This window comes from Durio zibethinus, chromosome 19 (assembly GCF_047325235.1).
Source record: "Durio zibethinus cultivar Kanyao isolate XHJ-2024 chromosome 19, ASM4732523v1, whole genome shotgun sequence".
In the NCBI taxonomy this organism is placed as follows: domain Eukaryota; kingdom Viridiplantae; phylum Streptophyta; class Magnoliopsida; order Malvales; family Malvaceae; genus Durio; species Durio zibethinus.
The window spans coordinates 7,720,420-7,784,256 of NC_143180.1; the positions used below are offsets into that span (position 1 = coordinate 7,720,420).

Below are 63,837 nucleotides of genomic sequence, written 5' to 3' on the forward strand. Positions count from 1 at the left end.
TTTGGACAGATTTAACTTAAGCTGAAATTTTTTTAACCTCTCAAACAATTTCTTGATGTTAGCTATATAGTCCTATCTTTTTTGAGATTTTATGATCATATCATCGATATACACCTTAATCTCTTTGTGCATCATATTATGGAAAAACGTCACCATAGCCCTTTGATAAGTTGCCCCAACATTTTTCATTCTAAATGGCATAACCTTATAGTAAAATGTTCCCCACATAGTTACGAATATGGTCTTTTCCATATCATCTAGAACCATCTTTATTTGATTAGCTAAAGAATCCATCCATAAAAGAGAAAACCATATGTCAAGCCATATTATCCATTAATGTATTAATATGAGGCAGAGAAAAATTGTTTTTTAAGCTACCCTATTCAAATCATAATAATCCACACACATTCATGCTTTCCCATCTTTCTTATGGATAGGAACTATATTAGCTACCCATTCAGAAATTTAGCCACTTGCAGAAAGCCCACATTAAATTACTTTTTTACTACTTTTTTAATTTTCAATAACATTTATTATTTCATTCTTCTTAACTTTTGTTGAACTGGTTTACATTCAGGCTTCAAGTGTAATTTATGTTCCATTATCTCAATGCTGAGCCCAAACATATCTTGAAAGGACCAAGCAAACATATCTACAAATTCTCAAAGCAAATTTTGTAATCGTTTTCTATCAATCATTGGAAGCAAGGTAACAACCTTGACTTTTTTTCTATTCTCGGCATCACCTAAATTGATCATCTCAAGAACTTCTTACTGAGGCTCAATAGATTTATTCTTATGCTCAATTAATCTCATTAAGTCTGGAGGCAAAGCGTATTTTTTAGAGTCCTCTTTAATGTCGAGTTCATCAGTATTAAATGAATTTTCAAAATTAAATCCCTAATAATTATCATGATTATCTTCATATTCATTTGGGAACCTAAAATTAAATAAAATGGAAATATTATTAAAATGCTTGGATGGGAAAGTGGATTGAATAGAAAAAATGGATAAAATGCATGCTCCTATCTTTTATTAAATTAATGGATAATAAAAAACCCATATATAAGAGAACATCCTAATGCTTTTGGGTATAAGCAATTAGGAGTTGTAATTACATTGCAAGAGAATCAGAGATAGCAGGAATCTAGATGACATTTCAATTCTTTAATTTAAAGTTTGGTGGGCATGGGTAAACCAATACTTCTTCCTTTTGGCTATCATTGCCTTCCATTTAGATAGATAGTTTAACAAAGCTTCTTCCTAGCTTGGCTTTTCTCTAGTACTCTAATCAGCTTTTTGATACATATATCCACCAATAATAAATGTTTCATACAAATGAGGGAAAACTATCAGCTTATTTTTTGCCCTCCTCTTATTATCTAGCACTTCTTCCATTTCACAACCCAAACCCAATCTTCTACTATTGTCTTTAATCATTGGTGATTCTTTTATCCCCTATAAACTTTTACCTAAACCAACTCTGACATTCTAACCTTTATTAATCATCTTATTGATCATGATTTTTTTAAACTTTGGTTGGTGCCCTTTAAATCCTCCACCAACGATGTTAGCAAGTTTGAAAGATCGATAAGAACATTTTAATGGCTCTTCTATAGCTTCTACATATGAAGCATTTATAGCTGAGTCACTAGCAAATCTTCTTCTCTGGCCATGATCACCACTCGACCTTTCATATTAAATTTGATCTTTTGATGTAAAGAAGAAGGAACATCACCTGTCATATGAATCTATGGTCTTCCCAATAAGTAGCTGTAAGATGGAAAAATATCCATAACTTGAAACTTTATATCGAAAATACATAGTCCAATTTGCATAGGTATCTTAATATCTTTTAACACTTTAATCTCAATATCTCAATGGTCCCATCAAATGCTTGGACCACCATATGACTACTTTGGATGTGGGACATATCAATGGGCAATCTTGTCAAAGTAAACATAGGTATGACATTAATAGCCGAACCATTATCAATAAAAACTTTAGCTATTATGTGGCTTTTGCATTTAACAGTGATATGCAAAGCCTTGGTACTTCCTTTACCTTCAAGAGGAATCTCATCATCATTATAAGATATATAATGTGGTACCACCAAGTTCTTCGCCAAGTGGTTCACATATTCCACAAACACATTATGTGCCACATAAGCTTGGCTTAGTACCTTCAATAAGGTGTTGCAATATTTTTCTAAATTCAATAGAAGTGACAATAAAAAGATTATGATTGGTATCTTGCTCAATTGCTCCACCACATAATATTCACTATGCTTCACCAATTTTAAAAACTTACGAGCTTTTTTTTTTGGTATAGGCTTTGGGATATCTTTTTCTAGGATCAATTCAGGCTCAGTCCATTTTTTTGTCACTTTTTTCTTCTCTTTCTTTGCTTTCTCTAATACCTATGGAGTATAGCATCTTCCAGTTCTAGTCATGCTACTTATACTGATTACATTGGTAGGCTCAAATTTAGGCATAACCTCTTATTGCCCTTGGATTGTTACTTCGTAACCATACTTTCATTGTACAACCTTCTCATCCATGTAGAAGAATGGACTTGGGACTTTGAAGATCACTGGCCTAAGAATAAATTTGTTCTTGACTGACTTTGACTTCTCACCATAATGGATAGTGATCGACTTCGATATCCATTTATCTGTCATGCCACTTTGGTATCTTCTGAGCTTCTGACTCTTCGTACAACTCTATTTGGTAAGAATCCATTGACTTTTGCACCATGTCATGAAACTATTTGTGTGTTTTAATAAAGTGCCCTAGAGCTCCACTGTGATACTTGCATTTTTTATTTGGGATACATATCCCATGATAGGTGTATAAGGCCACTGGTTGTATCATCCCAACCTCATATAGAGCCTCATATAACTAATCGAATGACATTTTAATCTCCTTCACTCTTTTTTTCATATGCTTTTTATCTTTATTCAAGGCATTGATTGTATGATTGGATAGTGGGTTACCACTAACATTGGGTGTTGTGCTTTCACTAGTGTTAAAACTTATCAGTCTTTTTTTAATTAGACATTGCACCCTATAATTCAAAAAGGTGCAATCCTCAGTAAAATGACCATCTATCCTATAATGATAGTCATAGTGGGTAATGGAATCATACCATTTGGCATAGGAAAGTTCAAGTTATTTTGCAAGGATGAGAGCAATCAAGTGGTTTTTGTAAAGTTTTTTATATAGTTTTGTGTAGCTTATGGGGATAGGATCAAATGTGGGTTTTTTTCAGTTATTTTATGATTCTTGTACGTCACTTATTGCGTTAGTCATACGAATAAAAGGCCTTGTTGTGGCTGAGTAAAAGAGTCAAGAAGCTGATTGGTAAGGAAAAGCGAAAGCATGACTTACAATAGGGTAATACATGGAATAGATCAGTCGAAAGTAGTTTCTGAATTGCTACCCTTCAAAATTCACAACTTGAGTCTCACTTTCTTTCTTTTTAGGTTTTCTTTTAGCAGCAGAGGGCTCTCCTCCTTTAATTTACCATTTTTAATAGCATTTTTTATGATCTCTCCTAAAATCACCATATCAACAAAATTTTTAATCATGTTTCCTATCATTTTCTCATAGTATGACAACTTTAGAGTGCTTTCAAATAGCATTGTTGTTTTTTTTCTTGTTAATGGTGGCTACACTTGAGCGACAACATCCTACCACCTTTAGGCATATTTCTTGAAGGACTCAATTATTTTTTTCTCCATACCTTACAACTAGAGACGATTAGGAGCCATATCTATAATATGGCGATATTGGTTGATGAAAGACCAAGTCAGATCCTTTCAAGATCTTATGCAAGCCCTCTCTAATTGAATGTGCCATTTTACGATAGACTTGGTTAAACTGTCTTGAAACATGTGCATAAGCAATTTCTCATTACTAGCATATACTGCCATCTTACAACAATACATTATGACATGAGTAATGGGACACTTAGTACAGTCATACTTCTTAAACTTTAGCACTATGAATTTTAGGGGTATCATCACATCTAGCACCAAACAAAGCCCTACAGCATCCATAGATCCATAGAAGTTAATGTCTTTTATATCCTACAATCTTTCTTTGATCATCTCATTGTGTGATCAATCTTTAAGTCCTTTAAGGATGTAACTATTTGTAACTTTAATTTTTCTTTTGCTTTATCTGGATTAGGGGTTTAGATTGGCTTAACTACCTTTTCATCAAAGACATGATTAGTGTAACTCTAAATATTTCCTTAACTGGGTGTATAGGGCATTCTTAGGTAGTTGTAACTTAAAAATGTGGTTTATTATGGCTGAAAACTTTAAATGGCTTGGGCCTGATGTGGACCGAAACTTAGAGAATATAATGACTCAGTGACTTCATGCAAAATATCTTTCTCTATCACTTTTCCTTTGTTTATCTTATCCAAAGCTTCAAGGATCTTGCTCAGTTTCCCCTAAATTACCTTTTGAGCCTTTTTTAACTTTTCAAAATGATTTGCATTATCTTACTCCATCTTCTTAGCTTGAGCCTTGGTGTTATACGGATGTTAAGCTATTCTTGCACCTTAGCACCATAGTCTAAAATGAGTGATCATAATATGATTTGACATGAATAAATGTAATGCAATGCATGAAAAAGAAAGAAATAAGTAAAAATATTTGCCCTTTTAAAGATTTCAACAAAAATGAACTTTTATTTATTTCACGAAAGTTTGTTTTACATCAAGTTTAAAATTTTCCCCTTGTAAAAGCACTTAATTTGCTCATACTGATCTTTAACTTCTTTAATAAAGTTTACCAGTCACTACCCATGCTCTCTTACTGGTATCACCAAAGCTCTCGATGTCTCAACCTCTTTTGCTATTTCCCCCACCTTAATTACTACCTTATCTATCTAAGTTGCAAGATGCTCTATGTACCTTTATCTTCTTAACCCTTCTTTTTTATCGAACCATACCAGATAGAATAATTTTTTATGCTTTTCTATGAGTGCCATGATATGATTTCTCTGCTCATTCAACTTTTTCTTTAGCATCTGGATGTATTTTCTAAGCATTTCATTTTCATGCCGAGTTACGATATAATTATCCTCCATTTGGGAGCATTCTCTTTTTTAGCTTTTCATTCTCATAAGTCAAATATGTATTATTTATTTCTTTGGCCTACACCTATACATGTAATATTTTGTGTTCTTATGGCATCTCCTTCAACTCCTTAAGGACATCATCCTATTCTTTGATAACCTTTTGAGTCTTGCTTATGTTGCACTATTTGAAAATCTTATGGACTTGAACTTATAACTTTTCTACTTTGTCTTTCCATTGTCTTTTTTCTTTCTAAAGTCTTGGAATTTTTTTTTTCAGTTTTTCTTTCCAAATTTCATGTTCTTTCTTTGTAAGTCCTAATTCTGAGGGCATATTATCCAACTCCTAATTCACTGATTGGCAATGGTCCTTGAACATAGGTCCAACCTCCTTACTTCTCTTTATTCTCCAAATCAAATATCCTTGAGTGGCTTTATTAATAAATGGTCCAAGGCTTACTCTCTTGGGCTTTTTTCAAGCCTTGATTAAGCAATCAATTTTTTGAAATGTTTTAGGTTCTCTATATAAGCAGTCGAATTGGTTGAGCCCATATGCCATTAGAATGAACTGTTTAGCTCTATATTATCTTTTTACCATCAATGGTGCATAAAATGTTGACCTCCATAAGCCTAAAAGCATTACACCTATCTCATTTTTGCATTGATACAGCATAGGTTCTCGGTTCATCCATGAAGCTAACCATTTCACTTGACAAACCATGAGCTTTTGTAGTAGATATTTCTATTCTTTTCGGGTCTTTGCTTTTGGCCATTCACTCTCATAAAATTCTTTAACTGGATTTTGATTGTAAAAATAGAGTTTGGAGAAAGCATTCTTCTTGCACTCGAAATAACTCTTCATCCATAGATACAATAATGGTATGTAGCCCAAAAAATGTGCTTTATCATTCTGTCTACAAAAATTCAAAGATCTAATGGTTTCTAGTGATATCGTCAATGAAGGATTGCATCCCCTTTCAATTTGTTTAAATAAATCCACCACTTCTATCTCAATACAACCAAGACCTTGGGGAAAAAGAGCATCCCATATATTACTAAAGCAAACACATTCATTCATTAGTCATCATCAGGGTGTTTGATAATGAAATATCGAAGAAACTCCTATCGAATACCTTTATGCTCTCTTTTCTAAATATATGAATCTATAAGCTCTTTTTCATCCTTAAAATATAAGCCAGCCTTTTGCGATACCTCGATTTTTATTTCTTCATGTATGCTCTATCTGGATACTGAATATGCACACTCACCAAAATCAAATACTCTTTTACTGTTGGTACCAAATCGACTTCATTAAAGATCAAACAATGATAGGAAGGATCCTAAAAATGTATCATAGCTTTAATGAGTGAATTTTCAACCCTCACTGACAATAGATGTGCAACATTCCTAAACTTCTAACAATAAGCTTGCTGCCTTGAAAGAACCATGCTATTCTATATATCTAATAAGCATTTTAAATAATTTTGTTTTAGGAGCAAACGAACTTCCTTTGGAAAGTAGAGACATAACCAGGTGGTAAACAATCTTTTTCTTCTTGTTACCTCTTTTCTGACTCTATCTTCACATCCATAAGCGAATCATATTTGAAGAATATAGACGAGGCACAAACTTGACGATCTGTGGGTTCTATGAAAGCTTTTGTTAAAAATATCTTTAGAGCAAGAACAATATACAATATGCATGTATGTTTATGAATATGCATAAAAAGAAAAAAATAAAAAAGATAAAAAAATTGGTTAGTCACTTTAACACCATAAAGTAAGTAAATAACAACATGACTCTGAATTTCGGATTAACTATAAAAAGTGAAGGGACATAGCTCTGCCTATGGGTTAAGCTCTTAAGGTTGACTATATGTGGCTTGGATTATTTCTAAAAGGTTCCTAAATTGTTTCTTACATCATTGTCCATCACAAACTAGTACGGTACCTTGATCCTTCCCCATTAGAGGCTACAAGTAGAAAGGGTTTATTTTAAGTAGGAGTATTTCATTATCCCATGCGGAGACATGAAATCTCACGGAGGTGTAGGTACTTTACTCCCTCTTAAAGGACAGAACTCGGGTGTAGAACTCATGTTATGCATATGCAAAGCAATGACAAATATATAAAAAAAAATAAAGAAATAAAATACAAGTAATAAGAAAAAAAAAAGAAAAAAAAAGAAAAGAAGAAAGAAAAAGAAAATTCTTAAGTTTATTCAGTTAGGCTTGGATAACAAGAAATCATTTACTGGCCTAACTTTTAATGTCCTCAATGGAGTCATTGAATGGTCATAACGTATAGATCCGTAGACCTATTGCTAGACATGGATTAGAAGAGTCACCACCAATATTTTTTGTTAAGGTGTGATTGGCCATCTAATTGGATTTGTCTTATTTAAAGAGAGGTCCCAAGATAGACTTAGGTATCTTTAAACAATAGATTTTGATCCACAAAATTAGATTTTAGGTTCGAAACCATGGTTATGCATAAGAAAGTTTATAGCAACCTCACAGTGCCCATCTAGAGGATGATACCAGTTTGATTTTAAATTATCCAAGCCTTAAACATGTTTATAATTTACCAAAATATTTAATATTGAAAATTAATCTTAAAATTACTTTAATAATTTAGTAACAATTTAAGATAATTCTCTCACCTTATGAGTATTATTGGAGACTAGTGTCCCACTCTGAAAAGGCTTTGTCATCGAATTTATTGATGTATTTTACTTAAGAAATAATTAGTAAAGTCCTTCGATAGTTTGGTAAAATTTACTTTTATGTTGATCTCCTAATAGTTTAGTGAGATTTTATTGTAAAATATTTGTAAAATTTTATTTTCGAGAAAATTCATTAAATATTTCAATAGTTTGGTAAGATTTAACTTAAGATGAAATCCTCCAATAGTTTGGTAGGATAAAATACGAAATACTTTATTAACAATTATATTTTTTGGTGAAAATTGATTTATGAAATTCTTCAATAGTTTGGTAGAATTCATAAAATTTAAATTCATAAAAAATCTTCCAATAGTTTGGTAGGATTCATGAATTTATTTAAAACGAGAGTTTTTTCATTTTTTATTTTTTCTTTTAGGCTATTTTCTGAAAATAAAATAATAAAAAAATTATAAAATATTTAATGAATAATAAATTGCTCAATTTAAAAAAATTAGTAAAATAAACTAAAATAAAAAAAATTAAATTAAAAATAACAAAAAAATAAATTTAAAAAATGAAAATAAAATGAAAAAAGGAAAACCTATGATCGGGTCAGGTTGATCCATAAGTGGCATGCAGATCTTAAATAGGTTTAGGTGAATCCTGGGCACTTAGAAACGACATTGTATTGGGACACTATAAAAGGGCAAAGATTTGGTTTTTCCTCAAATTCGCCCTAACGCTTCTTTCTCTAGCCAAAATTCTCTCTACCTTCTTTCTAGAAAACTCAAGAACAAGCCACCAAAAATTGGGCAACTCACCGGTTTCTAGAAAAACTTGTTGAAATCTAGTTAAAAAAATCAAATTTTGTCAAAAATTCAACCGAAAAATTCAAACATTCAACCTAAAAACCTAGTTTTTCTAAAATTTTTCAGATTCTTCAAAAAATTTTCAAAAATTCAACTCTAGACCTCAGAAATTCAAACCTAAACCCAGAAACTCGAAATCTCAATCCTTGAACTCCAAACCAAAAACCAAAAATTCAAAACTAAAGATTTCCCAAAAAAATCTAATCGTTAGAAACCCTAAGTCCATAAATATTTCCTTTTCCAAAAATCAATTGTCTTTTTTCCTTCTGGTCTTGTGTTCAATTTATAGGCTACTTTGATAGAAATTTTAGGGCTCGGATAGAACCAATCCAAGCTTGAATCATAGAATTGGATTCTACCTAAACAAAACCAATCTAGGCTTGAATCTTGGGATTAGATCCCATTCAATGTGATTTTAGGCCTAGGCTTTGCAAATTTGTCTGAGTTGAATCCTTTTGTTTCGATCTTGAATTGAAAGTCCTTTGATGATTACAGATTTGGTTTCCATGTTAACAAAAATTCAGGAAAAAAAAGGAAAGAAAAAATAATAATAATAAAAAAACATTATTTGACCCAAAAACATATGGGTGTGTATAATCGTAATGTTTTAAATTCATTAAATGTTACATATTCACAAAAATAAAAGTAAATATGTCAGTATATGATGTTTATACATTACGATTTACAATCATAACATTCTAAATTCATTAAATATTATATATTTATAAATATAAAAATAAATGTGCCAACATATGATGTTTATTCGTTGCAATTTATAGACAACATTTTGAATTCATTAAATATTGCATATTCACATATATGAAAATAAATGTGTAAACATACTATATGTGTTACGATTTATAGTTGTAATATTTTAGATTCATTAAATATTGCATTTTCATAGAAATAAAATTAAATATGTCAGTATACGATGTCTATGTGTTATGGTTTTCATTAAATATTGCATTTTCACAACTATAAAAATAAATGTGTCACCATATGATATTTATGTTCGTAACATTTTAAATTTACTAAATATTACATATTTACATATATAAAATAAATCTGCCACCATATGATATTTATGTCATATGATTTATATTCGTAAGATTTTAAATTTATTAAATATTTCATTGTCATAACTAGCGAATTCAAGAACCTGATAGCTTAGACAAAAGTTTAAAATTAAATCAAAAAATTGCCACTAATATTTTTTAGTGTAATATAATTGGTTACTTAAAATATTTATCTTTTAATAAAATCTTGAAGTTAATTAAAACTTATTAAAAAGACATTTTTGGGTCTACAAAAATAAAGTTAAATTCGGGAGTTTGGTTACGCATAGGGAAGAATTAGCACCCCCATAACACTTATTTTAAAAATGATACAAACTGATCACATGTTATCATTTGTTTTAATAAAAGTGGTTTTAATTTTAATATTTAAAATAATTCCCTTGTTTCTTATTATTTCTTCAAATTTCTTCTTTTTTTTTTTGCAAAATCCCTTTAAGACATTTTATTTAGAAATAAAATAAAAATCTTAAGTTTCAAAAGACATTTTTAAATTCTCAATATCTAGCGAAATTTCAGAAAATATTTTTTCGCTTAGGATTGTTATAATAATCCCTAAAATTTGACATAATATTCATTTATAAAGAATAATTATTAAGGAACCTTTCAATATCTAGGTAAGGTCCTAAAAATTATATTTATTTAATAATATTAACCTACATTTCTAAAAAAGCAAATTTTCAAAATCATCATTTACTAATTCACTTTTTTTTAATGCATAATGCAATAGAGACAAATAAATTATGCAAATATAAATTAAAAGATGTAAATGACCAATTTGATCCATCTTATAGTTAATTTTACTTCCCTTTATATTATTATTTTTTAAAAAAGAAAAATTTTTTTTATTTATATTTATGTTAGAAATTTTTTTAATTTTCCAATATCTAGGCAAAATTTAAAAAAATTAATCATTCATTTAAGGCATTCTCATAATTAATTTTCATAAAAATGAAAATGATATTCCTTAGAAAAAGTATGATTTGAATTCTCTTCAATATTTAGATAGGGTTCCAAAAATTATTTTTTAGAAATTTTATTTTTTATATATATTTTTTGAAATTGGGATTTTACTATTCCATATTTATTATCAATGCATAAAATATGTATATGACAATACGAGCATATATTAAATGATGCATGTAATTATATTTTTTTCAAGTAGATTTTATTTAGGATGATAATGACATTTTTTATATTAGAAATATTTATTTTTTATATTTTTTAATTCACTAATATCATAATGGAATTTAAAATATTGATCTTTCACTTAAAAGATTCACATAATTTAAAAAAAAAAAAAAAAAACCTAAGATAATGCTTTTTTGCAACAAAAAAAAAATTATTTGAATTATCTCAAATATCTAGACAAGATCTCTAAAATTATTTTTCATTTAAAGATATCATCTTATGTTCTTATTTTAAAATGATAATGATTCAATTTGCAAATAATTTGTAATAAAAAGAAGAAATATCAACATAAGTATTAATAACTTTATTTCAAAAAGATCATGTGATTCCTAAAAAAAAATTCTAAAATCTATATATATGCATAAAAACAAGATATGGGCACAAGTTATAAGAAATTAAAATTAAGAAATTATACCCATTGTGCTTTTAATATTGGAGCCCAAAAATGAAAAATCCACAAGCTTAGGAAAAGAAAAGCTGTTGGCCAAAGAAATATTTAGGTCGGATCCAAAAATAATTTGGCCAAAATGCCAGTTTGGGTAAGTTCTGTTTTTCACCAATAAAACACAACTCTTTTTTTTATTTCATTTCATCTCCTAACAAAAAAAAAATCTTGTCGCTCCAAAAAAAAAAAAGCTACCAGCCACTTCCAAAAACCCAAACCTATGTTCCAACAACCACCTCTGTTCACTTTGCTGTTGTAATTGTTAGTTGACTTTCAAAACTCATTAAAAGAAAGCTTTCCTCTTTTTTCCACTTTTCTAGCCTTTTTTTTTTACAAAGCTCCATGATTTGTCATAGGTTTGAAAACAAAGTCAATGGCTTCAACCTAAAAAAATACCATTTTTTGTTGCTCGAAATGGCTCAAGTTTTCAGTATGTTGTCTTTCTTCCTCCCTTTTTCCTTTTTATATTTTTTAATCATCCAAAACTCCTCATCACCGTGAGTCATTGTTGTTGATGCCATAAACCACTATCTACTATCAACTCTAATCACTTATTCTTCTTTATTCCTCACTTACAAACCTGAACCAATCCATCCTGAAATTTTTTTAAGCCTAATAAATCTTAAGAAAATGAAACACTTCATTTTATTTCTGTTGTTTTGCATTTTTTGCTTTTGTTTCTTTTTTAGTTTTCTCTACTGGTATATTTTCCCTACGAACAATGTGATTGGTAGTTATTTACGATTTTTTTATTCAAATGGTTGTTATGGATTATGGTTTTTCTTTTATGAAAATTTTTTTTGTCAAGAATGTTAGGCAGAGAAAAGCTTATCCTAGGTTTTTTTTAGAGTTTCAAGCCTTCCCCTATATCTTGATTTTTTTGCTTCCCTTTAAAATGCCCTTGGGTTTATGATGAAATTTGAAAAATAAAAATGGTCCTTCTACGAAAAAAAAAAAAAAGTGCAAGGTATAAGATGTTTGGTAATGTGTAAGGTGGTTGAGCAAAGTAAAGTGGTTGAGAGGGGATAGGTAGGGTGGCTAACAAGTTGGTGCCATGCACAACACCACCATGCTAGCTCTTTTTTCTTTAATTTTACTTTTTTATAATTTATTTAATTTATTAATTCTGATGTAATTGATAGTCGACCTTAAAATTGAATTTTGGCCTACAATTGGGCTTTTGAGAGTTTAAGCCCAAATGGTTAAATCTCAAATTGGCCCAAATTGAATTGGACTTTAGTTTGTGCAAAACAATCCAAAACAATTAATTTGAAAGAAAACTCAAACAAGCCTAATCAAATTAACATGTTCAAATCAATCCAAGTTAGTATATCTGAATTAAAATCAAAACCAAAAATGATCAAATTATCCTGGATAAAAATAGTTATTTACATGCATATTCACATATATGAAAATAAATGTGTAAGTGTATGATGTGCCTTACGATTTAGTGTCATAATGTTTTGAATTCATTAAATATTATATATTTGTAAATATGAAAATAAATCTGTCAACATATGATGTGCATTATGATTTACAATTGTAATGTTTTAATTCATTAAATATTGCATATTCACAAATATGAAAATAAATGTCAATATATGATGTTTATGCTTTGCATTTACAATCATAACATTTTGAATTCATTAAATATTACATATTCATTGATATAAAAATAAATGTTTCAACATATAATATTTATGCACTATTAATTACAGTTGGAAGGTTTTGAATACATTAAATATTGCATATTCACATATATGAAAATAAATGTGTAAACATAAGAAGTGTATTAATTAGATTTATAGTTGTAATATTGTAAATTCATTAAATATTATATATTCACAAAAATGAAAATAAATATGTCAACTTATAATGTTTATATGTTACGATTTGTAATCATAACATTTTGAATTCATTAAATATTGCATATTCATATATATGAAAATAAATGTGTAAACATACTATTTGTGTTATGATTTATAATTGTAATGTTTTAAATTCATTAAATATTATATATTCAAAAAAATGAAAACAAATATGTCAGCATATAATGTTTGTGTGTTACGATTTATAATCATGACGTTTTGAATTCATTAATTATTGTATAATCACAAATATGGAAATAAATATGCCAACATATGATGTTTATTTGTTATAATTTACAGTCATAACATTTTGAATTCATTAAATATTGCATATTTACATACATACACATATATATATGTAAATATACTATGTATGTTACGATTTATTGTCGTAATATTTTAAATTCATTAATATTACATATTCACGAATATAAAAATAAATATGTCAGTATATGATGTTTATACATTACGATGTACAATCTTAACATTTTAAATTCGTTAAATATTATATTTTCACAATAATGAAAATAAATGTGTCAGCATATGATGTTTATGCGTTACGATTTATATTCGTAACATTTTGAATTCATCAAATATTACATATTTACATATATAAAAATAAAATGTGTCACGAGATGATATTTATGCATTATGACCGATAGTTTTAAGGTTTTGTATTTATTAAATATCACACAATCACAGATATGAAAATAAATGTATCATCATATAATATGCATTACGATTTACAATGGTAATGTTTTAAATTCATTAAATATTGCATATTCACATATATGAAAATAAATATATCAAAATATTATTTTTATACGTTACAATTTACAATCATAACATTTTGAATTCACTAAATAGTGCATATTCACAAATATAAAAGTAAATGTGCCACCATATAATGTTTATGCGTTACAATTTACAATTGTAAATTGTAACGCTTTGAATTCATTAAATGTTACATATTCATACAGGTATGAAAATAAATGATAAAATCTGAACTTTTGTTGTATTTGCTTATAAATTAAGCGGCCCTCTAGTAAAACTTTAAGAGCAAAGTATTGAGTTTCTCTTTGCATGAGAAATTTCTTTTCATGTTATTTGGTGATTTAAATTCAATATTCTTTCAAGGTAAAATGTTCATTTGCTCATATTTTTTCTTTATTCTTAAACTTAACTTTTTTTCCTTCTTGTAGAATGTTTAAATATATATTTATTTCAATATATATATATATATATATTTGAAGAAAAAAAAAAAAAAGCTTTCCTATTGAACTTAGACATTGTTTTCACTCCTTAATTATAGGAAGGTTAATGTCAAGAATTTGAATCTCCTCCCCCTCTCTCTATCTTGAATTTCAGTATAGGTTTTTTTTTTTTAACTTAATTCAAACAAAAATATCCAAAACTAACAAGAAAACTTGTTAAAAATCAATTAATTAACTTTATTACTAATAATTTTTCTTTTTTCCTTTTCAGGTGAAATTAAATGCTATGAAGATGAACGAACCTTTTCAGCCTCCGAGGAAAATTTTGATTTTTCTTCACACAAATTTTACAGAAAAGAAAATTTTTCAATCGAATCAGTGATTTACCAAATATAAAAAGATGAGAATTGGTGGGGTTGGAGTATAAGGCTATCAACTTGTTACTATAATCACTCATGTTAGGTAGATGAAGGAGATCTCGAAAAATGACAAGTCATGGCTTCTCATCCTGCTTGATGTTTTGTGATATTAGTATTTTATTTGTATGCGTGAAAGTTGATTTGGCCCGATTCCTTACAATCTATCAAATCAGTCTCTCTTTATTGTCCCATAAAACTATTCCTTTCTCTTTTTCTAGACTCAACCAACCCTAATTTTTGACAATTAGAGTATCCTTTAGAAAAGAGATATTTGTATTTTTATTAACAAACACGTGTAAACGTATATTAATGTTTTATTAGGACCACATGGTCAGTAGCATGTATATTAGTGTTTAATTTAGATGGTCGATGAAAGAAATTTTTATTGTTGTGGGAAGGAATTTTTACTATATTATCAAGTCTTTTTTAAATGAAGCTTATATCGAGTTGTAATCATAAATTGTATGAATGAATTTTGAGATAAATGCACTTTTCTTTACACTTGAATTTGACACCTTTTTTTTTCAAAAAAAAGAGATAAATGTGAAGAACTGGAGATAAATTAAAGCCAAATACCCTGCAGATAGACCAACTATTAATTTTATCTTTTAGTTTAAGGAAAGCAAAATTCTTGAGCAACATGTAGTCCCTCATTCTCAAAAGAAATAATTAACTTGCTTACCAAATGAGAGAAATTGTTTTTTACTGTATTAAAAACAAATACATTTTAAAGTATTAACTTTAAAAAATGTAAACAGTGAACAATTATATCCTTTATAATTGATATTTTATTAAATTAATTATTTTATTTTTAATTGGTTATTTTTTTCTTAAATTAAAATATTGATTACATAGAGAGTAAAAGAGGTCAGAACGTGACTTTGGGTCAAACCCTGCATGTGAGAATGAAGTAGAGATTCAAGAAAGGCTAAAAATAGTAAAAAGACCTGCTCTGGCACGACATTTGGAGAGTTCACCATCAAGATAAAAAGCTTTGTCCTTGAAAGTTTCCGACTATAGCTTAAGTTCAGCACATCTATTTCCAAGAATTACATGTTGAATCTGTAAGTGATCAGCAGAAGGAACTTCAATAAGATGTTTCTGTTCAGCTCATCTTCATCGTCACAAGAGGTAACTTTGGTTCATTTCTAGAAAGAGAGTTCTTTCTTGGATGATAAGGCAACAGAGAATTAGAGGTGGCACTATGATCATTTCTTGATTCTTTGAACTTGAAAAGAATTTCCATATTTTTATCAGTAAGCTCGTTGCAATCTCCCTCAAGTTCTTGCACCTTCAGTTTTACAGCTTCAATTTCTTTGATTAGATTAAAATTACCTTCTGTTTCAGAACCCATTTCCTTTACACCTTGACCATCAAGAGATTCGGACAATTTCATTTCCAAATTAATGATTTTTCCTTCTTTTTCAACTAATTTACCTCTCCAAACAGCCTCACAATGTATAAGAGATTTACTCATTAGACCTTGTTCAATCTCCATTTCATGGTTCTTTTCTTCCAGAATTTTCTCCAGAAACTGAATAGTGCTTTCCAAATTCCTATATGATTCATGCAGCAGCTGAAACTGGACCTCAAGATTCCTGTTCTCTGCATGTAACCCTCGTCTTTGGTGTTCAACAATACCAATTTTCCCATCAGAATCAGAAGGTTTTATCGTTTGCTTTACTGAAACTTGCTTGACAGCAATAATTTGCCGAGTACCTTCAAATATGACATCAGCCTTTCCTAATTCTTCAAATTCAGATTTCATATTGGAAAGGTTACCAGTTTCTACTTTATGTTTCTATGGTTTCTTCCAGCTCCTGAATAATGGAAACAAGCTCAATATTTGATTCTTGGGTTTTTTTCAACTGTAAGGGTAAATTAGCATTCTCCTTTCTCTGAAACTTTTTCTCATCTTCCAACTCCTTTTGAACGTTGTCTGTGTTTTTAGTTTGAAACTTGAGATTCTTGGCAGCAGCCTGTTTCATCTGCGACTCCTCCAACAAGATCTTTACTTGTTTGACCTCCTCCTTCAAGCAATCACATTCTGCCTGTGATTACTTGTTTCGTTTCAGTTGAATTACTTTCTGGCCCATTATCAATATTCAGCGTCCTCCATGCTTCATCTGCCTTTGGACAAATCCTTAGATCATGGAACACCGTCTCCCGTTCACTCCCGCACCTTGAGCATAAAATAGCAACATCAATACCTCTCTTTTGAAGGTTTTGCATGGTTGGCAGTATGCCATGACAGCCACATCAAGCCAGGGCTTTTATTTTGTTGGGCACTCCAGATCTTCCTCCATAAACTCTTGCTGGTATTCTCCCCATGCTACCTACAGAGGCTGTTAACCTCATCTTCGGTACACAGTAGTTTATACCCGCTTTGCAACGTGTAAACTCCCTGGTTATCAAAATGCCATACTTGCCTGTCAGGTTACCGGTGACCCACACTACTTACAAGGATTGCACATACGGCTTTTGCATCATTCTTTGTGAACATGCTTTGGATAACATCAAATTTCCAGCTCATCGTAAATTGGTTTATTAGGCCTGCCACCCTGCAGTCTCTGTCCATGTTGTTTCCTTGCCCATGTGCCCTGAAATTACTTGAGGATAGTGCCCATCTGTCATGCCATAGTCTAATGCTTTGCCCGTTACCAACAGTCCAACGTAGTCCTAAACCTGGTAATTCATGTTTTCGTGTGCATATATATATATATATATATATATATGTATATAGAAAACCCTAAACATTTCTTAGTCTCATTTACTTTTCCTTCACTCTCCCTTTCAGCAGCGCCTCTGTTCTCTCTTTTCCGATTTCATCCTGGCAGCTACCCCATTTCTTTCTACCACTCTCCCTTCATGCTTCATTTCAACATAGCTGTCTACAAATTAAACAAGTTGTATCCACATGCCTACCACTACATTCGATCAACATTAGTTTACATAGAAAAATCCCTAGGTAGTAGCTACTAGCTAGTAAGAAGCTCATTTTCACTTTTAAGTGCTATATATAATCTAGGTAGAAAACTCCAAAAGGAACAAAGTTAATCGAAAGGAAGCTGAGAAGAAGAAATATGGCTATGGCAAATACTGTTCTTTGCATGAATGGTGGAGATCAAGAAACTATCTATGCCAACAGTTCCCTTCTACAAGTATCTCTTCCTCTTCTCACATAGTTAATGTTTGTTTAATCATTTGTAACCTTGAACCTAACAAGTTCAATTTCTTTTCAGAAAACTATACTACTGAAAACAAGGCCAATCATAGAGGATACCATCAAAGATATGTTCAACAAGGCTCTTCCAACTTGCAGTAAGATAGCAGATTTGGGTTGTGCTTCAGGTCCCAACACCTTCTTCTTGATATCCCAAGTTATCAACACCGTTCAATCAATATGCTGCCAACAAGGACTCAAGAAATCACCTGAGTTTCAGGTGTTTCTCAATGATCTTCCAGGGAATGATTTCAATACAATTTTTAGGTCTGTTCCTGGTTTCTACTCTAGGCTGAATGAAGAAAATAGAGATATGCATTTGGGGCTTTGTTTCATAGCAGGAGTACCTGGTTCCTTTTATGGGAGACTCTTTCCTGAGAAAAGCATGCATTTTATACATTCCTCTTACAGTGTTCATTGGCTCTCCGAGGTTATCATCTCTTTTGGACTAACCATCAGTTGGTATTCTAAAAGTAAAAATATTTCACTTATTGCCAATTGATTTCAAGTTGGATATCTGTTCTAAATTTAATATGATGTTAGAACAACCATGATTGCTCATTGTTACAGTTTTTTAGGTTGTCTCTGATTACTGAAAGTTCAGACTACCAATAATCCACATGATTGTTGGCCATTGTTGTAGTCATGTTAGTCCTATATACCAAAATGTGATCACATTTCCGTAGATGATGCTTTGATCACATTTTAAGTAGTTGGGTTTACAGTTGAAATTATAAGAAGAGTATATATATATATATATAGATGGAACACTTTCACACATTTAACTTTACTTTATTAGCAGATTTTTCTTTTCAAAATTTAACTTGCAAGAATGGTCTCATTAACTCTTAAGTCATTTTTATTAGATCCCAGTAGGGCTTGAGAATAATAAAAGGAACATATACATGGCAAAATCAAGCCCTCCAGACGTACTCAAAGCTTATTCTGAGCAGTTTCAAAAGGACTTCTCCAATTTTCTACGCTTACGTTCCGAAGAAATCATATCGGGAGGGCGAATGCTTCTTACTTTGGTTCGAAGAACCGTTGCAGATCCCACAAGCGAAGATTGTTGTTACTTATGGGAGTTGTTAGCCAAATCACTCTTTGATTTGGTTGCCGAGGTTAATTATTTTCTCTTGAATCTATATATCTAGTACTGTCAACAGCCGTATGATTTATTAAAACAAAATGTTGCATTCCTAATTTCAATAATCATAGTTCAGTCTCCGACAATATAAAATATATACATACAATCTCTTAAAATGTTTTACTTTTCTTTCCTTTTCATTAAAAGTATATAACAAATAAATAATTGTGTTAGCAGGGACAAATAGAAGAGAGTGATTTGAATTCATTCAATATGCCTTACTACAATCCCTATAAAGAAGTATGGGACATTATCCAAAAAGAGGGATCCTTTGATCTTGATAAGCTTGAAATTTTTGAAGTCAATTGGGACAATGAAGACGATGATAGCAATAAAAACTTTGTATTCAACAAGTATAGGAGTGGCCAAAATGTTGCGAATTGCATACGAGCTGTTACAGAACCCATGCTCACTAATCATTTTGGAGAGACCGTAATTGACAATTTGTTCACCAAATATGCAGAACATGTGGATGAGCATCTATCCAAGGAGAAGACAAAGTATGTTAATGTAGTCATTTCAATGATAAGAAAATGAAAAAAATGGATGGCCGTTGATCAGAAGCTTTGGCTCGACCAAAGATATGGTTGAGATTCTATATATGTAGTCTGCTTTGTGCATGTAGCACAATTGCCTTATTCACAATATAATAAAAGAATCTCTACCTTTCACCTGTTATGAACAGGAACAATTTTAAAAAAAAACATCTAATTACAGTTTGAAGAAATCCACAATGAATATGATTTGTACAGGAAAAAAAAGGAAAGTGAAAAGTGTTTTTCAAATGGTAGTAACGTTGTATTTTAGGATCACAATCAAAATTGAGATTAATTGCTATTTCGTACGCCATTATGTTACACGAAGAATTATTCATCTCACGTTTTTGTCTTCTTTGAATTAAACCATTGATATTCTTACCAAAAACACATTTTTTTTAATCGATTTCAAATAATAACATCAACAATATCACTTTGAATTTGAAGGGTGTTAATATAATAGTCATAAACAAGGATATTAAAAATTAAGATACTATTACAATATGATTACGAATAATTATGATATTCTTAACTTAATTCTCTCTTGAATAAGTGAGAATTTTCTATATATGTAGAATACTATTTGTACAAACTTTACACAATTGAGAATGTAAGAATTTTTTTCTTGTAACAAATATATATCTCCAATAATTTATCAAATTAGGAATACATAAATAGTACGTATTAACTCTTCTTTTCATTTCTTCTATTTTTTTTAATTTCTTGTTCTTTTTAATAATAAGAATAGTAAGTGACTAAAGTACTAATATGATGGATTTGAAAAGGAAGTTTTCTATTAATTTCAAATATTTATTTCTTTAAAACTAAATATTGGAGAAAAAATCTACCAACCCAACTATTATATACGGTAAACTCTTCTAAGTAAATGGTGTGGAGGTTTGCGGTGGAAACTAATTCCCTTTGGAGGAGAATAATAATAGCAAAATATGGATCAGTAGTTCCATTCTCTTTTAGCATTTGCAAGAGACAGATTGCATTAATTGGATAGAAACCTCCCTGGCTGGTTCCTTTAAGTTTAATGTCGACGGCTTTGCTAGAGGTAACCCTAGTCCAGCAAAGTGCAGTGGCCAGGGGCAGATCCATGCTTTGGATTAAGGTGTTCACAGATATCCCAAATTTTGAAAAATAAAAAATTTTGAAGGAAAAATTTTTCGTGGATGTCTTCAAAATTTTCTCTAAATATTCATTTTGTCAACAAAATCAGTAAATCCATTGATGATTTATATATATATATATATATATATATATATATATATATTATAATTGAACGCAAAAAAAAAAAATCCTGGTTCTGGCGGTTGGTGAGGTACTATCTTGGCTATGTTCTCTTCCCCCTGGCGAGGGCTATTCTAATGATACTGAGTTAATGGCTATCAAACAAACATGCCATGGAGGTGTTCATCAAAACATAGTGGCTCGATAAGGTTGGTCTTAATAGTGGAATCAGATTCAATCGTTGCTGTTAATTCAGTCATTACTAGAATCACTAATGTCAGGCAAACAAAGGAGATCTCGAAAAATGACAACACATGGCTTCTTCTCGTCCTAATTTACATTTCCGATTTTAGTGTTCTATTATTTTCTGTGACAAGTTGATTTGTGGCTCTAGGTTACACAAACCTATCTCATTTTCTCTTTATCGTCCGATGATTACTCCCTCTCAACCAGGTTCTAATTCCATCTAATTCTAAATTTGGATAATTGGGTTGTTCATCTGTAATTTTATTAAGAAACACTGGGAGGCATATATTAAATCAAGCTGTAATCATAGAATGTAGATATAAATTTTGAAATGAATGTACTCTTCTTTACTCTTGAATTTGAGATAAAAGAATTTATTTTATTACTTTTTTTTTTTTTGAAAAAGGATAAATATGAGAAAGCATGCATTTACATATACCATTGAATCAAATATTTCAAAATATCAACTAAGATAATAGTATATCTATGACGGTATGGGAAGTAATTAATTATAAGATCCTTTGCGGAATGACAATTCCAATTCTATCTCATATGTAAAGCTAAAAATTATTAAGCTATAAAAGAATAAGAATAAGAAAAATGGTACTCAATCTGGTAATATTCGATAGAGTAGTTATTTTTTCCTTTTGAAAAAGTATTTTTTTCTCAGCCGATAATGAAGATTTCATTAATATAGAAAATTCATACATTATGTTTTAGGTTGTAGCAAATCTTACTAAACAGAAACAGAAGATCCAAACTTTTACAGCCAAGCATTAAGAAGATCCACACTATCCACACCCAATTTTGCTAGTCTGCAAATGCATGAACTTCCCTGTAACTGTGTACAAAGTCAGCCACCGCAATCACATCTTTTAGCTTATATATTATCAATCTCTCCAAAGTAAAATTCTTCCATTGTTTCCAAGATCAATATTCCTTAAAATCTGATTTGATGATTAAAGCATCCTTTTTGTGCTGAGGAAAAAAAAAAACAGTCAGTGCCAATTTGATAGCTACCGATGTTTTGGAATGTTTCCAAATTTCATGCATGTATTGGAACCCATAGCAAGCTAACCAAGTGCCTCTACCGACTAAATTTTTACTTTCTCAAACCATTTGGATAGGCCAGCCCGATTTGTCTCTTTCATCTCTTAGAATTTTACAGTATCATCAAAAGTTATGAGGAAAGAATCCCAGAGATTTTTCTCATGCCAAAACCACTTCATTATTATTTCCTTCCACCAGCACCTGAAAGTGTGATCTTTACCATTAGCCAACCTGTACCTTCTGAACTTTCGGGACATAACTTCTTCGGTCATTCCTTCCTGCCTCTTGTTTTGGATTTCCATCTTCACATCCTCTGCTCCCCCTTCAGGTTTTCTTCCTTCGGATTTTTTTTCCAAAAGTATATTCTAGGATTAAACCTAGCAATATTGACATCAATCTTGTTATTCAGAAGCCATTTGCCATTGAGATTCTACGCAGCCCTCCTTGCTTCATCCACCGACGCGAAGCGCACAAAACCAATTCTTTTACCACTTTTGCTCCTCTTTCGAGGGATGAAAACATCCACCACCTTTCCATATTTTTCACAGACCCTCTCCAACCATTTTCGATGGACATTTTGCGTAAGATTATTCAAAAAAGAGCAAGCACTGCCATTCATATTAATCACCTCGTTGAACTTAAAAAAGGAAAATTCACTTACCCCTACAATTATAGATGTGGGGAAAGCTAATTTCATCTTATTTTGGTAATTTAAAGTACAATGTTCTGCCAAGCAAAAATGTTCACTTAGAGTTTTTAACTTCCAAGTTAGAAATTGTGGTTCAAAGTAGACCTAAAAATTTTTGTATTTATATCATTTTTGTATCATGTTAAACACATATAAAACAAAAAAAAAATTGTCATGTCAAGTTTGTGTGGATACGTTAAATATAAAATATATCTTTTTGTGTTTATCAATCTTATATATATTTTTGCCAAAATTATGAACTTTGTTACTTTCGTGTTTTCTTTCGTATTATTTTCATATTATATTATCGTATTACATTGAAATTATCAGACCTAGTTCAAAGTATAACTATAACGGGTGGTATGGAAAAGTAAGACCCTTTGCAAGCTAATTGTTCCAAGTCTAGATAAAACTTAATTATATGAAATTTTTTAAGTGAAATTCATAGATTCTTAAAAGTGATTTAATAAAAATTTTAATAAAAAAATTTAAACCAATATATTGATAGAGTTCAATGTAAAAACAATAATATGTAGAAAACAATTTATTAAATATATTGTTTATAATTGAAATTTAACTGATACTTATTCAACAATAAAAATTCTATCAATATTTTGACAAAATATGTTTATCTAAAAAGTTAAATTTTTTTTTCAAATTTTACACACTTAATCGATGTGATAAGACCTTTCAATCTATTAATTTTGATTTTAATTTAATCATTTTTAGTAAAAAATTTCATAAATTTCATTTGACCCTCTCTAACTCTATTTCATAAAGCCACTAATTATGCAATAAAAGAGAAAATAATAGGAATAGGAATAAGAAAATTATATTCTGATTTTCTCAATAATTATTTTTCCTTTTGAAAAGTTATTTTTATTTTAATATTTTATTTTATTAAAATTAAATATAAAAAAATTCTCCTATCCAACAATTATATATAGCCTACAAAAATTTGATCGAGTAGTTAAAGGAGAAGTTGTGATATGTTGTAAAATTGGAGTTCGAATCCACGCAACCCTAACACCATCTTCAATATAAAAAAAGTCATACATGATAAATTAACTATAATTTGCATCAACATATTATAAATTAACCGTAATATGTGTCAGCATATTATGTTTATGTGTTATGATTTATAATTATAATATTTTGATTTTATTAAATGTTGCATATTCATATATATGAAATAAATGTTTCAGCATATGATATTTATGCATTATAATTTACAATCTTAAAGTTTTAAATTGATTAAATATTGCATATGAATTGATATGAAAATAAATGTGTTAGTACATGATATGTGTTATGAATTATAATCTTAATATTTTAAATTCATTAAATAGCGGATTTTCAAATATATAAAAATAAATATATCAGTGTATGATGTTTATGCATTACAATTTATAATTATAATGTTTTGAATTCATTAAATATTTCATATTCACAAATATGAAAATAAATGTGTCAACATTTGAAATTTAAACTTTATGATTTACAATCATAAAGTTTTGAATTAATTAAATATTGTTAATTATCTCTATATTATATTTTTTATTTTGATTTCTATTTAATTTATTATATGTTATCTTTATTCAATTAGTCTATTCTATTTAGTATTATATGTATTTATATATATATATACTAGTATAATATTAGCATACTAAGTATAATATTACAATCTTTTTTATTTTATATTTATAGTATTTTTTGTATATTTTAAGTACATTTAACATTTAAATTATATATATAATTTTTTATTTTTATATAGATAGAGATTTAATTTAATAGATAGATTTAATTTTAATGTAGATAAATTTAATTTTAATATAGATAGATAGATGTGATGTTTATTTAATATGATTTACACTCAAGGTTTTGAATTTATTAAATATTACATATTCACAAATATAAAAATAAATGTGCCAGCATATAATGTGAGTTATGGTTTACAGTCATAATGTTTTAAGTTCATTAAATATTGCATATTCATAGAAATGAAAATAAATATATCAATATATAATATTTATGCGTTACGATTTATAATCATAATATTTTGAATTCATTAAATATTGCATATTCATATATATATATATATATATATATATATATATACACATATATATAAAGGTGTCAGCATATGATATTTATGCGTTACGATTTACAATTGTAAGGTTTTGAATACATTAAATATTGCATATTCACATTAATGAAAATAAATGTGTAAACATAATATGTGTGTTAAGAGTTATAGTTGTATGTTTTAAATTTATTAAATATTACATATTCATAAAAATCAAAAATAAATATGTTAATATATGATGTTTATGTGTTATGATTTACGGTCATAATGTTTTGAATTTATTAAATATTGCATATTCACGAATAAAAAAAATAAATATGTCATCATATGATGTTTATACATTACAATTTACAATTGTAATGTTTTGAATTCATTAAATATTGTATATCCACATGTATGAAAGTAAATTTGTAAACATACTATTTATGTTACAATTTTATAATTGTAATGTTTTAAATTCATTAAATATTATATATTCACAAAAAAAATAAATATGTTAGTATATGATGTTTATGCATTACAAATTACAATCATAACATTCTGAATTCATTAAATATTGTATATTTATAAATGTGAAAATAAATGTGTAAACATACTATGTGTGCTATGATTTATAGTCATTATGTTTTAAATTCATTAAATATTACATATTCACAAAAATAAAAATAAATTTGTCAATGTATGATGTTTATGCATTACGATTTACAGTCATAATTTTTAAATTATTTAAATATTGTATTTTCACAACTATAAAATAAATGTATCGCTATATGATGTTTATGTTCATAACATTTTAAATTCACTAACTATTTACATATTTACATATATAAAATAAATGTGTCACCATATGATATTTATATGATATGATTTATAGTTGTAAGGTTTTAAATTTATTAAATATTGCATTGTCATAGCATACAAATACGGAAACCTAACCACTTGGATGAAATTTTAAAATTAAATCAAAGAGTTGACACTAATCTTTTTTTATTAAATGCGATTGGTTACCAAAAAATTTTATCTTTTTAATAAAATCTTAAAGTTAATTAAATCTTATTAAAAAGACATTTTTTGTTCTACAAAAACAAAGTTGGATTTAAGAGTTTGGTTATGTGTGGAGAAAGATTAATACTCTTATAATGTCCATTTTAAAAACGATACCAACTGATCACGTGTTATATTTTATTTTTATAAAAGTGATCTTAATTTTAATATTTAAAATACTTTCCTTAATTCTTATTATTTCTACAAAAAAAAATTTTTTTTTTGCTAAATCCCTTAAGGACATTTTATTTAGAAATAAAATGAAAATCTTTGGTTTCAAAACAATTTTCTAAATTTTTCAATATTTAAGCGAAATTTCATAAAATATTTTTTCACTTGGGATTCTCATAATAATCCCTAAAGTTTGACATAATGTTTTTTTATAAAAAATAATTATTGAGGAACCTTTTAATATTTAGGTAGAGTCCCAAAATTATATTTATTTAAGAATATTAGCATATATTTCTAAAAAAGCAAATTTTCAAAATCATCATTTACTAATTCATTTTTTTTAATGCATAATGCAATATGAGACAAATAAATTATGCAAATACAAATTAAAATATGCAAATGACCAATTTGATCCATCTCACAGTTAATTTTACTTCCCTTATTATTATTATTTTTTAAAAGAAATTTTATTTATTTATTATTTATGTTGGAAAAATTTTTTTTAATTCTCCCATATCTAGACAAAACTTAAGAAAATTAATCATCACTTAAGACATTCTCATAATTAATTTTGCCAAAAATGAAAATTATATTCCTTAGAAAAGTATTATTTGAATTCTCTCCAATTTCTAGTTAGGGTCTCTAAAAATCATTTTTTAGAAATATTATTCTATATTTTTTTTTTAAATTGGGATTTTACTATTCCACATTTATTATCAATGCATAAAAATGTGCATATGACAATATGAGAATAAATTAAGTAATGCATGTAATTATATTTTTTGAAGTAGATTTTATTTAGGATGAGAATGACGTTTTTTGTATTAGAAATATTTATTTATTATTTTAATTTACCAAATGTAGGTAGAAATAAAAATATTGAACTTTCACTTAAAAAATTCACATCAAATTTCTTTTAAAATAATTATTTGAATTCCCTCTTTATATAGGATCTCTAAAATTATTTTTAATTTAGAGATATCATCTAATGTTCTTATTGTAAAATGATAATGATTCAATTTTGCAAATAATTTGTAATAAAAAGAAGAAACATCAACACAAGTATTAATAACTTTATTTCAAAAAGATCATGTGATTCCTAAAAAAAAAAAAAAATTTAAACTCTATATATATGCATAAAAATAAAATATGGACACAAATTATAAGAAATTAAAATTAAGAAATTATACCCAATGCACTTTAAATATTGAAACCCAAAATGGAGAATCAACAAAGCCTGGGAAAAGGAAAGCTATTGGCCCAAAGAAATGATTTGGGCCAATCTAACAACATTCTAGCCATACTACCAATTTAGGTCGGTCATTTTTTCTCACCTATAAAACACAATTCTTTTTTTTTTTCATTTTATTTTATCTCCTAACTAGAGAAAAAATCTTCTCTCTCTCCCAAAAAAAAAAAAAAAAAAGGCTGGCCACCTCTAAAAACCCAAACCCATATTCCAACAACAACCTCTGTCCATGCTACTGTTGCCATTGCCAATTGACTTTCAGAACTCATCCAAATAAAGCTCTTATCCTCTTTCCACTTTTTTTCACTTTTTTAGCTAGTTTTTTTTACAAAACTCAATTATTTGTCCTCTTCCATCTTTCTTTACAAACCCAAACTAAACCTTCTTAAAATTCTTCTAAGTCCAATGAATCCCAAAAAAAAAAAAAAAAAAAACGAAATGCCCCCTTTTATTTCTACTATTTTGCATTTTTTTTGCTTTTGTTTGTATTTTAATTTTAGTTTTCTCTGCTTGTATGGTTTCCCTATGAGCAATGTGATTGACAGTTATTTAGGGTCTTTTTATTTAGATAGCTATTGTCAGTTAGAGTTTTTTTTTTATGAAAATTTTTTTTGTCAAGAATGTGGGAAAAGAGAAGCTTGTCGTAGGTTTTTTTTTTTTTAAGTTTCGGCCCCCTTCTTTATTGATTTTTTTGCTTCCCCTTAAAATAGCCCTTGGGTTTGTGATGAAATTTAAAAAAAAAAAATGGTCCTTGTAAAAAAAAGGGGTACAAGTTATAAGGTGGTTGGTAGTGTGTAAGGTGGCTCAACAAAGTAGGGTGGCTAGCAAGCTGATCCCATGCATAGCACCACTATGCTAGCTCTTTTTTTTATTATTTTTTACAATTTATTTAATTTATTACAATTCTGATGTAATTGATATTGGGTCTTAAAATTAAATTTTGGTTCACAATTGAGCTTTGAGAGTTTAAGCAAATCTTGAATTGGCTCAAATTGAGTTGGGCTTTAGTTCATGCAAAACAAATCCAAAATAATTAATCTAAAACAATACTCTAATGAGCCTAACCAAAATTAACATGTTTGAATTATTCTAAATCAAAATCAAAATCAAAAGTGATTGAGTTGTCTTGGATAAAATTAAATGTCTATATGTATATTCACATGTATGAAAATAAAATGTGTTAGTGTATGATGTGCATTACGATTTATAGTCATAATGTTTTGAATCCATTAGATATTATATATTCGTAAATATGAAAATAAATGTGCCAATATATGATGTGTAGGATGATTTATAGTCGTAATGTTTAAAATTCATTAAATATTGTATATTTGCAAATATAAAAATAAATATGTTAATATATGATGTTTATGCTTTACATCTATAATCATAACATTTTGAATTCATTAAATATTATATATTCACAGATGTAAAAATAAATATATCAGCATATGATAGTTATACGTTATAATTTATAGTCAGAAGCTTTTGAATATATTAAATATTGCATATTCACATATATGAAAATAAATGTGTAAACATAAGATGTGTATTAATTAGATTTATAGTCATAATATATTTTAAATTCATTAAATATTACATATTCACAAAAATAAAAATAAATATGTCCGCTTATAATGTTTATACATTACAATTTACAATCATAACGTTTGGAATCCATTAAATATTGAATATTCATAACATTTTGAATTCATTAAATATTGCATATTCGTAAATATGAAAATAAATGTGTCATCACATGATGTTTATGCATTAAGACTTATAGTCTTTTAAATTCATTAAATATTGCATATTCATGTATATGAAAATAAATGTGTAAACATATTATTTGTATTATGATTTATAATTGTAATGTTTTAAATTCATTAAATATTGCATAATCACAAAAATGAAAATAAATATGTCAACATAAAATGTTTATGCCTTAGGATTTATAATCATAATGTTTTGAATTCATTAAATATTGTATAATCACGTATATGAAAATAAATGTGCTAGCATATGATGTTTATTTGTTACGATTTATAGTCCTAACATTTTGAATTCATTAAATATTGCATATTCACATTTATATATATATATATATATATAATATGTAAATATACTATATATGTTACAATTTATAGTCGTAATATTTTAAATTTATTAAATATTGTATATTCACAAAAATAAAAATAAATATGTCAATATATGATATTTATGCGTGACGATTTACAGTCTTGAACATTTTAAATTTATTAAATATTACATTTTCACAACTATAAAGATAAATGTGCCAGCATATGATGTTTATGCGTTACGATTTATATTTGTAACATTTTGAATTCATTAAATATTACATATTTACATAGAGAAAAATAAATATGTTGCCATATGATGTTTATGCATTATGATTTACAGTCATAAAGTTTTGTATTTATTAAATATCACATATTCACATAAATGAAAATAAATGTTTCGACATATGATATGCGTTACGATTTACAGTTGAAATATTTTAAATTCATTAAATATTGCATATTCACATATGTTATAATATTATTTTTATGCATTACAATTTACAATCATAATATTTTGAATTTAGTAAATATTACATATTTACAGATATGAAAGTAAATATGTCACCATATAATGTTTATGTGTTTCGATTTACAATTGTAATGGTTTGACTTAATTAAATATTACATATTCATACAGGTATGAAAATAAATGAGAAAATCTGAACTATAGATACAGTTTTGTTGTGTATGCTTATAAATTAAGCAGCCCTCTAGTAAAACTTTAAGAGCAAAGTATTGAGTTTCTCTTTGCATAAGAAATTTCTTTTCATCTTATTTGGTGATTTAAGTTAAATACTCTTTTAAGGTAAAATGTTCACTTGCTCATATTTTTCTTGATTCTTAAAGTTAACTTTTTTTCCTTTTTGTGGAATGTTTAAATATATATTTCTTTCAATAAATATATATAACTTAAAAATAAAAAAAAGCTTTCCTATTGAACTTAGATATTGTTTTCACTCTTTATTTATAGGAAGGTTAATGTCAAGAATTTGAATCTCCTCTCTCTCTCTTGAATTTCAGTATAGGTTTATTTTATTTGTTTAAGTTAATTCAAACAAAAAATTCAAAACTAACAAGAAAACTTGTTAAAAATCAATTAATTAACTTTATTACTAATAATTTTTTTTCCTTTTTCAGGTGAAATTAAATGCTATGAAGATGAACATAGTTTTTCAGCCTCCAAGGAAAAAATTGATTTTTCTTTACACAAATTTTACAAAAAAGAAAAATTTTTCAATCGAATCGGTGATTTACCAGATAAAAAAGATGAGAATTGGTGGGGCTGGAGTAGAAGGCTATCAGCTTGTTACTATAATCAACCATGTTAGGTAGATGAAGGAGATCTCGAAAAATGACAAGAAGTCATGGCTTCACGTCCTACTTGATATTTTGTGATTTTAGTATTCTATTTCTATGTGTGATAGTTGATTTGGCCCTATTCCTTACAATCTGTCGAATCAGTCACTCTTTATTGTCCCATAAAACTATTCCTTTCTCTTTTTCTAGACTCAACCAACCCTAATTTTTGACAATTCGAGAATTCTTGAGAAAAGAGAGATTTGTAGTTTTATTGACAAAGACATGTAAGCGTATATTAATGTTTTATTTGGACCACATGGTCAGTAGTATATATATTAGTGTTTAATTTAGATGGTCGGCGAAAGAAAATTTTACTGTTGTGAAAGAATTTTTACCGTATTATCATGTCTTTTTTAAATGAAGCTTATATTGAATTGTAATCATAGATTTTGAGATAAATGTACTTTTCTTTTACTTGAATTTGAGACTTTCTTTTTCGAAAAAAGATAAATTAAAGCCAAATGCCCTGTAGATATACCAAATACTAATTTTATCTTTTAGTTTAGGGAAAGGAAAAATGTTGAGTAACATGTAGTCCCTCGTTCTCAAGAGAAATAATTAACTAGCTTACCAAATGAGAGAAATTGTTTTTATACTGTATTAAAAACAAATACATTTTAAAGTATTAACTTTAAAAATGTAAATAGTGAATCAATTATTTGCTTTATAATTGATAATATATTAAATTAATTATTATTTTTAATTAGTTATTTTTTATTAAATTAAAATATTGATTATATAGAAAGTAAAACAGGTCAGAACATGACTTTAGTTCAAACCCTGTAAGTGAGAATACAAGAAGGAAGTAGAGATTCGAGAAAGGCTAAATAGTAAAACAAGAGCCCCCTTTATGAAAGCCAGATTGGCCTTCATAAAGGGATACTTAAATTGAGATTATATTAGTTGTGCCTGCCGTCCCAATTATTTTAGTTTTTATAAATATAAATTTTCAATGAAGAATAGATTAAAAATAAAATGTTAAATAAAATATTATTAAAAAATTATGAATAGAGTAATAACATGTTTTTATAAAAGATAAGAAATTTTTTATTTAATATTTTAAAATGATATGGAAATTTTTATTTAATTTTTTAAATAGATATAATTTTTACTTAATTTTTAGAATGATATCAAATTTTTAAAAGGATTTTGAAATTTTTAACTTAATTGTAATTTTTGAAAATATATTTTGATTAAAAATAAAAAATATTTAACTAATAAATTATATTATAATAAAAATATAAAAATATTATTTTAAATTTAATATTTTATAAAATATATTTGAAACATAACAAATTTGAAATAATAACATCCTTAATTCCTAAACTTCAAGCTAAATTTTATTTTGATTTCTTCATTTGTTACATAAGATGCAAGCTAATGCCACCCACATAACATCAATTGACATTTATCATCAATTTAGATAAGTTCATAAATAGAAAAACTAAAATAGTGTAACTTTGAACAATTAAAAATCCAATGTAAGGACCAAAATAAAATTTAATTCAAAGTTTAAAAACCATGCATAGTATTAACTCTCTTAATTTATAGTTACAATATTAAAAACTAAGCTTTCAACTTATTATGTTTAAAAATTGTCCTCTTCCATTTTAATTCTTGATCTTACAGATTTATTATCATTTATATTAGTTAATTTGACGATCACCTTGCAAACATCTAGCCGTTTATTTCAAAACTTTTAAAAGGAAAAGTAAAATGATATGTTAGATTAAATTTGCAATTATGAAGAACTCAGATTTAACCTTTAAAAGAATAAAATTTTTTATTGGATTGATATGAACTGAGGTTTTTACAAATATATATTTATTAATAAATATGTTTTTTTTTTTAATCACTGCATTCATAAATAAAGAAAAAATAACTTTATCATCGAAGAGCGGACACATTCTAGTATTATATTACAATTACCCTTTACTAAACCTCAACAATCCCTATTCTCCGGGAAGACGCCCAATTTAGTAAAAATAAATTTGTTACTACAATTTTGCTTCGTAGAAAATCTATAACACCATAGAGTAAAAAAAATTGTGGAAAAGAAGTTGACATAGTTCAGGGCAGAGCTGGAGAAAGAATATGACAAAAAGTTACCTTAGATTCATGAAAACCAGCTCCTTCGGCCACTAGCAGCTTTAAGCTGCATTACTAGTTGCTCTCGCTGATCTTCTACCTCGGCATATTTGAGGCTCATGTGGAAATACCGTTCACGTAATTCTTTCAATTCTGTCTCCAGCGATGATGCCTTGCACTCACATCTATCTTCACCTGTTGACTTCTCAGGAACATCTGAATGGAAGCTTACTTCTTTCGACAACAAACTGTACACAAGCAAAATATGCAAAGATTGTTAGCATTTGTATACAGAGTAAGAATCTGATTTTTATTTATTCTAAATATTCTGATAAGGTGTCAGCATACACTTTCTGTAAGAATGAGTGAAGGGCAAAATCATGTATAAAACTATTTACTGATTACAATCAAGCCTGCTAGTTCAATACCTTTGACAGTCATATAAATTAGAAGTATAATAGAGTCGAATCAAGTCGACACACTGTCAGGCTCGATCTTGGCTTGACTCCAAAACTAAGGCTCGAAGCTCAACTCGAGTTTCATTTTTCATGTTCAAGCTCGGCTTGTAATTTAATTGAGCCACTCGAGCTCAGCTTGTTAGGTTCTATTGGGATACGTAAAAATATAAATATTAACATTACACACTATATTCTCTCATTTACTTTAATATATATATATATATATATATATATAAAAGCTCAATTAAATTCGCAAGCTTCATGAGTAGGATATTAAACTACTCATTCTTGACTCAACTCATTACTTAAGTAGCTCGAGCTCAACTTGACAATGAAAGAGGCGAGCTTGACAAGTTTGCAACCCTAATATTATAAATATGATGATTCTTTGTTTTTAATTCCTTCCACCTTCCCTTTTCTAGCCAAAGAAAGAGCTTAGCAATAGTTTTTGGCTAGCCTAATATTCCATCCACAAGAAGACACTACAGTATAGAATTAGCAAGCACACTACCTTACGCTGCAGTGGTACATAAAGACCTGAGAAATCCAGATCTTGCTATTCAAAAGCAAACTTTCTACGTTTAAGGTTGCAAAAGCACCATTGAGACTCTAGAACAAACACCTGTTCTTTCTTTTGTTTTATCTTGTAAATGGAATAAGAATATCCAGTTATTGTCTTAAACCAACCAGAATATTTGCTTAAAGGGGCCCAACATGAGGCTTTGATCTTTCGTCCAGCGATCTTTATCATATTCATATAATATGGAGCAAAAGCATCCTGAGGTCTGGAAGTAAATGTTCTGATTTTAACTACAACCCGTGTAAGTAACTACTTGTCACCATGCCACTCATCCTTTCATCATGAAACAAATTTATTAGACTGCAACAATAACTTATTGAGAAAGCACATGGTCATCAAGATGCAATTGTCGTAGCACATATATGAATTATGAAATAATAATTAAGACATAGAACATGAAAAATTCATAATTGGTAATTCCTTGTTTACTAAAATATAAAAACTATATATCCTATTTCAGATGTTAGGTTTAAGAACTCAAACAACTCCATATTGTGGATTAGGAAATCTACTTGTACCCACCTCTGAAGCTGGGACTTATACATGTCATTTGCCTCTAAAGCTTCTGCGAGTTCATTTTCAAGATTTTGAATCTTTGACAAAAGATCAACTCCTGTAACTTGGGAAGTCTCATTATTGCAGTTTTGATTGTTATCAACCTGAAACAAGAAAAGAAACACAAGATAAGGTGTTTGAGCAGTTTATTACTTCTCAGTCACAGATAACCTTTAAAAACCACTGATTGCCCAATCTAAAAGATTATGATCACCTAGCATGAATTAAAAAAAAAAAAAACCGTATAAAAATTTACCTGTGTGTGATTTTCATCTAAATGATGTTGTCCTTGGTCCATTTCGGTGAACAGCTTCCCACTTGATAGCAGGTTATTGTTCTCCCCTATGCTCTGCTATTTCAGAAGCAAAAAGTTAAAATCCTCAAATATTTTATAAGCTGATTTTCAATGAAATCAAGTACATGAGAGAAAGGAAAATTCCTTACATGAACTATCTAATCATTATTCATAAAACTACTTTTATACTCGGAATTAGGGTAAAGAAGAGACTCACATTCTTGCACTCGCACTGGTCCTGTTTAATTTGCATCAGTTCCTCTTCAAGACCTTGGGCTTTCTTCAGGCACTCTTCTTTCTCCTCCTCAAGGTACTTTATCTTCCTCTGAAATTGGCTATTTTCTCTTCTAATTTGGGCTAGCTCATTTTTCAGTGCAGCTTCATGAGTTCCCAAGGCTTCTCTTGCAGTTAAATCACCCTGCAGCCTAAGGACCTTTTCTTCAAGGGCAACTTTCCTACGTCTGCAATCATCTAGTTCAGAAACAGCTTGCTGACTATTAGAGATTTTCTGGACAAGTAGGGTTCTTTCAACCTTGAGTTCTTCATGATCTCTGGATAGCATTTGGAAAGAAGCTTCCAGCTTTTCATTTTCAAACTTGGTTTCACTGATTGTTTTTTTAAGAGTTAAAATTTCATCCTGTAGGAGTGCTGTTTTCTGCAATTGGACCTTAAGGCTGGAAATTTCTTCTTCTAACTGTTGATTCTCGTATTCAGAAGCTTTCAGTTTCAGTTCAAGCCCTCTAACAGTGCCTTTCAATTTGTCTTCATTGGATTTGACATCTTCCAATAAATCTAATAGTTTTTCATGGTCAGCCATCAATATTTCCTGCTTTTGCTTTGCAACAGCTAGCTCTTCCTTTAGCCCTTGTATCTCAGTTTCAGATTCCACCTGCAGGGCATTAAGCTTGTTCACAGATAATTTAAGTTTTCCTTGAACATCTTGTAGAGCAGCTTCAAGCATCCTTTTATCTGCACGTAAATGAGAAACTTCAAGCACAGCTTCTGATGCAGTTTTCTCCTTCTGATCCTGGGTTGCAGATATCTGTTCAGTGAGGTGAGCAACATCCTTTTGGAGGTTTTCAACTTCAGCTGTCTTCTCCAAGTACTTCTGATTTAACAGGCTCTCCTCAAGAACAAGTTTTTCTTTCTGTTTCTTGTTCTCCTGAATAAGCACTTCTAGCTCCAAATTAAGGGCTTTCTCTTTCGAGGCTATTTCTTCAAGCATTGTGGAATACTTTTCTTCAAGAGCTTCAACTTCATTAACCATATTAGAAAAAGCTTTTTCAGATTCCTTCAGTTCTGCCTCCAAGACTGTGCAATGCTCATGTAACTCCATCTTTTGCTTTCGTAATTCTCCATTTGCTTTCTGAAGCAAACTACATTCTTCAATGAGACTTTCAGAAGTAGCTTGCAGTTTGGGATTAGCAATTTTCAGATGCTCACACTCTTCTTTAACTTCTAACCACCGCTTTTGCATCTCTTCCATCTTCTGTCTCATATCAACCTTCTGTGCCTCCATTACATTTTCCAATCTTATTATCTCTTCCTTGAAATTCATTGCTTGAGATTCTGAATCTTGTAGTTCCAGACGACGAGACTCTCTCTCATCTGTCAGATACCTTAATTGTGCTTCTAGACCACATATCCGTTCCGATAACTGAACATTTTCTTCCTCTAGTTCAGACAAATGAACTTCCAGTTCCTGCTTACCACTTTCAAGCTCTGAAGATTTCTTTACTAGAATCTTGTTGGCTGAGATCTGGGAATCCATATTGCTGTTAAGTACCATCATTTCACTGCGTAAATCATCCAAGCATTTTGCAGCAACAGCACCTTCTCTGAGCATGATTTCTATATTTTCCTCCAACTGTCTTTTATCCTTCTGAACAGAAGAAACCAGAGCTTCTAACTCTTTTTGCTGATGCCTTAAAGCCTCAAGCTCATCTTCCTTTAGCAAATTGTCGGATTTAAGCTTCTCTATCTCAGAGATCTTTTCTGACAATTCCTGTCCAAGATCACTGTCTTCTTCACAAGGAGATCGTAACTCTTTTAATTTATAATCCTCCAATTTATCCAGGATGTCATCAGCACTCACTGCTGAGCCTTTGGCCTCTTTACTATATTCTTCATCACCGAGAGCACTATTTTCTCCGAAGAATTGTTTTAGCTGGACAAAATTGTTCAAGATAATCTCAACTTGCTGTTTTTGACTTATAAAATCTGTACGTTTCAAAATCTCTGAGTCATTGGAACCACAAGTTCCCTCAGGCTTTGCAAGTGAATTAAGAGCATATTGTAGCTTCAAGTCAGCTAAAGAAAGTCGAATCTGTTCATCTAACTCAGCAAGCAATTTAGAAATTTCAATAGCAGCAGGTGATTCAGAAATCCTGGATTCTGTAACGGCAAGACCAGGTTGGTCCTGACTCTCAATTTCTGTCTGTTGGTAATGCTCAAATTGTCGTTGCAGTGCCACATATTCAACCTCCTTTTCTTCTGCTCTGGCACGACATTTGGAGAGTTCACCATCAAGATAAGAAGTTTTGTCCTTGAAAGCTTCCAACTGTAGCTCAAGGTCAGCACATTTATTTCCAAGAATTACAGGTTGAATCTGTAAGTGATCAGCCGAAGGTACTTCAATAAGATGTTTTTTGTTCAGCTCATCTTCATAGTCACGAGAGGTTACTTCTGGCTCATGTCTTGAAAGAGAGTTCTTTCCTGGATGATCAGGTAAAAGAGAATTAGAGGTGGCACTATGATCCTTTCTTGATTCTTTGAGCTTGAAAAGAAGTTCCAGATTTTCATCAGTAAGCTCATTGCAATCTCTCTCAAGTTCCTGCACCTTCAGTTTCAGAGCTTCAATTTCTTTGATTAGATTAACATTACCTTCTTTTTCAGAACCCATATCCTTTAAACCTTGACCATCAAGAGCTTCAGACAATTTCATTTCCAAATTAATGATTTTTTCATCTTTTTCAGCTAATTTGCCTCTCCATTCAGCCTCACAATCCATAAGAGATTTACTCATTAGACCTTGTTCAATCTCCATTTCATGGTTCTTTTCTTCCAGAGTTTTCTCCAGAAACTGAATAGTGCTTTCCAAGTTCCTATGTGATTCATGCAGCAGCTGAAACTGGAGCTCAAGATTTCCGTTCTCTGCGTGTAACCTTCGTCTTTGGTGTTCAACAATACCAATTTCCCCATCAGAATCAGAAGATTTTATCATCTGCATTTCTGAAACTTGCTTGTCAGCATCAATTTGCTGACTGCCTTCAAATCTGACATCAGCCTTTCCTAATTCTTCAAATTCAGATTTCATACTGGAAAGGTTATCAATTTCTACTTTCTGTTTTTCTATGGTTTCTTCCAGCTCCTGAAGAATGGAAACAAGCTCAATATTTGATTCTTGGGTTTTTTTCAACTGTAAGGCTAAATTAGCATTCTCCTCTCTCTGAAACTTAATCTCATCTTCCAACTCCTTTTGAACATTGTCTGTGTTTTTAGTCTGAAACTTCAAATTCTTGGCAGCAGCCTGTTTCATCTGTGACTCCTCCAACAAGATCTTTACTTGTTTGACCTCCTCTTTCAAGCAATCACATTCTGCCTGTGCTGTTGAAAGTGCCACCTCAAGACTTTTTTGATGTTTTGACTGGTCAAAAGATTCCTTCTGCAAATTTTCCAGATCAATCATCAACTTTCGAGCATTTTGCTCCCACATCCTAGCTTCTGCCCGCAGCTCCCCAATTGTAATTTCTGCAGCTTCCAAGGGATCTTTGGATGAACCAGCATTACGTAGTGGAGAAGAGGGAACAAGACGTGAAACCCGATTCAAGTCTTCTCTATGGTTTTGAGGATGGCTTCCGAAAGTGGAGACCTTTGGAGCAAAGGAGTAGTTTGACCTGGAAGAATCATTAAAAGAATAAGATCCGTGAGGAGAACTAGTTTGAGAACCAGTTGAATCTTGTCTTCCAATTTGATTGCTCATAACCCCATTATAAGGGGAGTAATTTTCCCTGTTAAAGGAACCATCCAAGGAGTCAAAGCTATTACGTGAGTCTGATGCTGAGAAACTTGCTTCCTGCACAGATATGAGAAGGTTTCATCAGCCTCATGAAAGACACTGCACAGGTAATTAATTGAAAATGCTCAAGTTGTCTTCCAGTCTAAAGGAGACAAAGGTCCTTAAACAACTCTTTGCGCACTACAAGCCTACTATTAGTGTTTTTGTAACTCATCTTGTTTTGGGTATAGTAACTTCTATAAGTTTGAGTTGACACCATAGAAGCACTGGATATAGAAATGTTTAGACTAACTTTAACGGTACTATGTTTCACAGCATGTGCTGCAGCCTGCACATTGATAGGCTGGCAAACTTTGTAGTCACCATGAAGCCCCATGTTTGAATGCATGCAATCTAGAAAATTGTGTAAAAAGAAGTCAACTGTTCATAAAGTTCTTAAACAGTGAACAAGCAATCTGTTTGGAAACGTCAACAAGAAAAGAAGCCTGGTACAAACCAAGTGTCATAATATCTATAATTATCTATAAGTAATCAGTACATAATAATCTTGCTACAAATTAACAGTAAAGAATTTTAATTATATTCACATAAAATTACAGAATTAGTTAAAAGAACCACAAATGCAGAAAGAAAGGTTGACCAAAGAAAGTCTTAAGTCTTAACATATCCCCAAAACAACTAGGTAAGAGATCAAGGGACCATACCCTACTAGACAATTCTCCTGGATGAAGGGTACTCTCTAAATGATTACTAGATGAAGATCCAACACTCCTGGTAAAGGTACCATCAGAAACATCTGATTTGTTTTCCAAGTCATCATATTCCAGAGACCCATCCTCCAAATACGAATCTGTATCTTTCCACTGCTCATCCCTGTAAAAGATGAGGCAACTTTTTTTCACAATCATATAAAAACTGAATGTCAACCAGTGTAAGGTTTCACACATAATGGCAAACCTGAGTTTTTCTCTCGGTGTCAAGCACTGAATTTTAACCTGCAGACAATAATGAGGGAACAGATGTTAAACAATTGCATCAAATAAAGATGAATAATTGAGTCTCTGTTCCAAATCGACAACTTGTGATTGAAGAGAGAAAACAAATCAATAAATTGTCTGGCAAAAATGAGTGTATTGACCAGCAACCATGGTTCAGGTATTAAGATTCCAAAATCCGATGGAACATCAACAAAATTATCTGAATAAGCTCAAGGCAACATTGGATCAGTTTCTACATATTAATTCCTCTTCCAAAGTAACTCGACTTTAGGCTATAACTAATTTTATCTCCATAGATAACTTTCACTTTAAGAAGCACTGCTAATTTGTATCATCCACAACTCTTCAATTAGGTGTTAATATGGAATGGTAACATAACTAACCTTTAAGCTATAAAATTACAATTTGACAATGAAAAACAACACGCAATGGCAGCAAGCAATTCAAAACCACAAACTACTTTAACTTGTTCCTTCTATTTAAAAGAAAAATATCTTTCTAAAATTAGGAAAAAGGTGTTTTTAAAACTTTTATGCATCAGCAAAACAGTACAACTATTAGTTAGGCACTTAAAACGGGAATCAACTTTAGATCTCACCTGTAACACTGTCCCGTGGTTACATTTCTTTAATGGTAATGTAAGAGGAATAGAACTTTTTGAACTTATGTAGCTTGCAAGGTTAATTGTTGTCTCTCCAAGGAAGCCAGATCTAGACGATCCCTGCAATAATATCAGTTTAAGTTGATTATTTATAACCCTGAGATAAATCAAGTCCACAACAATAGATAAAGCTTCACAAAAGATCAAGTCAAAGCACCATACCATGGCAACAACAAGCTTAAATAAGCATTCATCAACCACTTTTGAAGTATCACCTTGGGCAATCCAAATAGACTCTGAAAATGTCTCTGTCCATCGACAATTTCCATTTCGAACTGATGCTTTGCTTGACTTGGTTATGGTTTTGCCAGTATCCACAGAAATAATTGACACAAAAAGCTTGTCCCATCCTTTTGGAACCTTCAAATTTTCAATTATACAAAACTGTATCAGGAAACACCTATGCACAACCAGCAACTTAACTAAACATTGACAAGCCTAAGATAAGAAAAATTATAAAAAGATATACACAACATAAAATTAAATCAAACATCTAAAACTTTGGCCTGAAAACAAAATGAACATGTTAAAAAGAAAAAACTAAACCTCAATTAAATTGTTAGTTTTGCTACTTGCTTTTATACCCTTTGCTTATTGGTCCCTTGAAATTTGTTAAAGACTTGAAAAGCAAATAGAAAAATATATAAAATATTATTTTTATTAAAAATAAGCATGTAGCTAAAATCTAAAACACATTCAAACAAAAATACTTCATTTAAAATTAAAATGGCATATTTTGTTAGGATAAGCCTATTTTCACGCACATTTTTCTTCTCACATGAATATGAATCACATTTACGGACATGTGAATCCCGCTAACCCACTTATTTGATAACTGACATTTGTGTGAACAAAATCAAGCCATAAATGGAAATAGACCCACCAGTTTGTAATTAAAATTTTTCAAATTTTTATTTTTTTAATTTTTTAAAACAACTAGTTATTTTTTGTATCAAAAGGCATTATTTACTCTTTTTTTTGTACTAATGAGCGTTCGCCTGCTTTGCACTACACAGGTGCTTAGTCAAGTAAATCACAAATTGCAAAACTAACGACCAAAGAGAGCCTAACAAATTAAAAACTATTTCTCGCATTTTATCTTTTTATAGGAATCATCCTCAAAATCACCATTTCTTTTGAATAAAATTTTAGAAAAATCCTCAAATTATTTCCAAAAATTCCACAAGAATTTGAATAATTATTTCAGGTCAATAATTTCTGGTTCACAATTAGGTAATATTTGACTAGCCTAATTTTGCAGTCCAACCAGAAAAAAAGTTAGTGCAAAAATGAAAAATTAGAAGTCAAAACGGAAACGTCAACTGATCTGACTAGAAAGAAATCTAAGCTAAAAATTTAGCCGTTCGTAGCATAATGCCAATAAAAGATCTTCATAAATAGAAATTAAAATTAAATGAAAAACCAAAAATCATTAATAAATTAGAAAAAAAAAAGATTACAATAAATAATTCTAATAAACAACCACCGCACAACGTCGTCTTTCAGCCATGATAGAAAAAATTATATAAAAAAAAATAAATCTGCATCGAATTAGCAGTGAAAACATAAATTTTTTTAAAAAGAAGGGAAACTAAAGAAGAAATCAACGGAAAATGAAAGAGGTTGAAATTTGGCAATGTAACAGCGGATTCAATTTTAACATCACATGAAGAAATAACTCAGAACCTGAAATTTTCAAAAAAAAAAAAGAACAGACCTGAAGAGCTTGGAAGCTGGAGAACTTGAAATCGAATCTCTCACCAGACTTATCAGACTTTTGCTTATGTAATCTGAACATTTTTCTTTCCTTTTCTTTGCTCAGATTTTATTTTCTGTTCCAGATTCCGTTTATTTATGGAATTTTTTTCACAGCGCTAAAGAAAATTTAGCCAAAAAAATATATTTTTATCAGTTTTTCACACGGTCTCTACTCTTTGAAAGAAGAAAGAGTGTGTATTATTAAATAGAAAATAATAAGAGAGAGAAGAGGGACAAGGCGTTAGCTGTTGTTGTTTTGAAGTTTGATAGATGTTTCTCTTGGAGCTTTATTATTCAATTTATTCGTTTAAATTTTTTTCCTTTTGTTTCTTCTGTGATAACCTTTTTCTATGCTTTATTTATGAATTCATCACTCTAACTTTTACAATGGCTTTTAATACCCCTTCCTCTCTTAAATTCCATTTTTACTTTCATTTAAAAAATAAAAATTCATAAAAAAAAGTAAATAATATTTTTAAATAATTAAAATTTTCAATAAACGTCAATTATAACATCCTTTACACTCCATATACATATGAATAATGAATGTAAAAATTTTTATTTGTTTGTTAATTTAAATTGATCATCCATATTATTATTATGACAAATAAATTTATTTATAATATATTTAACATTATTTACATAGTTGTATGTTGTCTATAGTCTTGCAATGAAACGAGGGATCAAAAACATTTTGTATTTTACTTTTTCATTCAATAATATGGAGTACGGTCAAATTTGGTTTCTTTTTTTTCAATTAATGTACTAAAAAGCCCTTGTCTTTTTTATTCCTTTTGCATTAAATTGAACTCTTTAGTAACTTAAAGAAGAGTTAAGCCTAATATGTAAGAATTCATGATTATGTTAAGAAGTTTTTTTTTTTTTTTTTACATACACCTATCAATTAATTTGACATTTATACATAAATTATTATAAACTCCTTCTATCTCATTTTCCTTGTTTTTTTTTTCAATGTCCTAAAGTTATGTCTTATTTTTTTTAATATCTAAAACTTTTACTTTTTTATTTTTTAAAATTATATTTTATGATTTTTTATTTTTTAACATTAAAAATCATGAAACTTTAATTTTATAAAAAAATTTAAAATTTAATATTAAATACAATAAAATCAAAACTTTCTTTTTAAATTTCACGAAAGTTAATAGATGACAAACATTTTAGAATAAAGAGAGTATCTATTTTTTTAATACATTTTTCACAATATCTAATTAAAACACTGTTTAATAAACTCAAAAACCTCATCAAGTAAAGTTTTCATTTTAAAAAAATTAAAGTATTAAATTATAATATAAAAATTATTTAGAATGCTACTAAAAATTAAATGTTATTTTTTAAAAGAATGATATAATTTTATAGAAACTCATAAACAATTTTTATTAAATGTTTATAAAAGAGAGATACAATTTTATAGAATTTTATATTTAAATTTTTATTGAAAGTTTTAAAAGTTAGAGATAAAATTTTATAAAAATTCATATACAATATTTTATTGAACTTTTTAGGAAAGAGAGAAATAATTTTATAAAAAAGTTATATATAATTTTTTATTGACTGAGAGATATAATTTTTATATAAAACTATTTTTAGAATTAAAAAAAGTAAAAGTTTTCAAAAAAAAAAATTACATCGTTTAATTTTGAGACATCTATAAAAGAAATGAACAAATTAAGAAACTAGGTTGAGAAAGTATAATTGCCATTTACATTTTTTTATTTGTGGTGTAAGAAATTGAAGCTTAAAACTAAAAGTTCAGCCCTAATAATTTGTTCAAAGCTTTTGGGTAAAATTTTTTACACTAGTTTTAATTAGCCCATTCCTCATGTAATTAATAATTTATATTCAAATTAAGCTTGGAAAAAAAATTAGTGATGACAAAACAGAAGATTTACTAGAAAGTTATGGTGGGCTTAACCTAATAAACCAATACCCCACATAGGGGATACTCGCTTCATTATTAAGAATGAAGAAGGAACATCTTTAAAAAAAAAAAAGAATGAAGAAAGAACAAAAAAACTTGTTTTTAGGAGAATGAGTAAATGAAATTTTGTGAGAATAGTATTATTGACAATGACATGAGTATCATAAAAAAGTAGTAGTAGTTTTATTTATTTTCAAATTCTAAAAATATTTTATTAGATAATTAAAAAGTATAAAATTGATAAACTCGATATTTAACTTAATTGATTTATATAAATATTTTTTTTAAATATAATTTTTTCTTCTTATTTTTTTCTTTTTTAAATTTCTCAAAATTATGTTTTTTTTTATACATCTAAAACTCTTATTTTTATATTTTTTTTTACTTTTTAACATTAAAAATAAAATAATTTTAATTTTATAAAAAAATAAATTTTAATATTAAATATATTAAAATTAATTTTTTTTTTAAATTCCATAAAAATCAAATAATCCCAAATAATTTAAAATAAAAAAATAATATTTAATATGTCTAAAATTAAGCTCTTAATATTTATAATTATTTTTTTATTTTTTAGTTGCTTTTTTTAAAAAAACAAGTAAAGACCCACCTCGCCCTCTTGATTTTACTGACAACTTCAAGCCAACAACCCCATGTGGAGGGGTCACCAACCTGCTAAAGTAAGGTGGCCTTTTGTTATTTACTTCCTTTAGTATGGTTTATTGGCATTGTCATCGGTTTACAAAAAAATGAAAATAGAATTTTAACTTCAACAATATGATCAATTTTTTTTTTTATATTTGAATTCAATTTTTCAAGCTTTATAACTTTTTTGGTTTCTAAGCATTTTACAGCTATTGATGGACTTGCTTTGGCCACACTGTAAATTGACATTTTCTTACGTTCCAAGCAACCTTTTTTTTAGTTTACCATATTTCTCTTAATTATTTGTTTGTTAAATTGAATTTGCACATTTCATTCTAATAAATTCTAGTTAAGGTTCCAAAGTAATGCAATGACTTATTACTACTATTAATTGATGATCATCAAGTGATACTCCGAAATTTTTTTTGTACAATTCTTGCATAATAAATTTCTTATAAATAATAAATGCCATGTATGTGTCAAAGATTCACGAATCTAATTTAAAAAAAAAAAACATATTTATTAAATTAAAAAAATCTTTGATTTATAAATCCAAAATTATTTTTTCAAAATGAGATTCCTGACATATGCATTTGGTTAAAAAATTAGTTATGATTTTTTACTCAAAAAATTAGGTTCTAAATTTCTAATCCTCAACGAGAAGTTGTAAGATTAAGCAAAAAGAAAAAAAAAAAATCAAATTTTCTATATGGGATAAGAATTAATATTGTAGACGTCAGCCCTAAATGTGATCCAGGCCTTTCAAGTCTTAAGTGCTAGTGGTATAGCTTAGGACCACGATGGTGAATAGGTTTCGTTTTAGATTTCTGGAAGCAATTTTTTAGTGTTTTTCTTGGCAGAACTTTGGGCATCCATTACGGACATTTCGCTTAACTCAGAATTCTTTAGGATTGTGTCAAAATATTTCTAAAATAGTGAAAGATTATTGGTTAATATTATATTTAATCAAAGATTTGAGAAATTAATTAAACAAAGTTGGAATTAAGCTTTGAAAAGATTACATAATTAAGGAAATCAATATAAGATACAAAAGAATCAAGAGGTGAAGACATTTTATTGGAGTAGTCGACTGCCCAGCAAAGGCATTTGACTGTCATGGTCTTCAGGAAAAAAGAAAAAGTTAAGAAAATGAACTTGGAAAGTCGGATGCCCAACTAAGGGCACTGCCTGCTTGGAAAAAATTTTTATTCGAAATTATAACTAAGGCGGTCGATGCTCTTTATTGAGAAGTCGACTGCCTTAGGAAAAAGGTTCATGAACAAAAATGCACTAAGGTAGTCGATTGCCCTAGTGCAAAAGTTGTGATTTTGAAAAGTGATCATTCATAAAGTAATTTTTAACTTATAAAAGATGAATAATTACATTTGTAATTATTCAAAAAAATGTGCTCTTAATGAAAGAATAAGTTTATTGATTGAATCAACACAATTAAAAGATCACAACCTTTAAATCAAATCTCTATAAACAGATATGAAAGCACACATTCGAAGGATGATGAAAATAGTCTGCAATGTTCTCCCTTTCACTCTCAAAATAGAAACAAGTCTTCAACTTTGTTTGTTATGGAATATTGAGCTTAAGACTAGATATTTATGTTCCTCTTCGAGGGATCGAGTTCAATGGTTTGAATTTCATTAGTGCAAGATGAATTCAAGAAAAATTTCATTGTATTTCTTAGATTATTCGATTAACCCCTTATTTCGTCTCAAGAATTTTTGAAACGAAATAAATCTTAAGAAAAATGTTCTTTGCAGCACGTTTCAAAACTATTTCTTTTTCAGCATTTGGGGTCTTTATTTGGAACGATGCAAGTCTTGAAAACCAGTCAACCACTGATGTAATAGCAAGAGTTCTTCATCAATTATTGAAGTCAACAAGATTGATTATATTCTCTCAAGTTATGACCTTCCAATCACCCCCGTTGAATCATCACCAAGTTAAACAACACAGGCTATTCGTCGAGGACCACTCTGTTATTGGATGTGCTTGTTCATCTTATTTATATTGAAGCTAATCGATAGCTTAGGTGGATGGTAATTCATTTTAAGCATGATTTTGGGATTCCATTAGATTTATTCAAAATTCAGGAATTTAAATAGCTGTCGAAATTAAATTTAGATGCTACGTACGTAATAGCGTTGCTTACGGTTATAGCAATCATGAAAATTTTTTTTATCTTGCAAAACTTTATCTAAAATACTATAATTATAGCCCAACAATTTTTTTTATAGTATTTGAGTTAATATTACTTTTTAACTCTTTAAAAAATCATAATAACATTAAAAGGCTAAATATATAGTAATCTTTCGATTATAAAATAAAGTATAAAAATTATTAAATAAAAAAAAAACAACACTTAAATGTTTTTATTCTTCTTCCAAACCAATGTTAAAAAAATACTTTCAAAATATGAAAATAATTTGATTAAGTAAAGACTTATTCATAACAAAAATCATATTAAATTATTTAATAATTTAAGGTAACGATTATGGTTAATAGGATTGATTATAAACTTAAGAATCAATGCTAGAAGGCTTAACATAAGAACAATCAATTGCTTTAGCAAGAGCAATCAACTGCCATGTACATGCCTTGAGAACAATTGGCTACCCATACTGTAGGAATAAACTGCTATGCATTTCAAAAAGATACCAAACTTTCGGTACAAAACTTAATAAAGGAGTAGTCGACTGCTTACCCTAGATAACCAATTGTTATGGTTGGAATTGACTATTCTATCGATTGCTTTAAGTCTTGAGTATTTTAGAATTAAGGAAAGCCAATTGCCCTAAGACAGTAATTGACTACTTTACTTCATAGAACATACTGGAAATAGAACTTACAAAGAGATAGCCAACTATTTTTAGGAAGCAAATGACTACTCTAGTTGAAAAGTTGTAATTTTCTGAAACATGAAAAACAATTTTTGTTGGAATGAAAAGAATAATCATTTAAATGAAGTAACAAAACTTTAATTATATAGAAAGGTATCTCTCTAATTAAAAAAAAAAAAGTGATTTTTAATTGAAACAACATAATAAAAAAGTCACAACCGTAGAATTTAATCTTTATAAATAGAAATTGAAAGCGCTCATTTGAAAGAGTTGAACAGATTCAAAAATTAATAATTCTAAAACACTCTTTCTTTTCTCCCATTCTTTCACAAATAAAAGTGTAGTTACCTTGATATTATTTATGCAAAAATTAATGTTCAAAGGTTAATATTTTTGCTTTCATAAAAGGATGCTTAATAGTTTGATATCACAAGTGCAAGGTGAAATCAAATAAGACTTCATTGTATGTTAGAGGTATTTTGGTTATATCTCTTTTGCATACTATAACTAGTAGGGATAAAATAAACCTTAAGAAAAGTGATATCACTCCTTGAAGTCAATTTTGTTTGTTTTTTTGAAGGTTTCATCTTAAGTACAAACAAGGTGTGGAAAGGTAGACTACAATTGAAGGTATAAGTAGAAGATCATTATCAACAAGTTCATGATGAAGATTTAAGCTTTTAATACCGAAAGTTTTTTAACAATCTTAAAGCTTATTTTACGTTCATTCAAACTTAAGATGAAAAGGTTCAAAGGCAAATGAAAGTGACTTTAATGTTCCAAAAATTGTAACAAAATCAATGAAACAATTAGTGAATAATGGAAATGGTTTGCATAAGGTATGCTCAAAAAAAAAAAAAAAAAAATAGGATGGTTCTCACCAAAGAAAGGTTATAATGGTTCTCATAAAAAATCAGATAAGTCTCAACCATTGTTTTGGTTTTATACATGATTTTATGGTTTAATTATTTGTTGTTACATTTATTTATTTGATGTGGTAGCAACTATGAAAGGTTACTTCTAATGGATTTTTCTTAAATTTATTTTTGGTTTTCATAATTCATGTATGCCCATCATCATGAAGTTGAATTTCAAGAAAGCCATTGTTTTGAAAGGCAACTCATGAAGTGAGTATGTTAATCTTCAAATAAGAAGATTGGTAACATAAGGAACAAAATAAAAACTATTATAGTCTATGGTTCATGAGATGGAGTTAGTCTTATTCAAAAGAAAAGACTTTAAGTTAATACCATAAAGTGTATGATATATGAAATAAAGTAATAAAATGCCTATTAAAACTTCTTAAAGGAAGAGTAGTACACCAAGTAACAACAAGTTTTACTTGAAACAAGCTTTTATAAGGAGCAATTGATTGCTTATTAAAGGAGTCGATTGCCTATAGCTTTCAAAAACAATGCATTTTTTTTTTTTTTTGAAAATGAGTCGATTGCCCTATTTCAAAAATTGAATGAATAGCTTCTGGAATGAAAGCAGTAGACTACTTGATCAAAAGAATCAATCGCCCTTCACAGAAAGCATTTTGAAAAGTAGAATTTACAATATCTAAATTATATAAAAGGTATGGTAAGTAAAATCTAATGCTATAAAATATGATAGTAAGATATTTTAAAGCATTTCAATGATATAAAGAAGGAAATGGGACAAACATTAAATTCCTTCATATTGAAACCTAAGTTAAAGCAAATATAAATTTAAAATTTATAGTATGCTTTATAAAGTTGGTTTTAAGATTATATTTTAACAAGGGCAAAAATTGCTTTGTTTAAATATGATTATAATTTGAAATGAAAATATGTTTTTGAATAAAACTATGTATGGAAAGGAAATGATTAAAACCTTATTTGCTAGGATATTTTGTCAAATAATTTAGCATGATTATACATAAATCTATAAAGCATATGATTTTATGATTAAGCATGATTAATTGATATGTTTATTGAATTGCATGCTTAACAAAATATGTCTAAAAAATTTATATTTCTAAAACTATAATCATGTTCTAATATGTGTCGATTGATTCATAATAATGATTTAATAGCAAATGATATATGTAATAGTTATGCTATGGTTTTGACAAACTATGATTTCATTATTTAGCAAGATTGGATAATTCTAAGGTTAAACATATAATTAACACATTTGCTTTATTACATGCTTAATAAAGATATTATGAAATTATCTTTTTAAAGCAGAATCATTGAATTGCTTGGAACAATAAAATATATATAGCTAGTTTTGGTTAATAGTAGAAAAATGATTTTACAACTATTATTATGAACTATATGTGATATAATTGTTCATATGAGATTGATTGCACATGTTAATTGCTTAAGATTAATAGAAGGAAGATGATAAAAATTTCTATTTGTGATAATCTTAAGTGATGCTATAATTGTTGTGTGCATAATGTGCAATGAATTAATTGTTTAAACTTCAATGTAAAAGGAAATGGATCCTATAAAATGGTGTCATCTTAAAATGGAGTCCACTAAAATGACACCATTTGGTGTTGCATAATGCTTGTCATAAAGGATTAACCTAAAATGGTTAATGATAAACTCTTGGTTAAAGACTAGGTTATAAGGCAAAGGCATGTGTATGTCATTTTAAAATGGAGTCTACTAAAATGGCACCATTTGGTGTTGGATAATGCTTGTCATAAAGGATGAACTTAAAATTGTTAATGAGAAACTCTTGGCTAAAGACAAGGTCATGAGACAAAGGCATGTATGACATTATGTCATGATCTAAACATTAGTTTTCAATTAAAAGGAACAAGGTTGGTTTCATGAACTAAGAAATAAAAACAACCCTAATGCTATATTTGGAAAATATATTAATAAAGAAAAAGAATGGAAAAAAAGTTTTATAAAAGAAAGAAATTGGTACATTTACCATTGTTTGGATAGTTAAAATTAATAAAGAAAAAAAAAAGGAAAGAAATTTTAACAACCATTGTTTGGATAAATAGTGAAAAGGAAAGGAAATAATTTATTATAATATTTTTTTCAATTATAACCTTTTTTTAATAAAGTAACATATAATATACAAATATATCTTTATACTACTTAACTTATATAAATAAATCTTTCTGAACAAAATTGAGCATGTTTAATACAATAAGATATATTAACTAGTTATTAATTTACTTTTAATTTTATGTTTAATTCAACCTTTTAATTTATTCTAACAATAATTTGGCTTATTTTGTTGTTAAGACTTGAAAAATCATAAAATATTTATAAATTGTGATGTTATATAAAATATTCATAAAAGGAAATTATCTTTATAGAAGGTGTTAGTTATATAATAAAATCTAATATCATAACAAAAATATAGATATAATAGTCTTTTCATAAAAATAAAATTTTTTGAACTTTCCCTTCCTTAGCTTTTCTCCCAAATTAAGGTATTAAAAAAGTGAAGATTAAAAGAAAAACCAAAGGTTATTGGATTTTCACCTCTTTTCTTTCCTTTACATTATGTTTGGATAAATATTAACAAAAGAAAAGAAAGGAAAGTTTTTTAAAGGAAAAGAAAAGGTACATGTACAAATTTGTTTGGATAGTTAAAATTAATAAAGGAAAAGAAAATAAATGAATTTTAACAATCATTATTTGGATAAATAGTGAAAAAAAATTTATTATAATATATTTTTTCAATTATAACCATTTTTTTAAAATAAAGTAACATATAATATACAAATATATCTTTATACTACCTAACTTATATAAACAAATCTTTCTGAATAAAATTGAGCATGTTTAATATAATAAGATGTATTAATTAGTTATTGATTTACTCTTAATTTTGTATTTAATTCAATCTTTTAATTTATTCTAACAATAATTTGGCTTGTTTTGTTGTTAAAACTTGGAAAATCATAAAATATTTATATATTGTGATGTTATATAAAATACTCATAAAAGGAAATTATCTTTGTAGAAGGTGTTAGATATATAATCAAATCTAATATCATAATAAAAATATAGATATAATAGTCTTTTCATAGAAATAAAATTTTTTCAACTTTCCCTTCTTTGGCTTTTCCTCCAAATTAAAGTATTAAAAAAATAGAGATTACAAGGGAAACCAAAGATATTGGATTTCCGTCTTTTTGCTTTCCTTTAAATTAAAAATTTATCCAAACAAAAGAAAGATTTTCTATTTTCATTGCTTTCTTTTATTTTCCTTTCCTCCCCCTCATCTCAATCGAAACATAGTGTTAAATTAAAAGTTTATCCAAACAAAGGAAAGATTTTTCTATTTTCACTACTTTCTTTTATTTTCTTTTCCTTCTTCTCCCCTCAATCCAAACATAATGTAAGTTTCTAAAAGGTTTAAAGACAGAGAGCAAATGTCAAAGTATCAAAATTTTATGACTTAACACTATATTTGGATTGAGGGGAAGGAAAGGAAAATAAAGGAAAGTAATGGAAACAAAAAAATCATTCATTTGTTTGGATAAACTTTTAATTTAAAGCAAAGAAAAGAGGTGAAAACTCAATAACTTTTGGTTTTCTTTGTAATCCTCACTTTTTTAATACCTAAATTTAGGGAAAAAGCTAAGGAAAGGAAAGTTAAAAAAATTTTATTTTTATAAAAAATACTATTATATCCATCATTTTATTAATACTAAAAACCTAATAAAAAAATCTAACCACATCACAATATTCCTATAATTTTTTCAAAACTATTTCTTTTTTCAAGTAAGTTGCATATGTTTCTTCCAATATAAAAATTTTTTTATAATTTTTTGGTGATTTGATTTTAATGAATGATTGAATATAAATAGACATATTTTTTAGGTTTATGAGATGTAATGTTTTTATGTGATTGTACTTTTTTATATTTAATAGCTTTTATATGAATATAATGCCAAAGTGATAGTATAATAAAATTTTAACAATGACTAAAAAATTCATCAATGCATATTTGTAAAATATCTTTCTGTTTCACTTGATTAAAAACCACTCATATAGCAGCAATTGTGAAGCCATACAAGATAGCAAACATATCATTATTCAGAAATGCTCTAAAATCACAAGTAATAAAAAGTTATAATTGAAAAAAATTATTATAATGAATCATTTCCTTTCATTTTCACTCTTTATCCAAACAATAGTTGCTAAATTTTTTTTTCTTTTTCTTTCTTTTATTAATTTTAATTATCCAAATAAGAGGTACATATATCATTTTCTTTCCCTTAAAAAACTCTTTTTTCCTTTCCTTCCATTTCCTTTATTAATATTTATTCAAACATTACCTAAGGAAATTAAAGAAGAATTAAAGTGCATTTAATTACAAATAAGGCTTATAGATTCAATAAATTGAATATAAAGGATTCAATAATAATTAATATTATGATTGAATCAAGGATGCCATATTGGAAGAATGTAAACATTCAAGGCAATTCTTTTATGTTAAATTGCTCAAAAAAAGTTCATATGAACTTCTTAGTGATTCTTCAAATAAAAGAATATAAAGACTGAGTAAAAAGAGTTAGAAATATGATTCAAGTTTTTTATTTAAAGAATAGGGAATTATATGACTTAGATTTCATAAAGGTTTTTATTTAAAGAACAAAAGAGGTTGAAATAAATCTATACAACAATGGTAATTATGAAATCTAATTATAAGTATTATTAAAAAAATTAAGTCTTAATATGTAACATTCAAGAAAGATGTTATAAATAATTGATTTATAATCATGGTAAATAACATTTATATATTAGTAGACATAATCTTCTTGGTGCAAAGCAATAAAGGCTGCAAATGATATTTTATAAGAAATAAAACTAATAAGACTATGGATAAAGAATATAGCCAAATATATATTTTAAAAATTTACACAAGCATGTTTTCTTACATATACTATTGTAAGTATATAAAAGCTATAAGAAAATGCTTAATTGCATTCATAGTAATTCATCAAAGTATGTGAAATTCACATGAAATTAAAAAGGTGAATTTGAAGCTGTATATGGGAATAACCTCAAAAGTTATGGATTCTAAAACAAGGTTATTAAATATGTAAATTAGTTTAAATTCTTTAAACTTAAATGAGCTTTTAAAGACATCAAAATTGATGTGATAAATTTGATTTGTGATATCATGAAACGATTGATACAAAACAAAAATAAATAAAAGGTACTAAAAGGTTTCTTTATGAAAACATAGTGTTGTAGAAGTAATTTTAGAAATAAGAATTTTTATAAGAAACTAAGTAAATTTTCAAATCTCACTATAGTAGAATGATTCTAAAATAAATCTATAGTTATGCAATAAAACAACACGAGTAAAAGAAAGAAAACTGCATAATGGAATATACAAAAGTAATTATATGTTTGATGTATTTAAAGACATACACAAAGTAAGGCATTACTTTTGTAATTGACAAAAGGGATTAGTAGATATATAACCCAAAGTTGCATTGAAATGGTCTTTAAAGTTAATGTAATGTACATTATAAATAATTCTTCAACAATAGAAGAATAGACTAATACATGTTTAAATGTATTCATAAATGGTTGGGGTAATGTTTCTTGAAATTTAGAGAAACAATATTCATTAAAGATATACTAAAATTACAATATGTATAAGTTTCTGAAAAGGCAAGTTAGGAATAAATTACATCAATAATTCCTTTAGGGCCTAAGCTAATGTATTATAAGTTGATAATGATAGTTAAACTACATTATAAAAAGATTGAAAGCCAAGTAAATGAAATCTAGACATTTTGGTGAAAGCATAGCTATGTGAAAATTGACATATGAAGTGCACAATATAGATACTTTATCAAAGATAAATGATCAAATCTTTTTTGTTAAGGAATTGTAATGATGTCTAGAATTTCATGAGGATGGGTAACAAGCTTTTTTTATTAAATCACACATGATGGAACCTCAACTCAATGCTTAATTGCACATTAAGTCTTTAGTTTTAATGAGTAAAATGCATCATTTGAATGTGACTGAAAGTATTTAAATTAAAATCATCTAAAGATAGAAAAGTGCTTGAACAACATTTTATAAAAAGAAGGTTGAGATTAATGATCCACAACATGTCAATATAGTGTTGGAATGCTTATATGATTACATTTTTAATGGAGTCCATTTATATAAGTGAGAGTAGTGCCGCTTTTAGGAGTGATGAGCTTGGCTCTGAAGCACTCATGAATATACATGACACACCATCATTAAAATTGTGTCAAAGCAAGGTTAGACGATCTTTTGATGAGATTTGAAAACTTATTTGTGGTTTGGTGATTGTTAGTTTAAAGATCTAAGTTTTACTATACAATTGTGATTAGCTTAACAACAATATTCACTAACGTGGAGATTTTGAAATCATATGAATATGATATCTTTACTTATACATAAGATTTTTGAAAATATTCAAATTTGTCTTATCTTAAAAATACATGGGGAACGTTAAAAATATTTTCAAAATATGAAAAATAGTTTAATTAAGTAAAGAATTAATCATAAGAGAAATCATATTAGTTATTTAATAGCTTAAGGTAATGTTCCATGATTAATAGTACTGATTCTAGACTTAAAGAATTAATGTAAATAGGCTTAGCATAGGAGTAGTCACTGCCATGTACATGCCTTAAGAATAGTCATCTACCTATATATTATAGGAATCGATTGCTATGCATTCTAAAAAATTACCAAGCTCTAGAGACAAAACTTAACAAAAGAGCGGTTAACTGCTTAGCTTAGGTAACCAACTACTATAGCTGGAATCAATTCTTTGATTGCTTTAAGTTTTGAGTATTATGAAATTAAAAGAAGTCAACTATCCTAAGCAACAGTTGACTATCCTACTTCATGGACCATACTAGAAATGGAGATTACAAAAAGGCAATCAACTTCCTTCATGAGGCAGTTAACTACTTTAGTTGAAAACTTGTAATCTTTTAAAACATGAAAAATGAATTTTGTTAGAATGCAAAGAATAATCATTCAAATGAACCAACATAACTTTAATTATTCAAATATGTATCTTTTCTAATTAAAGGAAGTGATCTTTGATTGAAACAACACAATTAAAAGAGTCACAACTTTAGGATTTAATCTTTACAAATAAAGATTGAAAATGTTCATTTGAATGAGTTGAATAGATTCAAGAATTGATAATTCTAAAACACTTTTTTTTCTTTCATTCTTTCACAAATAAAAGTATAGTTACTTTGACATTATTTCTACAAATATTAATATTCAAAGGTTGATGTTTTTGCTTTCATCAAAGGGTGGTTAGTAGTTTGATATCATAAGCGTAAAATGAAATTAAACAAGGCTTCATTGTATCTTGAAAGCATTTCGATTATATCTTTTTTGCATACCATAACTGGTATGGATGAAATAAGCCTTAAGGAAAATGGTATCATGCCTTGAACTCAATTTTCTCTTTTCTTTGAAAGTTTCATCTTAAATACAATCATGGCTTGAAAGGGTGGACTACAATCGTAGATACAAGTAAAAAATCATCTCAACAAGTTCATGATGAAGACTAAAACTTTGGATACCAAAAATTTTCTAACAGTCAATCCTTACCATGCACGGATAATTCGCATTTTTCCTACACAAAATTCCTTTGTCCTTCCTATAAATTTATTTGTTTCACCATTTATTCTCTTCCAAAATTTCACATATCCTTTAAATTACTTTTAACATTTAATCCTTTATTCACCCTTAGCCACAAACCTCCACCTTTTTTTTAATTTTTTTTAGATTTTTTTATTGTAATAAAACCCTAGCTTCTCACAACCTTATTACCTCATCTTATCTCCATCAAGTGGTAATTACTCATATTCTTCTTCAAACAAAAACAGTAATAGAGCAATAAATGACAATTCTTTTCATAATTTGTAAAGTTAAGTTTCCAACTCACAACAATGAAGATAGTGCTGAACAAAAACTACAAATCTAGAATTACTACTTCTAGTAAATTTAGAATTTTGAGGAAAGGCTTCAAGGCATGTAATGGTACTACTTTCCTTAAGGTTTTATTTACACTATCTATGTTATTTACTTAGTATGTATGCAAAAAGATTGTAAATAATGAACTTTAAGGATACAATGAAATTTAGTGACTAACTATATTTTGCACTGATGAAATTAGCCCACATAGCATTTACCGGCATATCATAAGATCACTGAACTTCTATAAAGGTTTTCTACCATAAAATTTTTATAAAAAAAATCTGGAGTTTGAAGAAAAAAAAAAAGAGTTTCAAAAATTGTTATTATTTATTTTAAAAAAAAAAACTAGTGGAATTTTATATAAACAATTAAGTGTCCATTTATCCTACAAACATAATTGTTTATATTAAATAGACAAAAACTATTTATTTTTTAGCAATCATAACTATCAATTTAAACAGATTTATCCATCTATTTTGTACCAAATTAATTGTTTTTGTCTATTTTTGGACAAACTTAATTAATTAGACACTTAATTAAACTTTTAAATTAAAATAAAATAATATTTTATTTACTAAACTTTAAATAAAATAATATTTTATTTACTGCACCATGCGTGCCATATATCCAAGTGCTAAGTGTCACGTACCATGCAGATGCATTAGAAGCCAAGGCTTGGACACCAATAGCCAAGGCTTGCACACCAACAACAGATTATAAAATTCATGCAATAGTCCAGATACATACATTAGGGTTGCCTGTACCACAAGATCCATATCCAAATCTACCCACACCGCATCAGGCCTAAACTATGCCAATACAGTTTCCAGAATAGCCCAAGAGAGAGATGCGGATCCAAAACCTTCCAACAGGGTCAAAGCTAAAAAATATTCCCAAAAGATGCTATAGTATATCCTACAAATAAAGAGAGTTATTAAAAGGATCTAGTCAATCCCTATAATCAAGGAGATATAATTGTATCTTGTATTTAAAATGTAATCCCTTGATATTAGAAACTAGCATAGATGTACTAGGGCTTCAAGTTTAAATAGAGAGCCACCCCACCCTCATTTGTATCATCCAACACTTGTGCAATACAAGAGCATTCCAACTTATCTCTTTTTGTGCTTTGTTTTCTTATTCTCTTAGTCTTTTGGTGTTTTTTGAGTGCCTACACTCTTAAGTATTTGTAGCCTGACTTAGGTATATAAAGTCAATTTCTTATCTAATGCCATATGTAGCTTAGGCTTAAGACTAAAGCCTAAGACAATAGGTTATGCTTGAAGGTTATGTTTAGGTTACACTTAACTTGAGGCAATGGCATCTCAAAGTAACATTGTTAGCCAACAACTGAATGTCTAAGAGCATGGCCGTGAAAGGGGCAAGAAGGCAAGCTCAAGGGACATTTGGTCTACCATGGATGGGTATGTGACCAAGGTGGAAGTGGCAGTGGTCGATGCAAGGAAAAAGCTTGAAGATGTAGAAACTCACTTTGAGAAGTTGGACTTCATAGGAAAATGGCTCAAAAAGCTAGACTCCATAAGGGAATGGCTTAAAAGTGAGATATAGGCTACCTTCAATGAAACTATCGACATGTTCACTAAAGGAATAAGGCTTTTGAAGCCTTGTGAAGGCCATGTACAAAGAGATGGATGAGCTTAAGTGGGAGCTCACTGTTTGCACAGTAACCATTAAGTAATATACCTTACTCTTACCTTATTTTATGCTGTTCTTTCTAGCCTTCCTTTACACACTTCATGTGCCTTGTCTTTTGCAACATTATGGGTACCCAGGCCCTACAGTATTGAGTGCTTAAGTCCAACTACTATAGACTTTTACTCTTCTTAATTTAAATGATTGTCTTATTATTTACTTTTTCAATGTGAGATTATTTTTCATATTTTAGTTTCAAAATCTCTAACAAATAGGGCACCATGAAACCCAAAATACTAATAGTACACTATTGTGTGTTTATATTAAAAAAATGATATAAATAGATATTGTTAAAAAAAATTTTACTTCTTTCTTTATAATTAATCGATGTTTTTTTGTTTGTAGCTTAAGATTTTGATTGTTTATGGTAATTTGTTTACACAATGTAGGTTCTGAGTTATTTTTTATATGCATTAGGTTAGTTTTAAAAATTATTCTCAAGAAACTAAAACAAAAGAAAAAGGGCAAGCCGCAACAAAGATAAAAAAGTTATCATAGCTAAAGGTGTAAATGATATATTAGTACTCGTAAGCTTCTCATATTCAACTCGAATAAAACTCACATTCGGTTTAATTATTATTGAGTTGAGCTTCAGTTCAAATAGCTGAACTTATCAATTGAACCGAGTTTGAATATTCTTATACTCGGCTCAAATAGCTATAGACACCCTATTTAGTTCGGACCCAAACCCATTGGGTCTGGTCCAATAGGGTTTGGGTCTAAACCCATTAGACCCGGTTTAGGATCCAATTAACAGACCCAATTGACTTTTATTTTTATTTTTTTTATTTTTATTTTTCTTTGATTTTTTTAGTTGATTTATCTGTTTTATTAGATTTATCATTAGTTTAACAAGATTTAGTGATAAAAAATAAAAATATATATCTTTGGTCATAAATTGGAGGTTGTAAAGTTCTTATAGGTTTTAATATGAAGTAGGATGAGTCTTAAGTTTTGGATAACCAAATCGAATGAGGACTTTGATATGATCTGGTCCTATAAATGGCAACAGCAACAGGAAAGCAAGGGGAGTGGTGACCAAAGAAAAAAACCAAACAGAAACTAAAAAAAAAAAAGGGTATGAACAAAAGAAAACTTGGAAGAATGGGACGTGAGTTTCCTAGAGGAACTTATCCAAGTTGAAGAAATCATTTTTTTTTTGTTCTTCTGTTAACCAAAATAGCCCTCTTTTTTCTTTTCATTTACCACATTTGCCACAGCCACCACCACCAACATAATCACATCATCAACGCCTACATTTTTCGTCGTCATCTCCACTGATTTCCTTAATTACTCCCCTTCCAGAGAACTCTCCCAAATAACTGTCAATTTCGATGGGGCCTTAATTTTCAATGGCATTTTTGCTAAATACACTACTCTTTCGACTTCTGTGCGACTAGTTCGCGATTCTGAAAACGTTAAGAATCTTGAGATTGAGTGCTTAAAAAAAGAGTTGGGACACGTTTCAAAACAGGAAGAAGACCTACAACGAGAGTGTTCATAGCTTAAGAAAGAAAGGCAACCCAAGATCCCAGATAGGAAAAAGAAAAAATCTATCTCATGGAGGAGGAAAATTTACCTCCACAAATATAGTGAGTGACCAGAGGTATGAAGTGGGTCGACTAAAAAGAAAAAGTACGGGATAAGACTTAGTGCAACTCGATATTTCACACTCGACGAAAGACTGAATGCTGGGTTTCAAAGGGAATCCATAATAGACTCCTCCTCTTAAGTAGGGCCTTGTCTTGCTTTAGGAGGAAGACTCTCTCATCTTAGACTCCAAATAAAAAGTCTTTCAGTTAGAAGAAAGTGTGATCATTGGTCCGATCTTTCTCAAACACCTCTTTTCTATCCATAATTCGACTAAAAGCTATGGCGACGAGGCACTGTAACCTGATAACTACCAGCGAGCGATGATTTCAACTGACGTCCACCCATGAAGAGGAAAAGATTTGAAGAAAGCAAACCTGAGTTACATGCCCTTATTTTTTAATTGTTGTAAGATGGCTTATGATGTGCCAAGTCTCTTCATGTACAGTAACAGAATTTGACAGCATTAAGGATGGCCAAAGTTTTAGAAGCACATCCTAAGGTGAGACATGTCTATTATCCAGGCTTGCCAAGTCATCATGAACATGAAATTGCCAAGCAACAAATGACAAGCTTTGGTGGTGTGGTCAGTCTTGAGATGGATGGAGATTTGATGACCACCATCAAATTTTTTGATGCATTGAAGATTCCATACATTGCTCTATCCTTTGGTGGCTACAGAGTATTGTGGATCAACCGGCTGAAATGTCCTATTGTCTTTGTCTCTGAACTGAATTATTAAATCACTTTTTACATCTAAAGTCGTCCTTTGTGCCTGGAGTCGCGTTGAATTTCTCAAGCCGAGATATTCTTTTTTTGTATTTTATTCATTTATTTATTTTTTATGTGTTAGTTATTTTTAGAAGTATTTTTTATTTTTTTTTTTTCAAAAAAAAATTTTCAAAAAGAAATATTTTTGAGAAAAAGTTGAAAGTATCAATTTTCCTTGAAAATAAGCTTTCCAAAAAAAATATTTTTGGAGAAAAGTTGAAAGTATCAATTTTTCTTGCAAATAAGCTTTCTAAAAAAAAAATATTTTTGAGGAAAAGTTGAAAGTATCAATTTTCCTTGAAAATAAGCTTTCTAAAAAATATATTTTTTGGAAAAAAGTTGAAAGTATCAATTTTTCTCGAAATTAAAGTTTCTAAAAAATATTTTGGAGAAAAGTTGAAAGTATCAATTTTTCCTTGTATAAAAGCAATCATTTTTTCTCTCTTTTTATATTCTTGAATTTTTTTAATGTTAAATAATCTGACGATGGAGCCTCTGCAAGTGAAACAATAGTTTTCTTGCATACTCTTAAGGTGAGGGAATTTTTTCAATTTTTGCTAAAAGTATTAGAGTCAATCGAGAGTAATTTCTAATAACTAATTACTTAGTAAAGTTTTAAAGCTTATTGGATAACACAAAATTAAGCTGGTACCATCTTTCGATGGGCGTTGTGAGGATGCTATGACCTTTCTCACACGTAACCGAACTCCCGAACCCTGTTCTGGTTAATAGACCTGAACCTATTCTTTTAGAGACCCTTAAACTTAGGTGTTCCTTGAAATGATAGATTCTTTAGGTGGTCAATCGCACCTAGATAAAAAAAAGATTGGTGGTAACTCCTTAAAGTCATGTCTAGCGATTGATCCTTAGATCTAGACGTTATGACAGCTTGACGACTCCACTGGGTACCTTTGAGAGTCAGGCCAGCAAATAAATTTGTATTATCCAAAAGCCTAATAAAATTGAACTTTTTGTATAGATTTTTTTTTCATTCATGTTTATTTACTTTATTAATTATGTCATTCTTATGCATATGCATAACATGAGATCTATTCCCGAGCTCCGTCCCTCTATGAGGGAGTAAAGTACCTATTGCTTCTGTGAGGTTTAATGCCTTCGCAGTGGCTAGCAAAATACTCTCATTTAAATTAAACTTTTTTCGCTTGTAGCCTATAACAGGTGAAGATTAGGGTGCTTTACTAATCTGTGATAGACAATGATGTAAGGGGCAATTTAGGAACCTTTAGACTTTAACCTTGAACCACATATAGTAAACCTTAGAAGTGCCTAAACCTAAGATAGAGCCATTTCTACCCAATGATAAGTATACCCTAAAACTAGGACACAAGAAGAATGTTTATCTAATCATTTTGATTGTCTGACTTTATGCATCATTTTCATTATCATATGTAACATTATGCATTGGCATCACTTTCATTTCGTCTATGAGACTAACTATGTTGTTTGTCTGATTTTATGCATTTGCATTATTTTCATGATCATGTTTTAACACAATCATTTGTATCCATTTCATATTATATTTCATGCATAAAAATGTACATGTCATTCGTGCATCAACGTATTATACATAAAGCATAACATAGCATTTCTAACTATAGTTGTGGTGCTAAAGGTTCAAGGATAGCTCTACCAAGCAACCCCACTCACCGATACAATATAAGAGCTTAAGCCAGACTAATGGAACAAGAAAATTTCAATCGTCTCGAGAGAATAGAGGAAGCTTAGGAGAAGTTAGAAGGAGAGTTGAATAAGATTTTAGAGACTTTGAACAAGTTAAACAAGGGGAAGATAATAAAGGAGAATGCTAGCCAACAAGATCATCCCTTACAAGAGGAAGATGACCCACTATACCCTCCTGATTTCAAGCCACATCAAGTCTAACCTGCTCAAGGTCCACCATCACAGCACTTCATCTATCTTGTAAGGTACACATATCTCAGAATGCCAAGAGATTCAAATCAAAGACAGTACCAAAGTTATATAAATTTTATCTTTACTGAAAAGGCAGTAGAATCAATATCAGTCTTTAATTTGGATGATCTAAAAAAATAAAAAAAAAATTGAAGCCCAAAGAGAAAGAGCTTGTAGAAGCCTTAAAAACTGAACAAAAGATAAACTTGTTAGAGGAAAAGTTACGAGTAGTGGAAGGAGTGGGTTTTTATAGTTCTGTCGATGCTGATGGACTCTATTTAGTCCTAGATGTGGTTATCCCTCTAAAGTTTAAAGTGCCAGAGTTTAAGAAATATGATGGTACAAGGTGTCCGAAAACTCATATTACTATGTACTGTCGAAAAATGACTGTCCATACCAATAATGAAAAACTCTTGATGCACGTTTTTTAAGACAACTTAATAGGCTCTGCTGCTAGATAGTATGTCCAGTTAGATAGAACACGTATTTGTTCTTGAAGCGATATGGCTCATGCTTTTATTAGTCAATATCGGTATATAATAGACTTGACCCCTGATCATCTTTCTTTACAGAATATGAAAAAAAAAGTAACTGAATCGTTCAAAGAATATGCCCAGAGGTGGAAGAACATGGCTACTTAGGTGCAATCTTCTTTGATTGAAAAAGAGACCACCGTATTGTTTGTCAGCACTTTAAAATCCTCTTATTATGAAAAGATGATAGGGAATACCATAAAAAATTCACTGACATGGTGATTTCAGATGAAATCATTGAGAATGCCATTAAAAAATGACAACCTAAAAAAAGGAGAAACCAAAAAAGCACCCAAGAAGAAAGAGACTGAAGCTCAAGCTGTAGGCTTTGACAGATAGTTCAAGGGATATCAACCCTATCCACCCTCAAATTACTCTCTATACTATCCTACTGTGAACAATACTTCATCTTATCCATATCAACCAGCCCACAACCACCTAATTCATCCATATACCAGCCCATTGTTATCCCTCAAGCTCTCATATACAGCCTTAACAGTCAAACTCTTGTAAGACCTTAAATTCATCCTATTAGCCTGGAAAGTAGTT

At 28.9% G+C, this 63,837-nt stretch overlaps 2 protein-coding genes across 3 annotated transcripts; one reads left to right on the plus strand and one right to left on the minus strand.

Annotated features, from left to right (window-relative positions):
* The first annotated feature begins 17,321 nt into the window (after positions 1–17,321).
* LOC149513413 (S-adenosyl-methionine 4-1-methyl-2-pyrrolidinyl-3-oxobutanic acid methyltransferase-like) lies at positions 17,322–19,739 on the plus strand. Its single transcript, XM_089749009.1, has 4 exons — positions 17,322–17,993; positions 18,075–18,485; positions 18,922–19,176; positions 19,380–19,739. Exons 1-4 carry the CDS (start codon positions 17,916–17,918, stop codon positions 19,737–19,739), a joined length of 1,104 nt encoding a protein of 367 aa, XP_089605135.1. The 5' UTR covers positions 17,322–17,915.
* Positions 19,740–32,816: 13,077 nt separating this feature from the next.
* On the minus strand, positions 32,817–42,728 carry LOC111310370 (uncharacterized). 2 transcript variants are annotated; one of them, XM_022909767.2, is made up of 9 exons: positions 42,319–42,728; positions 40,764–40,961; positions 40,539–40,661; positions 39,900–39,937; positions 39,647–39,815; positions 35,142–38,999; positions 34,886–34,978; positions 34,597–34,733; positions 32,817–33,284 (listed from the first exon to the last, which is right to left on the minus strand). In XM_022909767.2, the coding sequence occupies exons 1-9, from the start codon at positions 42,397–42,399 to the stop codon at positions 33,065–33,067; spliced, it is 4,917 nt and encodes a 1,638-aa protein (XP_022765502.1). In that variant the 5' UTR covers positions 42,400–42,728; the 3' UTR covers positions 32,817–33,064. The 2 variants fall into 2 exon arrangements, with proteins under 2 accessions (XP_022765502.1, XP_022765501.1); XM_022909766.2 differs by having other exon boundaries at positions 34,886–34,981; positions 42,319–42,655.
* Between the last annotated feature and the right edge of the window lie 21,109 nt (positions 42,729–63,837).

Bases quoted from the DNA above. Each gene is read 5' to 3' on its own strand.
- LOC149513413 (XM_089749009.1), top strand. From the start codon at position 17,916: ATGGCTATGGCAAATACTGTTCTTTGCATGAATGGTGGAGATCAAGAA. The intron at 17,994-18,074 runs GTATCTCTTCCT...ATTTCTTTTCAG, and splicing joins CCAACAGTTCCCTTCTACAA to AAAACTATACTACTGAAAAC. The intron at 19,177-19,379 runs GTTAATTATTTT...TTGTGTTAGCAG, and splicing joins TCTTTGATTTGGTTGCCGAG to GGACAAATAGAAGAGAGTGA.
- LOC111310370 (XM_022909766.2), bottom strand. From the start codon at position 42,399: ATGTTCAGATTACATAAGCAAAAGTCTGATAAGTCTGGTGAGAGATTC. The intron at 39,938-40,538 runs GTGAGATCTAAA...TATTGTCTGCAG, and splicing joins ACCACGGGACAGTGTTACAG to GTTAAAATTCAGTGCTTGAC. The intron at 33,285-34,596 runs GTGGGTACAAGT...GCTTGTGTACAG, and splicing joins TATAAGTCCCAGCTTCAGAG to TTTGTTGTCGAAAGAAGTAA.